We start from the raw sequence: 72,089 nt of genomic DNA on the forward strand, positions 1-72,089 counted from the left end.
GACGATGCGACCAATTTCAGTCCAAACACATTGATTGGACATCAGGCCATAGTGTTGGGCAATATGTCGGGCCGTAGTGGTTGATCAGGAGCGCGGTGGTAACGTTGGTGCATGGCGGAGTGATGCCGGCAACCACGTGGAGTGCGTCTATGGGCGGAGGATGGAGCCCAGAGCCAGCAGTGGATACGGACCGGTAATGTGTACTGCGCGGGTCACGGCTGGCACACATTCGGCATTAGGGGAGAACAGCGGCTGGGGGCGGCATCACAAGGCCGATTCCGGAATGATTTCAGAATGAAATTGATCATGGATCGGCCTGCGGTGTATGGGCAGCTGACAGATCTCTCTCCCTTACCAGATTCAATCAGAGAGAGATCTGTCTCTTGGTCTAATCTGCCCATCATCGCTAGATTTATGGCTACCTTTACTAGTTCATTTATCACCTGGAAAATCACCAGGCCAACCCTATCCAACTGGAAGATGTTGTTAAAATAAGAGAACAGATTATTAGATGGAACACTTGACTAGAGACAGTCATAGTGATGCATATTGGCATGTACTGTGTGGCCTGTAGGCTATCTTCAGGCCCAGTGGCGTAGCTAAGGAGCTATGGGCCCCAGTGCGAGATTTATATTCGCATCCTCCCCCCCCCCCCCCCAAGTACTCTAAACATACAATTGATACGGCGCACCAAAACCTGCCAAGGCCAACCACAGTGTCAGAGGTGCAAGAAGGGGATGGGGAAAAGCTTGTTAATGATTATTATCATTCAAAGCATTTATAGAAGTGATCATTACAAGTACAGGACCAATAAAGAGCTAATACTGCAGTTGAGAGAGGGCCCTACGGGGACCCTCTGGCCCAAGGGCCCCGGTGCGGTTGAGACCTCTGCAACACCTATTGCTATGCCACTGTTCAGGCCAGACGCTACATGCGGCCTGTACCACTCTTGTTGCTATAGTTTCCCCTCATGAATCGCTTGTTGGGATGCACTGCACTATTCAGAAAAAGGACAGATACTTGGTATAATAACTGTATACTGTACACATCACGGCAGCTGTATGACAGAAGGTAAGCATTCGCACCATCTAAAGCAACCAATCAGATTCCAGCTGTCATCTCTCTGGTGCAGGTTTGGAAACGAGAGCAAGTTACCGGTTAGTTGCTATGGCAAAAAAAAAATCACAAATACAAGATCTTACTGCGCTTCACATATATTACTGGAGCCAAAATTTAATATGAAATACGTGGCAATTCTGGTGGGGTGCTCTGCTCTAGATCACCTCGTCTGCAAACCAATTCAAATCCCCTTGCAATAGCGCTCAATTCCACAATTCCAAGACACCTGATGCCTTCAATCAATCGTCCTAGTTGTGAACCGCACCTCAGAAAAAAATGGACATATAATAATGCAGACGGTAACTCAGATAAAATGCACCATAGTGTAAATCTTTTACTGTAAAACCTTAACCGCGGGTCAGAGAATTGGTGATTATATGCTGTTATATTCTGCTTTAAATGTAAGCACAATACTTTTAAGGCTTTAAATTAAAAGTGTGTTGTACCATAAATGGAAGAGAAAGCAGTGGTACTGTATCCCATAAAAGCATGCACTTTATTGCGAAACAGTTAGCATAGATACCGTGGTTGCAGTGTGGGTGGGCGGAGCCTGACAGCTGTTTCACGGTTACCCTCTTCCTCAGAGGCCAAAGCACAAGCCTGTGTGCTTTGGCCTCTGAAGAAGAGTGCAACCGCGAAACAGCTGTCAAGCTCCGCCCACCCCCAATGCTAGCCTCGGTATTTATGCTGTTTTGCAATAAAGTGTATGCTTTTATGATATACAGTGCCACTGCTTTCTCTTTCAGTATGGTACAACAGGCTGCTCAAGTGTGCACTTTTTTTTCCCGAGGTGTTTTTTACAAGTAGGATGATTGAAGGCATCAGGTGTCTTGGAATTGGGGAATTACGCGCTCTTGCAAGGGAATTTGAATTGGATATGGCAAAGAACGAGACTCCCTTCAGTTATTTACAAATAACCCCTAATATGTCTGTACAGTATACACAAAGGTATTGACTACATCCTGGACTTGTGTAGTTTGTAAAAGTTGCTACCAAGTCCTTCAATGTATCATCTATATTGTACATCACTGTGTTAGGATAAGTCTGATTGTCATTAAACATCCACCAACGGAGTTTTGTCACATGTTAAGGTCAGATCAGGGCCTAGTGGTGCAGAATAAGTAGTAGGCCTCAGAGAGTTACCATGGATACCTCTGCTGCTGCACAGACAATGTCCTAGCTCTGCTTAGCTTGCTCGACATGTACCTCGAAAGTGCTCACAGTACCGCATTTTGTACAATTCCTATCAGCTGTAGAAGACTGATATTCAACAGAGACTTAAAGTCAGCCACACAGTTCCTGATGTCGTTTCTGATTCACTAATAAGTCAAAGTCATACATATTCACAACGTCCTTTTAGGCTATGGCTTTTAGCCTTTTTTTTTTCATTTGGCTTGTGAAAAAGTTCAGTTTGATAGTTCAAAATAAATACTTTAAAAAAATCTGTAAAAAAAAATGCAGGTATACCTTGTTATTTATAAACTCAACACACACAATGTGCTTATGATCCTTGCTGTATATATAACCAAAGCAGAGGATTCTGGGTACTGGTGTATATTTTGTTGCTTTCCTAATAATAGGTATTCTTTCTTCCTCAAAAAGAAAAAAAAAGTTCTAGTATTTTCCTCCCACTAGTAAGAAATTTTCATTAAAAACATGGCAACCTTTTTGTAGTTTAGAAGTCCATTTTGTAGGTAACACTGTTTTAAGGTCACAGTTCGATGGTGTCGCTTGCAATACTGTGTGAATCTGTGGTCTGACTTCTCTCCATGAACTTCCTGCTGATGGATTTCTCAGGCTCGCTACTCTTGGAAATTATGCTGGGTTGGGATCCTTGCTTAAGAAGGTGAGTCGAAGGTGCCTCTTCGAGAGGAAGACTTTCCACCGAAGAGAGGCCGTGGCGCCAGGGATTCCAGCTGATTTTAATGGACCCTTTGGAAACACTGTCCAATGAGCTAATGGAAGCCACAGGTTCTGATGTCACATCTCGTGGAAGCTCTTTGCTCTGCTGCATACTTTCACTTGGAGAGTCAACCTCCGTAGTAGAGCTACCCTGGGCCAAGCTGTATAAGTAGTCTGGATTGCTACACCGTCTCATTTTCAAGTCCGCAGAGATCAAAGGGTCTATTGTCTGGTTCATAGCAGAACTTTCTTTCAGTGAAGAGCACGAATCTTGTCTTGTTAGGTAACTGGGGTACTGAAGACTGGAATCCAAAAAGATACTGTCGCGGACCAAATGTTCCCTAAACAGAGCTTCATCTATGCTTCTGCTGAGGTTAATGGGTGATGGAGGCCGAAACTCTAGATCTGTGAGTGACAGCATGGATTCCTTTTCAAAACAAATACTGGTGTAGGAGCGGCCCATGGTCACGTTCTGAGATTTGGGGCCAAACACACCCTCGGGTCTGGGTTTGAAAAGAGGTGATGAAGATCGGCTATTGTTGCCAGGAACGCTCTTTGTCTCATTGTTTTCTTTGAGGATTCGAAGTGGAACACTCTCAGCTTGGTTCCTAATGATGCTCTTACTGATGTTGTTGTTGACCATCCTATCTTGGATGTTGTTTGTCCAGTCATAACAGTTATTGGGATACTCTGGTGCCTCTGTCTTTTTGTAGGTGCAGAAATAGCTGACAATTTTAGACCAGCACGTGTGATCACTGCTACTGCACAGTAGACAAAAACTGTGGGAGGCTACAAAAATCATGGAGAAGCACAAAGCTAATTCAAAGATTCTATACCAAAACTGAAGGAACCACCAGGACCAAGAAAATTCTGTCTTCTTGCCGAGCAGTCCATAAAGCCACAATATGGCATAGACTTGCAGGCCACAACACAGGAGTCCAAAAATACTGCCAACCACTAATACTCTAGCGGACGTAAACATACATTTGATATTTCGCTCTTGGGTTTGGATCACAGAGATGTCTTCAGCAACTGGTGAGACCCTCTGCGTTTCATTCATGATATCCTTGCTGCTCTTTCTCAGTTTATAATAAGCCACAAAGTTACTAACCATGAGGAAGATGCCCCAGGAAATGGACAGGATCTGCAGGACCATGTTCACTGAAGCATTCAAGAGATGGGTCAAGAGATCAGCACTCAGAAGAACAATGAAGTGGATTACTGCAATAACAGCCAGCAAAGCCAGGCTCTGAAACTTTGAAGGGAGCAGTTGTAGACGGGCTATCTTCAGAACTAAAAGGACTAAGGTGGCAAATGCGGAAAGCATAAGTGGGAAAGTAACGTTGTATAAAACAAGAGCAAGGGTTCGTGAGATCTTCCCTTTTGTTCCGTAGGGGTCCAGGAGAAAATACACTCCTCGGAGGATTCCAATCACAAACAAGAGGGCATTGGCGGCAATTACATAAGGAAGAAAGGTAACTTGTAGGATTGGGGACCCAATGAGGTTGATCAATGCAATTACAGATAGAAGAAGGAAGATGGCGCCAGTTCCATAGACATGCATATCCCAAGCGAAGCTCAGAGTGTGCTGTAGGTCATCCCACCTTAGAAGGGTTTTGTTGGTGCTAACAAATTCACATGTGCCACTGTTCTTGGAGCAAATCAGAGTCTCTAAAGTTGGTTTTCTAGATGGAAAGTTGGTTGGGATATCAATCAGTTGTGGACGACGGAAAGCCTTTTGTGTGGTGACCCTTATTTCACCACGCCGCCCGTTCTTCCTGGTGGCGTTTGCTTCTGCTGGCTGTAGAGGGGGAGTGCCGGGAACCGAGTCTGAAAGACAAAAACAGTTATTATTATCGGGGGGGTTTTATAAGAAACATTCCCAAATAAATTCAACTAAGCAGCTCTTAAAAAAAGTGGAACATTTATTTTGTGCTTTTGGATAGCATACATTTTAAAAAGCCATGCGCTAATTTGGGTGTGGGCATAACCGGAAAAAAACGAAGGGAGCATCTTGATAGTGGTGGTAGAATATTGGTAAATTTACAGATGTTATACAAACTAATTGACATAGTGGAATATCGCCAATATTTGCAGATATTTCCCTACGACCTAACCTCTCCCCACTCTCACATGGAACCCTCTAATAGCTAATAACCCCCCTTCCCTAGGAAACTAATAACAAACCCCCCCCTCCCCCGGACAACTAATAACCCCTCCCCGGGCAACTAATAACCCTCCCCCCATTTTTGGTCATGCTACAATTAGCTGCTCCTTTTGGATCGGCTGGAAAGGGGCAGAACCTCTGCTAGATTTTATTGCCGCCGGTCTCCTGTCCTACTGACACAAAAAAAAACTAACAGAATATGAAGTTGCATAAGGTCATGTTTAATTCAAGATGATCTGTTACAAATATGCATTTGCAAAAACTTAGAGGGACTGGGGTTATATAGAGTGCGGGATAGATTATGCAGAACACTAACTGCTGTTCTGTCCTGTCAAACAGCATCTGGCATATGCACTGGGAGTCAGCAATGCAAACCCAGCCAGTCAAATAACAAGGAAATAAATATTGCAAAATGACTTAAAGAGGAACTCCAGTGAAAATAACGTAATAAAAAAGTGCTTAATTTTTACAATCATTACGTATAAATGATTTAGTCAGTGTTTGCCCATTGTAAAATCTTTCCTCTCCCTGATTTACATTCTGACACATGGTGACATTTTTACTGCTGGCAGGTGATGTCAGTGGAAGGAGATGCTGCTTGCTTTTTTGGCATTTGGAATTCCCACAATCCAACAAGGTTCACAGACAGGAAACTGCCAGGACCATGGTCCTGACATCACACTGTGGGAGGGGTTTCACCACAATATCAGCCATACAGACCCCCCTGCTGATCTATTTGAGAAAATGTAGAGATTTCTCCTGGAAAAGGCCTATCAGCTACTGATTGGAATTAAGTTCAATCCTTGGTTAAAGCTTCTCTTTAATTGTCACATGGGGAAAAAAACTGTGAATTGCAAACAAAGACATATTCCACAGGGCATGCATTAGAAAAACACAAACCTGAATTAGGGCTTTCACTTAGAGAAATCACAGCGTTTTTTCGACTATTTTAATGGAACATAAAAGTACCAGAGACATTTCACATTCCCCAAGGTTTTAGCCGAATAACACCCGTAATCCTATTTTACACTCCGAATACGCAGCCTGTCACACAGTAAGTCTCGTGTGTAGGACTGGCTGCCGTGGTGTCACATAACTGTAAATAGTGGTTGTGGTACCAGAGAGCTGACAGGCCTCTCTCCGGCCTACATGAAAGGCCTGACTGATACAGGCGATTAGAGAGGCTATTAGACATCAATTGGCCGTGAATTATGCATCCTGCGGCCGATCAATCAGATCTGTACAGACGGGTATAATGTAAGTGTGGAATGCCTGCATTCCTGAGCCTTCGAGTCACGGCCTTCTCACTACAATGAGGCGCATTCATGCTATCGCTGGCAAGATAATGTGACATAATTCTATGTTATGCTATGGGGCGGAGCCGGCGAGATGAATCAGAGTCTCCATACATGTGGTTTGTTTTCATGTTAGTATAGACAGTATGATCACAGGGAAGTAAATCTGAAATTCTGTAAACTTCTTAAAAAAAAAAAAAAAAAGGGAGTTTTTTATGGTCTCTCAAAGCTTTGTTACAGCGCACCTGAACTGAGCTGGCTATTGAGGCTGACGTATTCATTTCCTTTTAAAGGGACCTTGAGCAGACACAAAAAAGTCAAGGTGGACTTACCTGAGGGCCCTTTCACACCGGGGCGGTGCAGTATTTTTACCGCACACCTCCACCAGGCAATTAAAGTCTATCGAGACTCTCATACTGCGACATTACGGTGCAACGTGACGGAAGTGACGTTTTTGCCAAGTCGCTTCTGCATCGAGTTGCGGCGATCTGCATCGGCCAGAAAATCATGTTAGTCTATGGCGACACGTGGATTTTTTTAAAATTATCATCACGACATTGCGGCGAGTATGCATGGAAGGGTATTTTAACAATATGCTTCTGCATACCGGAAGCAGGAAGTGACAGCAAGCGCGTGTCGCATGCGCGTCACTTCCTGCTTGGCCGGTGGCCAGATGGGGAACACCACGCAACAGTGCGTGTTCCTTGAAGGCTTGTTTTTGACGATGCGATGCACGCAAGCTCGAGCATGGCCATCATTATCTTGTTCATGCGTGGTTCAATCTTCTGAGAACCACGCATGCGCAGGGTGCTTATAGTGACGAGTGCGTGCTCAAAGCGGGTGCGCAGACGGACCCCGCATGTGCGACTTCGCTTGAAGTTGCTGGGCTAACGGAGCTGTCAGCGGGACCTCGGAGGGGACCCAGAGGAATGCGAGGGACCTTGCGGGCTATGGGGGGCTGGAGGAAGCCCCAGGTAAATACAGATTTGCTTTTTTTTGTTTCTGCTCAGGGTCCCTTTAACCACTTAATGACAACCTGACTTATAAAATCGTCCTGCTAGAGCCTCTTAATGGCTCCAGGACGTTTTTATAAGTCAGACAGTGCTGCTGCCACTGTGGACGTGCGCTTTCCTATGCACGTGCATGTTAAAATAGTGGGAAAAAAAAACACCAAACCTTTATTTCCAAATACTATATTGTCACCATACTTTGTACTAGGGACATAATTAAAATCTTGTGATAACCAGGACAAATGGGCAAATACAATGTGTGGGTTTTATGTACAGTAGCAGTGTTTATATTAAAACTATAGGGGATGAAATTGGAGAAATGTATTTTTCATTTTTTCCTTGTTTTGCCCTGTAAAATGCATACAAAATAAAGTAATTACTGAAAACAAATAACCCCAAAAAGCCCAATTGGCGGTGAAAAAAACAAGATCTAGATCATTTAATTGTGATTAGTAGTGATTAAGCTATTGGCAAATGAAAGGGATGAGCACTGAAAGGTGAAAATCGCTCTTATCCGTTAGGGTAAAAACAGCTTTGGGGTGAAGTGGTTAAACAATGCACATCTAGCAATGTATGGGTAGATCAACTAAGAGACAGATCTCTCTCTCTGATCGAATCTGCTCAGAGAGAGATCTGTTGCCTGCCCATACCCTGCAGGCCAATTCCCGATAGATTTCAGCATAAAATGTATCAGAACTCGACCTAGCAATGCTGGCTCCACCCAGCGCAGGATCATCCACTATGCAATCTGGCTGGGGCCTAGTGTGTGTCAAGGAGCCCAACAGCCACCTTTTCTGACCTCTCTCCACAGGGGGGCCCTAAATCTACTACCTTGCCTAGAGCCCCATTGCATCCTAATCCTTCTCTGGCTCCACCCCCTGCCCGGCTAGACCCCTCAACCCCCCCCCCCTCCCCCTCCCCATGTAAAATGTCCCCTGGTGCCTGTACTCTGGAAATTCTCACCTGTGCCGCTGGCATGACTCCCGGCATCCTTTTGCTGTCTCCCGCGTTACCGCGATTGATATACCACACGGCGCGTGTACCATGTGGTACAGGCACAAGCAGTAATGGGGGTGCCAGCGGAGGATGCCAGGAGTTGTGCCAGCAGGACAGGTGAGAATTTGCATAGCACAGTAACCGGGGATGGTGGAGGGGGCTGTTACACAAATGCAAGTCGGTCATCGTGACCTCAAATGCCGTTACTGACATCCACCCGATCAAGCACTTTAAATTGAGATTTTCCAGCATGTCTAGTCAATGCATTTGACCAATTTCAGCCCGAAATCAATCGAATCATCGATTGGGCAGGCAGGTTGCGGCACAGATTGTCATCCAATTCCATAAAATTATGAAATCAAACATGCAGATCAAATGTTGCTGACTGAAATCTGACTGGCTTGGTCACATGCTTGTTAGTGATTCAGACATTACTGCAGCCAAAGAGATCTGCAGGGCTGCCAGGCAACTTGTATTGCTTAAAAGAAAATAAACATGGCAGCCTCCATATGCCTTGCATTTCAGGTGTGCTTTAATCCCCATACACATGCTGTAGGGTTCTGTGTCCTTGCAACGCTCTTGGCCCTGACCTATTTATTGTGTAACAGCCCCCTCCACCATCCCCGGTTACTGTGCTATGCAAATTCTGGCCCTGACCTATTTATTGCCCAGGCGGCAACAAAGGCCCCTTATTGCCACATTAGGGAAGGGGGGTCTGTAAGGGGGTCCCCAGAGTTAATTTTTCCCAGAGGGGGTCCCATTGTTACTAGAACTGGCCCTGCCTCTCTTCAGTGTAACCAAGCGCTGCACAGCCCATCTCCTTGCAGCTTCAGTCTCTGCATGTCATGTGACAGACATCAGGAGCTGCAAGGAGATTTCTGTCACATGACATGCAGAGACAGGAGCTGTAAGGAGATAGGCTACACTTAAAAGCACGGCAGTTTTTTTTTTTTTTTTTTAAATCCTCGCTACATGACAGCCGCTGAGCAGCGGCATCCCCCCACCCTCTTCGATCGCCTCCGGCGATCAAGCCCGTCCGGAAATCCCGTTCTGAACAGGATTTCCATTAGGGCTTCCCCCGTCGCCATGGCGACGGGCGGGATGACGTCACCGATGTTGTGACGTAAAAGGGAGTCCCGATCTACCCCTCAGCGCTGCCTGGCACTGATTAGCCAGGCAGCGCATGGGGTCTGGGGGGGGGGGGGGGGGCGGCGCGGCGGGTAGTGGCGGCGATCGGTGTGCACACGCAGCTAGCAAAGTGCTAGCTGCGTGTAGCAAAAAAAGCAGGGTTACCGCCAGGAAGGTTAAAGGACAACTGAAGTGAGAAGACTACAGAGGCTGCCATGTTTATTTCCTTTTTAAACAATACCAGTTGCCTGGCAGCCCTGCTGGTCTGTTTGGCTGCAGTAGTGTCTGAATAACACCAGAAACAATCATGCAACTAATCTTTCAGCTCTGACAATAATCTCAGAAACACCTGATCTTCTGCATGTTTGCTCAGGGTCTATGGCTGAAAGTATTAGAGGCAGAGGATCAGCAGAGTTGCCAAGAAACTGGTATTGCTTAAAAAGAAATAAACATATACCTCTCTCTTCAATTGTCCTTAAAGAGTAGAGTGAGGACCATTGTCTCTACTCCTCAAGTCACTGCAGAAACAGTCCCCGTTAGCACCTGGGCTCCCCCATGGAAGCAGGAGTCATGGGGCTATTATTATGCCCTTGCCTAGAAGCTTTGTGGTGCTTTTGATTGTGGAGTACCGCTTTAAAGAGGAGCTGTAACCAAGGATTGAACTTCATCCCAATCAGTAGCTGATACTCCCTTTCCCATGAGAAATATCTACCTTTTCTCAAATGGAACATCAGGGGGCTCTGTATGGCTGAAATTGTGGTTAAACCCCTCCCACAGTGTGATGTTAGGACCTAGGTCCTGACAACACAATGTGGGAGCCGTGTTGCATTGTGGGAAATAACAGCTGTTTCCAACTGCCAAGCAACTAGAATCTTTCTCTGTGCATATGTATATCTATAATAAACAAACAAAAAAAAAAAACTTTTTGCCTATCACATAGTTAGGGGGTGTGGTTATAGATAAAGGCAGTATTTTTTCATGTCTGCCAGTAGTAAAGATGATAACATGCAAGCTGAATGTGGATCAATCAATATGAACAAATTACACGGCGAATATCAATCATTTCTTGATCTCTATTCTATTTAGTAACTTCTCACTTTGCAATGCATTGATTTATTTTTCCCCCTTTTTGCTAAAGTTCCTCTTTATGGAAATACTTGGTATTTTTGTCCTGTAATCTTTGAAAAGAGCTACTAGACTGCTTTACATACAATAAAGTCCCTAAACAACCAAGATCTCCCCCTGCTAGTACCGAATATCTGAGTATAGTAAGGATTCCTGCGTTCCCCCATCTGTGCCCCCTTGCTTGGGTGGGCTAGTATAGACTAAACCTTTCCATAAGGCAGTGTGAGGAGAGACGTGGGTCACCGGGATGGACACTTGTGATGAAGTGATGGAAACAGCCTGCAGATCCAGCCGTAAATGTATGAAACGAGCCACCACGTCCCGAGCCAGACAATCAGTTCAGCGCAGACACCGGCGAGAAGGTTTATTCTGGGAAGTAATCCCTTTGTGATATGGAATAATTAAGCACCATGGCCCTCAGCCATACGCCGTATTACTCAACCCTTTCTGATCTCTGCATTCCGCCTGAGCCTCTTCCATAGAAAAGCAACGGGACGCTTGCCAACGCTCATAACAATTACACCACAAGATCGTCAGAGTCCTCCAAGCCATGTTCTTGACGCCTCTTGTAAGATAAGCCAATACAAAGTGGCACATAAATAAGGGGTGATGTCTACTGCAGAGGACTGCACAACTAGCGCTAGAGAAAACAGAGAATACAGCTCAGAAGATATACTTATGTCTAGGAGGCTTAAGGGGGAACTCTGGAATATCATTAGATAGACCATTAACCCTTTAGCAGTCAATTTATTTAGATGTTTGCAAGTGCTCCAGGCCAATTTATTTTAGCACTTTTTTATTTCCTATTTGTTACATTTGCTTGCTACTAAATAATACTGCCGTTATGTGTATTTATGGCCACTTGTCACTAAGGGGCAGTGTAAGACAATAATAGAGGACTTGTGTTTCCGTTTCTGTATTTTCTGTCAGGCCCCGTTCACACTAGCGTTTTGGCATGCAAACGGACCGGATCCAGATCGGATTAGGACCTATCCGGTCCGTTTGCATCAGGCTGCCATCCGGATCCGTGTGGTAAAAACAGCGAAATATAATAAAAAAATTGTTGGGGCCAGCAGAAGGGGCACCTGGTGCACCTGTAGAATCAGGTCCTCCGCTGTTTAGGCCTCACCTCCACCTCCAACATACTGCCAAACAGCTCCAGCACGTAAGGTCACTGCTGCTCCACTGCTGCCCATGTGTCCCCATCCGAAATGGCCGCTAGAATACACATAGGAAGTGGGGTAGAACGTCAGGTGTTTGTATCCTGTGTGTTCTGTGCTTTCCGTTCCCCATTGGTTTCTATTTCCGGATGGTGCAGTCAGGCTCCGGTCCGGATCCGGACCTGAAAAATAGCGCATGTTGGAAAAGTGTCCGGAGTCTGGATCCGATCTGGCTACGTTCTATACGGAACGTACGCGTGTGAACGTCCGCATAGACTTTGCATTGCTATGCGGAACGTATGTTCCGTTTGTACAGTATACGGTCCGGATCCGGACAGGGAACGCTAATGTGAACCGGGCCTTAGCAGGGAGAGATCTCTGGTACACTTTAATCATCTTTACTCTACAGACATAAAAAAAAAAAAAAAAAAAAACAGACAGCTCCAACTGCCATTATATATAACTAACCACACCCCTAACAATGCAATAGGCTGAAAGTTTTTTTTTTTTTTTTTTAATAAATGTACATATGCACAGAGGGAGACACTGGTTGCTAAAATTGCCGCACGCTGTCTCTGCACAGAATGTGTAATGGCCATTACTGCATCAAGATAAAGGAGAGATAATGTGAGGTTATACAGATAAAGGGGTTGGTTAATACTGGGAATACACGATGCGTTTTTTTCGGTTGATTTTGCATTTGATCGATTTTCGATTCGTTTTTCCGCTCAATTTCCCGCTTGATTCTCTTATCTTTTTTTTTTTTATCAATTTCCATTCACTTCAATGAGAAATTGAGCGGTAAAACAATTGAAAGTAAGATCGAGAATGTCGGCTATTATCTATTGAACCTCCTATCTGCCGAAATCGACCGAAAAAACGCATCATGAATTCCCAGCATTACAACACCAATCCTAGATCTAGCTCTATCTGTTTAGCTTATGAAACATCTCTCTTTTTCTGTCTAAAGGCTGTCACAATTTTCCCATCAGACCGACTGGTCAATTGTTCATTTTTGGCAAGTCTGATCTGCTCCGGATCGAGAGTGAGATCAATTTTGTGTAGTACTGATCTGAAGATCGATCCCATTCTCAAATACGTGATTAGGATCAGGCTCAGCTTCTTTCGCCGAAGCCTGAGTGGGTCCATGCTGCTGCGCAGGCTCAGCGTGGCTGCGCATCGGGCGTCTCAGCGCTGGAATGTCCTGGTGGAGGGGGGCGGGGCTAAGCTTCTGGAGGTAAATATCTAACTTACAGGTTTCCTCTATGAACCTAGGGGATCCTAGGTAATGTGGGCATTGCTAACCGATATAATGCACTTCTCCTGTCAAAGGTGCTATGACCGATTTGTGTATCCTACATAATAAAACCCATCTCTGCGTCCTCCTGTATCCGTGCGTCCGGTCCTGACAGTTTCCTGTCTGTGAACCTCATTGCACTGTGGTAAATAACGGCTTTTTCCAACTACTAAGCAAGCAGTGTCACCCTCTGTGCATAGAACTTTCAGTAATGAACATTCCGTACAGATCACCTGGAGGAACTAAAGGTGGCCACTAATGGTCCAATCTCTAGTGAAAAATCGTTCGAGCGGTCAGAAATTCTGATCGGACGAAAAATCGTTCACTACACCATCAACTAACCATTTATTGCTTCCTATCACGACCAACAAGAAAATCCATATTTTGGTTCGACGAAAATTCAGTTGGATGACATTTTATTTACTCATTCATAATCGATTGTGTCCACCAATGGAGATTATTTACAACCAATCTGATCAGAATTTCTGATCGCTCAAACGATTTTTTGCTAAAAATTGTAGCGTTAGTGGCCACCTGAAAGAGACACTGAAGCGAAAAAAATATGATATAATGAATTGGTTGTGTACTATGAATAATTACTAGAAGATTAGCAGCAAAGAAAATATTCTCATATTTTTATTTTCAGGTATATAGTGTTTTTTCTAACATTGCATCATTACACAACACTCAGTATTCAAAATGATTCTTTCAGAGCAGTCTGTGAACTAATGACCTCTCCTCTGGCAGAGAAAAAGAAATTTGTTCACTAAGGGCTCGTTTCCACTATTGCGGTGCAGAATCGCCTGGATTCCACCGCTGTTGAAATTCCATGAAATAGCATGCGGATGCGAATTTTTACGCGTTTTTTGCCGCGAATTCGCATGCGAATTTGCATAGGTGAGGGTATATGCGAATTTAACCATGTCACTGCCTGTTTGAATTACATTGGTACCTATGCGAATTCGCATGCGAATTCGCATGAAAATTCGCATACCATAGCCGCATGCGAATTTCCTATTAAATACATTAGCGGCGATTCGCATGCATTCCACTCGCAGGCGAATTCGTTGGCTCTTTTGTGCGTTTTTTTACCGCTGAAAAAAACGCACCTCAACAACGCTACAGTGGAAACAGGCCCATCCACTTGCATTACATGTGCGAATCCGCATGCGTTGGACGCATGCGGATTCGTGATAGTGGAAACGAGCCCTAACAGTTGAGATAATAAAAGTCAGAAAACATCCCTCTCCACGACTTTGAAAGTCCTGGAGCTTAATGGCATTTTTTGTATAGAGATAACAACTGGAGTTTCTTAACTCTTCCTGTACTGGAAACAATTAGACAGATGTATCTGATCTGAACCACTTAACGACCGCCTAACGCCGATAGGCGGTGGCTGGTCGTTAGTGGTTTTACATGGAAACGGCCGTTCGAGCGGCCGTTCCATGTCGGATCAAGGAGGGTGTCTCCGTGAACTGCCTGCGAGCCTCCGATCGCGGCTCACAGGCGAAATGTAAACACATACGGCGCTGCAGCGCCGTAAAGGAGATCGGCGATCCCCGGCCTCTGATTGGCCGGGGATCGCCGGCATCTGATAGGCTGAAGCCTATCAGAGGCGGCGCAGGCGGATATCCGTCCTGCGCCGCCGAGGGGAAGGAAGGGACGTAAGAGAAGAGAGGGAGCGCGGAAATCGCTGCGGAGGGGGGCTTTGATGATCCCCTCCCGCTAACCACAAGTGGCCGGCAGATCCATCAGAATTGGCCCGGTCCTTAAAGTGGTTAATGTTTTATTTCTTAGCTGTACTACACATACAAATCATATCAGAATTTTTTTTTCGCTTCAGTGTCTCTTTAAGGATTTCACCACTTGTGAAACTTTAGAATGTAAATCGGGGAGAGGAAAGCTTTTACAATGGGCAAACACTGACTAAATCATATATTATAAAACCCCTGTTCCTGTGTTCTTCCGTGTCCCTGCATCCGTTGTGCCTGGAGTACATGCGCAGCACCTGGGTGGACTTCGGACAGCGGTGGGGGACAGGTGCGCATGGCTATGCACGCGCAAGGGTCACGCCTGTGTGCTCATTGAGAGAGGGGTCGCGACCGTGGCCTAGAGCTCGGTTTTTAACGGACGGGCGTTTTTACTAGTAATGTTAATAATAAACCAAAGACTATTGGATTACTGCCTGACTGCACTGGAAGCTGTACTGTGCTGCCCCATTTTCTGTAGCTAAAAATAAAGAAAAGACGTTGCTCTCCATGTTCTGCAGCCTGGCATGCCCTCCGTCCAGCTCCCCACAAGCCTGCCCACTGCCTGTCACATTCCCCAGCCTTCGCACTGCGATTGTCAATTCACGCTGATCTCTCCGGCTGAATAGCACGCACTCAGCGGCGGGGGCTCGGGGCATGCTGGAACAAAACCTCCCTACAGCAGAAACACAACAGAGGCCCGGCTGAGCTACTCCCTGTGTAAACACCGTGCGGGGAGGAACCCGAGCTATTCGCCTTTCACACTGGTAAAAACCACATCCAACCATTTGTACTAGACAATTCGATACATCGTCTTTCTAGTGAGTGTATTTTGGCTTAAAGGACACCTGAAGAGAGAGGAATATAAAGGCTGCCATATTTATTTCTTTTTAAAGGGACTCCGAGCACCTCTCATGGGCATGCCTTTAAGACTCCGACCAGTACAGCAAAGTACTTAAAGGGAAGATCCGCGCAGACTATAAAAAACAAACTGCACTTACCTGGGGCTTCTTCCAGCTCCTGGTAGTTGATCGGTGCCCTCGCCGCAGCTCCTCTCCCTCCCGGTGTCCAGCGGTAAAGAAGCCGACCTCGCCAGGTCGGCTTCTGTGCGCTCCACGGCAGGGGGGGTTACGTGGTGTAGGGACGTCATCAGGTCTCTACTGCGCAGGCGCAGAACTACTGCGCCTGCGCGGTAGAGACCTGATGACATCACTTACACCACGTGACCCTCGCCGTGGAGCGCACATGAAGCCAACCTGGAAGCCAACCTGGCGAGTTCGGCTTCCTCACCGTTGGACACCGGGAGGGAGAGGAGCTGCGGCGAGGGCACCGATCAACTACTAGGAGCTGGAAGAAGCCCCAGGTAAGTGCAGTTTGTTTTTTATAGTCTGCCCGGATCTTCCCTTTAAAGATGCATTTTCCTTGACCTTCCTGTAGCTTGTGCTCTCCTCTTTCATTTGATGCCTGAATCGCCAGTCTACACCATATAGTTTTCGTTCGATTTCAATTTAAAAATCGTGGCTGCCATCTTGGCTATGTTATAACTTCCGGGTCACCCCTATCTTCTCTATTAGAGAAGTGCATCACTGAAGCAGGAAGAGGAAGTGACACGCAAAGCCATTGCAAGAGGCTCCTCCAGACAGGTCATAGCACAACTTTGTTGGAAGTCGTCTGTCTTAAAGGCATTCCCATGAGAGGTGCTCAGAGTCCCTTTAAGAAAATCTAAGAAAAAAAACCCTCTGGGGGTACTTACCTTGGGGAGGGTAAGCCTCTGGATCCTAATGAGGATTTCCCCCATCCTCCTCCAACCCAGCGGTCCAGCGCTGGAAGACCCTGAACACCAGCGAGGTAAATATTTATGTACCGCGATCCAGAGCAGGCGCAGTAGAGCAGACCCGATTCCTGCCTGAGCCCAATTGGCAGCTGCTACTTCGCCTGCGCTGGATCGCGGTAGGTAAATATTGATACCAAGAGAATAGCTATCAGCACTTTGGCCCAGTTTTGGGAGCAGAGAGCAGATATTTGGCCGGGTGCACACCAAGCGGATTTTGTATGAGATCCACGAGCCGCATCAGCCAGTGAAAACGCTTGGCTATTGTATTTCAATGTGTGGTGCACACCGGCGGTTTGAGGTTTTTTAGCAAACGAGCAGCAGGAGGCGCGTTTGCAGCTTTGCAAAAACCTTAAACCGCCAGTGTGCACCATCCCATTGCAATACATTAGCCAAGCATTTTTCCAGGCGGATGCGGCCGGCGGATCGCTCCAAAAACCGCTCGGTGTGCACTGGGCCTTTGTGTGGAAAGTGAAGCAGCATTCTGGGAGATCTTTTCTACTGGCTTTAGAACTCTCAGCAAACCAACATTCTGCAAAGATCACCTGCCAGTACTAAAGATGTTGCAATTTGTGATAAATTACATAGAGTCAGAGAGAGGAAAGATTAGACAATGGGCAGGCACTGACTGAATATTTAATAAATGAATATTGGAAGAAAAAAAAAGAACACTATGAGCATTTAGTTTTTCTTAAAATTGCTAGTGTTTCTAAAATTGCTGTAAAGGTGCTTGTGTAATGAAATCCTGTGTAAGTGTTCCCACATGACCGATGAGCTTTTTTTCCAATGGCAAATGTGGGTCCTGCACAATTTTCTGGGGGATTGTGCTACAATGCAAGGTTTAAAGAGACACTGAAGCGAAAAAAAATATATGATATAATGAATTGGTTGTGTACTATGAATAATTACTAGAAGATTAGCAGCAAAGAAAATATTCTCATACTTTTATTTTCAGGTATATAGTGTTTTTTCTAACATTGCATCATTCTATAATATGTGCAGATTACACAACACTCAGCATTCAAAATCAGTCTTTCAGAGCAGTCTGTGAAGTAATGACCTCTCCTCTAGCAGAGGAAAAGTAAACAGTTCAATTACAGTTGAGATAATAAAAGTCAGATAACAGCCCTCTCCACGACTAACTTAGTCGGAGAGCTTAATAGCTTTTTTGCATAGAGATAACAACTGGAGTTTCTCAACTCTTCCTGTACTGGAAACAATTAGACTGATGTATCTGATCTTAATGTTTTATTTCTTAGCTGTACCACACATACAAATCATAAAATCATATTTTTTTTTTTCGATTCAGTGTCTCTTTAAGAAAAATCACAAATTGCTTTAGAATTGCTTCAAACAGTGATTTTGTGAGTGTTTTTCAAGCAAATTTGCTGGGTCAGAGTGCTCTTCCTGTTTGCACACACAAAAAACGCAAAACAAAAACGCATACGAAATCACTTACAAAAATAACACAAATCGCAAAAAAAAAAATTGCCAGGAATCACTTAAAATGGCTCACAAAAGCGCTTAGCGCTTGTGATTTGTATTGTGAACTAGGCCTTCTATATTATGTTACAGAATGCTCAGGAGGGGGAATTCTGCATAATAAACAGCTGTGCTAAGCTATAGGAAGTGTTTCTGATGCCAAAACTAAGATATTTCACTTAAAAGTGGGTTTCCTAAATAATATACTGCATTCTATTGTGTGCTGTTATGGTTCCTCTTTAAAAGAGAATTGCACAAAGTATCAGCGGCTTGTTAAGAGTAACGTCTCTGTTACATTAAGTAACTATTATTGTTAATGTTATCCGCCACAAAACATCTGACTGGTGCTCAGAGTCTGCCTGCAGTCAGCATTCCGACTTTCAGTTGAAAGATAGCTTGATGGACACATCCAAAGATAAAGGTCACCTTGAAGAACAATAGACTTCGGAGATTTACATTTTTCTAACCCTCCCTTGCAAGCTGCTTTCTGTGAGTGGAGATGCAGCTCACCATCCCACCCAATCAGGACATGGAAGAGGGGGCATCACTGATGTAGTTAGACTAGAGATGCTAATGGCTCTGAGATGATGCCAATGTTATGTTAATTGTATGCAGCTTGGAAGTAGACCAATACTAACCATCAAGCAACTACATTAACATCAACTCGAAATTATTAGCATGTCATTGATCACCTCTAAGCTGGCCACAGTGCACTAGTGACAGGAAATGACAACTAGGGACTTCTGCAAAGAATAAGCCCAATGGGGCCAATGTAACTCCTGAGTCTCATGTATCCCTTTAGATGTGAATATTCCTTTTCTCATGCAGATGAAGCTCTCAGAAAGCCAAAGTGCTGAAGATGGAGAAAAGGATGAGGCTTTTTTTCTGCAATGGGGTGGAGATATAAGCAGGAACCAAACGGGGCTCTGGTGAGTTTTCTTACACACACCACATACCAGGGCATTCTAACGTTTCAGAATTGGTGTGTTTTTTTTACACAACAGGCGCACTTTAAGACTAGAACAAGGGATGCCAACAAGTAGATGGAAATTTCAGGATGTTCTGTACACCAAACACTGTACTGTTGTCATGGTTGCAAGTTGTGAAATTTTTAACTTCCTGTCAAATTTCTCAGATTCTCTGTGGCTGTAGATTAAAGCAGGAAGCAATTTTTTTTAATAAAATAAAAGGATAAAATTACTTCTATAGTACTGACTATTATTGTATAATTTTTTAATGTAATTTTTTTGTTTAAAGTAGAGTTTCCCTTTTCGCATTCACAAAAAGCTCTTCTATAGTAAGCAGGGCCACTGCTGAGTCCGGCAGGCCCTGGCGTGACTTGATTGGGAAGCCATTTTACTATTCATCGCACAAATGTGGGTCTGTTTTTACCCCGCGGCTCTACAAAGCGATTTCCATCCAGGCCTGACACAATCGCACTCCAGCCATGGCAATCATTCAGAAATCATTTTTATAAACATATGGAGACGTTCAATACTCGCCATGAGTCATCGAAGAAAAGAAAAGCAGACGTTGTTTATAAGAAACGTGAAACTCCAGAGAAACGGCTCGTCTGATGAGACCAAACGGCTGGCTATGTAATAAAATGTAATCGTCTGTGCAGGAGGATGAATAAAATATACTCTACAGGGCTTCCTCACCCCAAAGGCTTGTATATTACTGCAGAATACTACAACAGTTAGAAGAAAGACTTATTAAGGGGAACTCCGCAGATCAGGGTGGACCTCATGCAGGGCTGGTTTTACATTTCAAGGGCTTATAGGCAAGGCTGGATTTCTGGAAAGGTCACAAAGGCCAGGGTCTGGGTTGGCTGTTGCTCATGGGGTAGGCGGGACATGGAAGAGGGGGTGAGTCGGAATCCAAGAAAACCGGTTTCACATGGAACAGGAGTCACAAGAAAGTTCCCCTAGGGTGCAGAAAAAGTATAACTTTGACCTTCCCTGTAGGCAGGCAAGTCCTAGTGCCTTAAACCCCACCCATTAATGACCCACCCCAAGCCACACCCTCTGTCTGGACAGAGAACGGAATACAAAGCTGAATATTTGTGGAATGCGCATGAGAGAAAGGTGAAATTGATGGGGCTGGATGACAAAGACAGTGCAAAAAAGGCATCTGTATGCTTTATATGCACACAAGGTTAGGAATTTCAGCTGTGAATTAAAAAAAATTGCTCACTTAAACCAAGCAGCAAGCACATTCCTATTATGGCACATTACGGTATATCTGTGCATTTACCCACTTACATCTCCATAGACTCTCCAGGGAAATTCAGTTTATGCCCTCCCTTGTGAAGTCTGAACTATGGGGATGATACAATCACAGCAGCTGTGGCCACGCCCACAAAGGCTGAAAGCTGACTGATATATTTAATATCTGTGCCCTGAGAGGAACTTTATCGTGAAAAGTGCTGCTACAGTTCTGTTTCTATTCTTGCTGAAGTTATTTAAGTCTAAATTGACTAATAAGAACAGAACAGTGTGTGACATTCATATGAAGTATGTTTCTTGCCAGACCGATAATCATGTGGCAACAGTTATATTCTGCTAATAAGCTTGGCAGGGGGAGTCATTTAAAGCAGAACTCCTGCCAAAGCTTTTTTTTTTTTTTTTTTCCTTTTTGGACATTGTAAAGAACATCTATTAAATTGTATTGCTGTCTATGTTACAATTAGATTGATTCACTATTACTTCCTGTCATCAAGAACAGAAAGCAGTTAAAGTGACCCTGAGCAGACCCTTAAAGAGGAACTCCAGTGAAAATAATGTAATAAAAAAATGCTTCATTTTTACGATAATTATGTATAAATGAATTAGTCAGTGTTTGCCCATTGTAAATTCTTTTAAATCCCTGATTTACATTCTGACATTTATCACATGGTGACATTTTTACTGTTGGCAGGTGATGTAGCTGCTGCTTGCTTTTTTGGCAGTTGGAAACAGCTGTAAACAGCTATTTCCCACAATGCAGCAAGGTTCACAGACAGGAAACTGCCAAGAGTACGTACTCAGAATTTCTTTGTGGGAGGGTTTTCACCACAATATCAGCCATACAGCGCCCCCTGATGGTGTGTTTGTGAAAATGAATAGATTTCTTATGTAAAAGGGGGTATCAGCTACTGATTGGGATAAAGTTCAATTCTTGGTCAGAGTTTCTCTTTAAGAAAACCAGAGCTGTTAGAATACAAAGTATCTATCAATACTTACCCGGGGCTTCCTCCAGCCCCATAAGCACGTCTGAGTACCTCACCGTCCTCCCGCAGTCTGCCGTTCATCTGCAATAAGCCCAGGTAACTGGTTCATTTGCACCAGTCGGGGTCTTTTGCACATGCGTGATCGGGGAACGTTCGTCCTCAGGGGAATGACGCTGGATCCATCTTCCTCCAGTATTTAGCGAGTGAGTATTTAGTGAGTATTTAGCTTAAAACCGGCCTAAACACCCAAAATACTGGAATATAATCCCAGGTCTATGAGAGTAAGGAGATCCCAGTTATGAAACATTATATAAGCAAGCCCTCCCTTCCTTGCTATCTGCTTTATATCATTTGGCGGAATGCAGTAGTAATACTATAATGCAATCATCGGATGCAAGACTTTATTTCTGAAAACCGCGCTTCCTGACTGAAATCCCCGGCTGAGACACACCGATAATTACTGATCAGGCTGCCTACAGCTTCTTAGGAAATGGAATATCCCAACTTGTCTGTATAATCCACTCTGCTGACACAGAGGTCAGGAAGCAGAGGATTCTGGGATGAGGCAGTTCATGAAAACAGGCCTGAAGCCTTGGCGATCCCCCTTCCACCAGCATCTGCTTCACATTTGGGTAAACTCCTTGCAGCCTTCATGGGTCTGACGTGAGTTTATTTGGCTGGCGGTGTTAACATCCATCAGACGCACTGACCTAAACCAGTTATGGGCAAACATTGCCAAGAGTGATGTCACCATTCCCAATTTCCCATTAAAAACTGTGTGTTCTGTGCTATAAAGCTGTTTTTATTGGGGAGATCCCATAAGGTATGTCCCCAGTTTGAAAAGATAGAGTAGAACATTAGACACATGGAAATGCTGGCACTGCTGATGTTGGTCTTCAGCTGTACGCAGATTATCATGTGATCTTTTGAAATCAGTACGATCTGTGAGCTAGGTGCTATATAGGGATTTATTGCGTCTGTGTAATATAATATGCAGCCAAGTCTATGAATCCATTCAGTGCTGGCTTTTGGCCTGAGTGGTCGCCCAGGGCGCTACACAAAGTCAGGGGCACCAGCAGATGTTGGGGGCCTACCTAACATTGTGGGGCACAGCTGATTACCTGATCTGGGGGGAGGGGACATCTGATGGTAGTTTACTATGGCTAAACCTTACACTACTGTCACACAGAACCCTCACCCATGACGCCTAGCCCAGCTCAACCTTCCCCCCCCCCCCCCGGCACAAACTGCCTACCTGACGCCTAACCCTAAATTCCCCCCTGCACAAAGCACCTGACTTTAATCCGCCCCCCCACAAACTACCTGCCTGACGCCTAATCCTAACCCGCACCCCACAAACTACATACCTGACGCCTAACCCGCCCCCCACAAACTACCTGCCTGACACCTAATCCTAACCCGCCCCCCACAAACTACCTGCCTGACGCCTAATCCTAACCCGCACCCCACAAACTACATACCTGACGCCTAACCCGCCCCCCACAAACTACCTGCCTGACACCTAATCCTAACCCGCCCCCCACAAACTACCTGCCTGACGCCTAATCCTAACCCGCCCCCCACAAACTACCTACCTGACGCCTAATCCTAACCCGCACCCCACAAACTACCTGCCTGATGCCCAATCCTAAACCGCCCCCCACAAACTACCTACTTGACGCCTAATCCTAACCCGCCACCCACAAACTACCTACCTGACGCCTAACCCGCCTTCCACAAACTACCTGCCTGACGCCTAATCCTAACCTGCCTTCCACAAACTACCTGCCTGACGCCTAATCCTAACTCGCCCCCCACAAACTACCTGCCTGACGCCTAATCCTATCCCGCACCCCACAAACTACCTGCCTGATGCCTAACCCCCCCCCCCCCCCAAACGACCTACCTGACGCCAAACCCTAAACCCCTCATCCACAAACGATCTGACGCCTAACCCCCACAAACTACCTACCTGACGCCTAACCCTAACCCCCCCCCCCCCCCCGACTACAAACTATCTGACGCACAACCCTAAACTCCACCCCTCACATAACCCCCCGCCTGCACAAACTACCTCCCAGCAGATTTCTAACCCCCCTGCGCAAACTACCTACCTGACGCCTAACCCTAAGCCCCCCACACAAACTACCTACAAGACGCCTAACTCCCCGCCCACCATGTGCAAGTTCCCAAATTACCCCGCAATGCCGATATTTCAATAGGCGCCTCCTCTCTACTCTCTGCACTACTCTATCCTACGAGTGTATTTATTGTGGAAAGGCAACAATCTGTTTCATTTCTAGGGGCCCCAATACCTCATTCACTGTCGTTTCATATCTCAGGCTAGTAAAAACAGTGGGCGTGTATACAGATATATAAACACAATATCCATTTTCACATTGTGCCGTAATATTTTCCCTAACTCCTTCCAGGTTACTTTCTGGCCATTGTCCAAGCAAATGCAGAGCCAGACACGGAGCCAACAACATCTTCAGCTAACCCCATGAACGGCAGACCCCCTTACTTCATACAGCGAGGGCCTCTTGCGTCCCCCGGGCCTCACCCCACCGTCCAGACTCCGTGACTCACATCCTATCCAAGAGCCTTAGGAACTGCAGCAAACTGACACCTGCCCAGTATCTAACACACTCTTTCTGTATTCTTTCAATTGTCTGTTTTAAGTTTCCACATTTGTTTTTCTTTTCTCGTTCAGCTCTCTAGACAGATCTGGGGCAGCGCTCAGGAAATGGACTTTAATTCTTTGCATAATTCCGTCTGACATCTTAAAGGAACTGGTCATGAAACTAACTCCTTCTAGCACAGAGACCGTCTCTAGTGTAGGATGGCCAACATGATATCCAATCTCACTAATATTATAAATGCAAACGTTTGTATGTTTGTTACTCAATCGCGCAACAATGGCTGAACGGATTTGAATGAAATTTGGCACACACATAGTACATTACCTGGAATAACATATAGGATACTTTTTATCTCCATAATCCAAAAGTGGGTGGAGACAAATACAAATTTCAACGGGAAAATGTAAACTGAAGCCATTCTTACACTGTTAATGGCAGGGTTCTCAAACTTTGCACAGTTGGTCACTGGGTGACTGGGATTAATATTCAGAAAATATTCAAAATTCACCAATTTATTTTCAAGGGGAATATTTAATTGCTGCTATTCTTGCACTGTTAATGGCACAAGTCTCAACCCTTGTACAGTTGGGTCACTGGGTGACTGGGGTTCAAATTCAGAAAAGGGGTGCCACAAACAGCCAATCAGATTTGTTTCATTTCAATGCAAATTATTGATGCCAAAGACAGCAAAGTTCACAAACTCATTGAGTAATCGTGTGTTGGAGTTAGAAAAAGTGGGTGAAGCCAACACCAGCCAAACACATACCCGGGCAACACCGGGCCATCAGCTAGTGTAGACTAAATGGAACTATGTTGGAAATAAGCATCAAATACAATATTCTCTTAACATGATAAAATGCTACCAAGCCAAATGTGGATGGCAGATAAGCATATAGTAAAATAGGGGGACAAGAGCTCAATTCTAACTGATGGAGTCAAACCAATGACAGTTTGGATGCTGAGAAGGGTGAAAAAAGGCACCGGCAAGCCCCACCCCCATTCAGTACCTAACTCATCGTAATCCAGTGGCCAACGGGCCGGATTGTGCCTCTGGGATGTAGACCACCCCAAAAGCCTCTCTGGCAACTTGCATAGCTCCATCCAACTTCATATTACACTAGATCACCGCAACACCAAAAGGAGTAGAATGTGCCAGCAAAGAGCAAGGTGTGCTCCCAGGTGCCAGCCTCAGCCGCAGGTAGGCTGCATAGAAAACAGTCGGCATGGATCACAAAAGCGCCACCGCTTCTGGCAACATAACCACACATGTTACGTCACGTCGTAGCTCCGACCTACGCATTTCATTCCTAAGCAACTCCTCAGGGGCTCGAGAAGTTGTGCTCCTGAAGAGTTGCTTAGCAATGGAACACATAGGGCAGAGCTACAGAGAGTCATAACATGCATTGTGACATTGCCAGGCGCAGTGACGCTTTTAAGATACATGTCGATTGTTTTCTATGCAGCCTGCCTGCGGCTGACACTTGGGAACACATATTGCTCTTTGCCGACATATCCGAGTCCCCTAGTGCTGGAAAATTATCCGTATGCTTTAAATTCATCATCTACAGTATATAATCAAGTTACTTTGGATCCCCCCTCCAATCACCGTCCCCCACCGCGCGCTATACCTGTGGGGTTTCTGTTACGTATAGAAGCAGCATAGAAGCCAGAAAATACCTTCCAATACAGAGGAACAAGGTGTGATCCAGCAAATTCATCATTAGCTATGATGTCATCAGCACTTAATATGACATAATTGCTGTGTTAGCGCCCATGGAGCTGATGCTATCAACAGTGATAGACTGAGATCCCAGACTGCAGCCAAGCTGCTAATTGCATCCAGGACACACTGCGTTCCCGACACACACCTAATTGTGTTCATTAAATCATTCCACATGTCAACATAACATGCAAATGAGACAGAAATAGGATGGAAAATGAACGAGGTGTCGTCTTTGTTTGGCACCTGTGACGCTCAGCTGGAAGAGGATTAACTCATCTGCCACAATCTAATTTGGGTTTGACCCTGATGATAATGCTTTTTTTATTTTTATAAAATAATTAGTGTCTGTGTTTATAAATAATTCTTAATAGTATGGAAAGCACCAAGAAGCCACTGTCCTTCCTTGCACTAAGAAGAAGATATAGAAACTTCTTCAGCTGTTGAGGAACTAAAAGTCTCAGCATGCACTACCAGCACATAAAGGGTTAGAAATTGGGAGCAGGTTGGTTAGTATTACTTATAAGAAGAATGGAGGTTAGTTTGGGGCACTGGAGGAATGGAAGTTAGTGTTGGGCACTTGGGGAATGGAAGTTAGTGTTGGGTACTGGGGGAATGGAGGTTAGTGTGGGGTACTGGGGGAAAGCAGGTTAGTGTGTTGCATTGGGGGAATGGAGGTTAGTGTTAGGCACTGGGGGAATGGAGGATAGTGTTAGGCACTGGGGAAACAGAGATTAGTGTTGGACACTGGGGGAATGGAGGTTAGTGTGGGGTACTGGGGGAAAGCAGGTTAGTGTGTTGCATTGGGGGAATGGAGGTTAGTGTTAGGCACTGGGGGAATGGAGGTTAGTGTTGGGCACTGGGGGAATGGAGGTTAGTGTTGGGCACTGGGGGAATGAAGGTTAGTGTTGGGCACTGGGGGAATGAAGGTTAGTGTGTTGCATTGGGGGAATGGAGGTTAGTGTTGAGCACTGGGGGAATGGAGGTTAGTGTGGGGTACTGGGGGAAAGCAGGTTAGTGTGTTGCATTCGGGGAATGGAGGTTAGTGTTAGGCACTGGGGGAATGGAGGTTAGTGTTGGGCACTGGGGGAATGGAGGTTAGTGTTGAGCACTGGGGGAATGGAGGTTAGTGTGGGGTACTGGGGGAAAGCAGGTTAGTGTGTTGCATTGGGGGAATGGAGGTTAGTGTTAGGCACTGGGGGAATGGAGGTTAGTGTTGGGCACTGGGGGAATGAAGGTTAGTGTGGGGTACTGGGGGAAAGCAGGTTAGTGTGTTGCATTGGGGGAATGGAGGTTAGTGTTGAGCACTGGGGGAATGGAGGTTAGTGTTGGGCACTGGGGGAATGAAGGTTAGTGTTGGGCACTGAGGGAATGAAGGTTAGTGTTGGGCACTGAGGGAATGAAGGTTAGTGTTGGGCACTGAGGGAATGAAGGTTAGTGTTGGGCACTGGGGGAATAGAGATTAGTGTTGGGCACTGGTGGAATGGAGGTTAGCATTGGACACTAGGGGAAAGCAGGTTCGTGTGTGGCACAGGGGGAATGGAGTATAGTGTTGGGCACTGGGAGAATAGAGGTTAGTGTTGGGAACTGGAAGAATGGAGGTTAGTGTTGGGAACTGGAAGAATGGAGGTTAGTGTTTGGCACTGGGGGAATGGAGATTAGTGTGGGGCACTGGGGGAAAGCAGGTTAGTGTGTGGCACAGGGAGAATGGAGGTTAGTGTTGGGCACTTTGAGAATAGAGATTAGTGTTGGGCACTGCGCAGAAGAGCAGATCTGATCGGATTCGGCTATTTCCGCCTTAACCCGAAAGGGGGAGCCGCTAGTTCACCTGCGCAGGATTGTGGCAGGTACATTTTTACCTCACCACTGTTGGGGGGGCTGCAGCGTTGGATTGACGGGACACCAGAAGACGGGGGAAGCCTCGTTAGGATCCAGAGGCTTCCCTCTCCCGAGATAAGTACCCCCAGAGGTTTTTTTTTTTTTTTTTTACATTATAGATTTTCTTTAAGTGCAGCAGAGCCCACAAATAGCCTAAGAAGTTGGCCTTTACCACTGTGAGTACTACCAGCGATTCATGATAGCTGGTTGGGACTGCTGTTTAGTTGAGTTACAGATAACCAGCACCAGGATTGTACTTTGAAGAGGTAATAGCTACATTTAATGCAATTTGATTTGGAAAGTTTGGCCAAACTTTGACTTCACCCATATTTAAACATCATCTTGCTTTTTTTATGAGATCAGAGTTCTTTGTTAAAGGGTTAATGAATCCCTTCTCCACCCCAAGTCTAGCTCCCCCCCTCCATCTGCTTCTGGTTACTGATGTGAATCTGGGCCCTCTCCCTGCAGCCTCCAGCCCATGGAGAGGAGGTTAAAGGCGCTGTGTGTCAGGACTTCCCTGCTCCCGGCCACACACTTTCATGCATCACTCAGCAGCTGATCCAAATATGAAGCAGATGTTAACTTTTCAGAAAAGAATACTCTGCAACATATAAAGCAGCACTGCTCCCTTTTATATATAAATCAGTCTATGGGTATTCTCCCTCTCGCCGAATCCTCAGACTGCAATGCTCGCTCATAGAAGGGTGTATTGCTGTTGGCTGCTATAGTTTGCACAATATCCTATCACAGCTGAAATTTGATTGCTTGCTATTGGCACTGCAGACTGTCTTTTCATCCAGGCTGCACAGCTCCATCCTGGCCCCTGCCGTTGTTCCCCCCCCCCCCCTCCACATAGCACAGAACACTTGCAAGCCTAACGGCTAGCAATATGTCCGCATAGCCTTGGCACTGCACTGTCGCTAAAGGGATCATGACCCAATCCCTGCAATGCAACGATCATTGTATGTGTGAATGACACTAATGGGAACCAGAGGTTAAAAGAAAAAGCCAGATACTTACCTAAGGAGAGGGAAGGCTCTGGGTCCTAATGAGCCTTCCTTTTCCCCTCTCGGGTCCCTCGGTGCAGCGCTGGCTCCCGTGTTTGAATCCCCTGCTGCGGGGGACTTCGGGAGCCTCCCAAGTCCTCCCGATGACTGCGCACGCACGAGTGTGCGAGAGAGGGTGCGCAGTATGCACAGTATGGAGCAGCGCACGCACGAGTGTGCGAGAGAGGGTGCGCAGTATGCACAGTATGGAGCAGCACACGCACGAGTGTGCGAGAGAGGGTGCGCAGTATGCACAGTATGGAGCAGCGCACGCACGAGTGTGCGAGAGAGGGTGCGCAGTATGCACAGTATGGAGCAGCGCACGCAAGAGTGTGCGAGAGAGGGTGCGCAGTATGCACAGTATGGAGCAGCGCACGCACGAGTGTGCGAGAGAGGGTGCGCAGTATGCACAGTATGGAGCAGCGCACGCACGAGTGTGCGAGAGAGAGTGCGCAGTATGCACAGTATGGAGCAGCGCACGCACGAGTGTGCGAGAGAGGGTGCGCAGTATGCACAGTATGGAGCAGCGCACGCACGAGTGTGCGAGAGAGGGTGCACAGTATGGAGCAGCACACGCACGAGTGTGCGAGAGAGGGTGCGCAGTATGCACAGTATGGAGCAGCACACGCACGAGTGTGCGAGAGAGGGTGCGCAGTATGCACAGTATGGAGCAGCCCGAAGACTTTCCGAAGGTACCTTCGTCTGGTGGAAGGAGCAGTATTTGACCAATTTAGTCAAATACTGCTCCAGGGACAGCATTGCACCGAGGGCCCCAAGAGAGGAGATGGAAGGTTCACTAGGTCCCAGAGCCTTCCCTCTCCTTAGGTAAGTAACTGGCTTTTTATTTTAAACAGCAGTTCCCATTCACTTTAAATCCTGTCAGGTGCATCTCTGCAGAATGTTTGTTTACCGAGAGTTCTATGCACAGAGGGAGATATTGCTTGCTTGGAAGTTGAAAACTGTCAGGAGCATGGTCATGACATCACACAGTGCGAGGGGTTTCACCACAATATCAGCCTCACAGAACTCCTGATGATCGATTTGATAAAAGCTCAAGATTTCTTATGGGAAAGGGGGTATTGGCTACTGATTGGAATGAAGTTCAATCCTGGGTTAAAGTTCCTATTTTAGAGCAGAATTCTGGTTAATTCTATTGGGAGGAATGTAGTTAATAAGTTGAAGGACAACTGAAAGGGGAACTTCAGCCTAAACAAACATACTGTCATCAAGTTACGTTAGTTATGTTAATTAGAATAGATAGGTAATATAATCTCTTACCCACCCTGTTTTAAAAGAACAGGCAAATGTTTGTGATTCATGGGGGCTGCCATCTTTGTCATGGAGGCAGCCATCTTTTTGGTTGAAAGGAGGTGACATTTAGGACCATACCGATCCCCGTCACCAAAGGCCCGATACAACACTTACAAACCCTGATACAGCGCTTTATCTGGAGGAATCGGAAGGCTAGGATCAAATATCTGACATTAGCCAGACCCAGAGATCTTGGAGGCCTCAACGCCCCGCTGCTATTTAATTACTACAAGGCTGCCAGACTCACCCAGCTAGCCAGTGTCAATGCCCCTACCGAGACGGCTCCTTTGTGGGTAGAAATTGAATCATTGCTGGTAGCCCCCTTCTCCATGGTAGGACTCATGTGGGCCCGTAATATACCTATTCAGAAGATATCAAAAGTCTCACCCATCTCAGCATACGCCCTAAGCTTATGGTCTAGAACTAGGCAACTCTACTCTTTGCAATCTCCCACTTCACTAATGAGCTCCATACTTGGCAACCCGGATTTCCCTCCAGGGTTAAAGTTAGCGCAATATAAATGGTGGACTTATAATGGATTAACCAGAGTGGGTAAATTCTTACTGGCCTTCAAAATCTGCACTTCAAAACACTTCTGCGAGAAATACAGAGTACCTCGGGAGGAGTGGGGCAGACTAGAAGAGATATTCAGATACCTGGATACCATAGATCTGCATAGGACGATTCTCACTTACTCTCCCTTCGAGATTAGATGTAAGAGTCGGCCGATTGATAGGGGGTTTATATCGGACACATACGCCATACTCTCTCAACCGGTTCTGGATGGGAAGATTAAAGCCCAGCTGGACTGGGAGAGGGACTGTGGGTTTGAACTATCAGAAACTAGATGGGCTCACTGCTCCACAACTTTAACACGTGGATCCCTGTTCTATTCATCCATAGAGACTTCCCTGAAGCTGCTTCACAGAACTTACCTCACCCCATATAAATTAAATCTCTTCAACCCTTCATCAACAGATCTTTGCTTCCGTAAGTGCAACCAAATTGGAAATTTATGGCACACATGGTGGGCCTGCCCCATAGCACAAAGATTTTGGAAGGCTATTTGGGCCAAGATCAAATTGATCACTAACATCCAGACGGATTTAGACCCCTCTGTGATACTACTTGGAAATAGACCAGCCCCAATCAAATACGCTCTGCACAAATTTATTCAATTTGTAATGGCACAAGCCAAGAGGCACCTGGCACGCAATTGGAGAGGGAGATCTCTGTCTGTTGAGGCAGTCTTCAGGGAACTCAATAACACCATGGCTTCGGAACACATAAGGGCCAAAATTTTTGATACCATGGAAAGCTTTTATAAGGTGTGGGATCTGTGGATAGACTGGCAAGAGAACCTGGGCCTTTCACATGTTCTCCATGTCTTTTGACCCTTGAATCCATTCAGGGAGCCCTATGATCCTATGCCTCTACATATCTTTGCTCTTCCTCTGACACTATGAAGACATCGTGCGGGATTGCGTGACGGGGGGTGGTACCACGGCTGTTTTATCCTGAATGTGAAGTTATGCTAGCTCAACTCGTATTTTTCCCTTTTACCTTTTTTCCCTTTTCTTCCCCCCGGACGTCACCTATGGCATGCTGTGGTATCTCCACTCTAGGTGCGTCCCTGGATCCCATCCCTTTTCCCCTTCTTCTTCCTGTTCTTTCCCTACCCCTATCCCCCAAATAGCTGATAAAATTAGGGTTAAACAATCTGGGTTATAGTTATGATACATGTTTAGGTTACAGGGTTGAAATCTCGGATTGGCAATGACTTGCTCACATGGCTAGATATTATTTGCTACTCCCCGCATGTGGGGAATATTTGAACGTATTTGTTTTGTTCATGTGATTTTACTTTAATAAACACCCTTGAAACGAAAGGAGGTGACAAGGAGCATGAGACACAGTTCCAACTGTCCTGTGTCCTGATAACCCCTCCCAGCTGCACACACTAGGCTTCAAATGTCAAATTCAAAATGTATAAAAAAAAAAAATTGCACCAAAACAGCAGAACGAGAACAACAACATCAGAAATCCCATCATGCTTTGCACAGCATCAGGGGAAAAAAGCCCGGGCAGTTTTCTTCTGTGCAGCTAAAAATGAGGCTTGTATAAGAGAAACAAAGTTCTGATGCTGTGAAACTGGTAAAGAAACACAAAGCCTTTTCAGTTCTGCTGAGTCGATTTTTAGTCCGGAGGTTCACTTGAAGTGAGAGGGATATGGAGGCTAACTTTTTTTTCCTTTTAAACAATGCACATTACCTGGCTGTCCTGTTGATCCCCTGCCTCCAATACTTTTAGTTATACAGTAGATCCTGAACAAGCATGCAGATCAGAGGTTTCTGACTGGATTAGACACATGCTTGTTTCAGGTGGGTGATTCAGACACTACTACATCCAAATAGATCATCAGGATGCCAGGCAACTGGTATTGTTTAAATGGAAACACATATGGCAGCCTCTGTATTTATTTATATTTAACCACAATGCCCTATGCCTATATTTGCTGGTGTTATGCCACTATCTATATACAACAGTGGTCTGGCGAAGCTGAATATTGCTCCGCCTACGCCCACAGTGATGTGGCTACCCGCCCACTTTCCCATTCTCTCTCAGTGAAGGTAAGCAGAAAGCTACATCACTGTAAGTCCAGGGATGGGAGGAGCAACATTTAACTTCCAGGGCACAGCTGAACGTCCTCTCTGCAGTCGGGTCAGATGCTTATTTTCACTGTGGGTTGCTGGCAAAAAGGGGTCAGCATTCATGGATCAAAGTAATGTGATTTAGAGGACATTTATATAAGCTCTCCAGGGCATATTTAATTTACAAATTTCAATTTTATTTCAAATTTGCTTTAAAAAAATGTATATAACCTATATTATTGATACGCAAGCCCATCTGTAAGGAAATGTCTTGTCATAATGTTGTAGAACTATGAAAAAAATTCAAAACTTGCTTCCTGGTGTCCATTACTATCATGCAAACCTCATCCTCCTACTATACATAGGAATGAGCATAGCCCCCTACCTTGTGGCTTGGTCAGCAGTGTCTTGGTCTTCCACGTTGTAGACATGACCAGTCCAGGTGGAATGGTTCCCACCAACGCATTTCGCTGAGTGATTAGTGGAATTTTGCCGGGCTGTGCGGAAGATCTTTCTTGTTCGAGAGGGTCACCCTTATTATCTGGAATAAAGAGAAAGAAGACTGTTCCATTAACAAGTGATGTTCAGTAGGTAGTATTTTTGCTTAACATAATGGGTCATGAAGTTCACCAGAGAAGATCAATAAGAAGCATATTTTGTTGTGATCTTGCAACTCGACAAATTCTAATATTGATTGACCAACTTCCAAGCTACATAGAAAATGTTTTATCGAGTCGGGAAATTAACATCTCATTCATCGTCTCTGATGTTTAGCCATAATTGGTTCTCCCCAAAATTGTCCCTAGTCTGCGATAGGGACTTAAAACTATGGCTATAGTATTAATAGGGAGTATTTTGAGCGCCTCTGAGGACAGTCATTGACTTGACTATGTATTCTAGAGATTGCTGCAGAAGATGTCAGTACTATATGAATACATAATAATAGGGTAGGACAGTAGATGAGGACTATGGTAGGGATTAGATTGTGAGCTCCTCTGAGGACAGTCAGTGACATGACTATGTACTATGTAAAAATGCTGCAGAAGATATCAGTGCTATATCAATACAAAATAATAATAATATACATACTCACTTTTCCCCAGAATTTGCATGGCTGGCGTTGGGGTCTGGTGACCTTGCGGAGATGATACTAAGACTTCTGATGGCCTTGTCTTACCAGGAGAGAAAGGGAGAAGATCACGTGTTGCCACTTCTTCCTCACCTCCCACAGCCACTAGTATCCGCTCTGTTTCTGTTCTTGCCTTGGCTTCCAGTGTGACATCATCTTTGGTATTTGCAGTACCATGAGGAAGGTCAGACTTCTTTAACAACGGCCACAAGGTGGGCAGAGGAGTTGAGGGTTGGAGTTGGCTGGGTGTGTTCTCCTGACCTATTTCAACAACTGCATCCTGAATTTTCTTGGGATGAATAATGGAAGAAAAAGATGGGTCGTCAGTGTTGTTGTCCGCTATTTGGGCACCCTCAAGTTCTGCATTACTATCTTTCTGATAATGTTTTCCATCTGCATGAAGGAAGTCAGAATCTGCAGATATCACCTCATTACCTTCTGCTACAGCATCTTGTAACGTTGAGTAGCTATCTGTGGTCCTGAAGGCAGCTCGATACCTTTCTGTAGGCTGCATACCAAAAACCTTTGGGATGGCATTTTCATCAAGGAAGTTGTCCACTGCTGTCATTCTCTGGAATTCTGGTGGTGAGATCTGAGACATTTGTCCTACAGGGTCTCCTGGAGATTCTACAGAATTCTTTACCATAGTTTTCCTCATGTGTTCATCCCCACTCTCTATCTGAAGCTTCTGTATTGGGGTGAACGGTCCATCCTCACCCATGCGTGCGTCGGTCTGCACTGTCGTCAACGATGCTATGGTGGAGACTGTTAAAGGAGCAATGGTTAAGGTGTCCATTCCCACCTTTTTCATGCTTTCGTGTTCTACGTCATTCTGCAGAGCTTGATCTACAGTTTGAGAAGAAGGCTTTTCATTGACCTGTTCTGTCTTTTTGCCTTGCTTGGATATGACTTTCTCGTCTTTTGACTCTGAATCCAATTCAGACATTTTTGAAATAGTAGGGTCCATTTTAAGATGCATGTGTCCAGTTTCTTCTGAATTTTTCCCAGGTTTGCGTCTCAAATGGTCATGGCTCATTTTATTATATTTTTGTAAGTCGGTGTCCGGGCTTTTTCTACTTTCTTTTTGTGGAAATTCATTTGACATGTTTTCAACCGTGTCCTCCATGTTTTCTTCAGGTTCTTCCCCTAGAATACGGGCAGATGTAGAGGTCAAGCTCCTGACCTTTCCTGCTGGAGGATGGGTGCGATGAGCTTCTTCAGCCTTCCTGTCCTCCTTAAGGAAGATATTTGGATTGTCAAGATTCTGAACTTCCAATTCACTGTCAGAGATCTCGTCAGAAATATTCTTAAAAGATCTGTCCTGTTCATGAAAAACTTCTGCGTTGGCGACATCCACTTTCAAGTAACCCATCGAGGGCTTGATTACTACCAGAATAGTTAACAGTGCTACCGTGCAAATCTCTACTTGACTGGCCATTGTGTTCCAGGAGCAGCACCAGGCACCTCTTCGTCCCTTCCTACCTCTTTTAATGCGGCTTGTTACATGCAGAGGAATACACCCAAGGAACCTGGAACAAAAAGAAAAAAGGAAACTATTAATAGCTATGTTGATATATATATACACACAAAGGCACCTGAGATGTCTGTGAAACTTCTTAGAAAACTGAAATCGTACACCATTAACCAAAGTAGGAGTTGGGTAAACATTACAGATCTTTAGAAAAATGCCACAGACTATATCTCAAAGGATTCAGTTTACAAAGAATGTAGGGTATTTATAACATTGGATTTTATCAGTGTTATATGGCAAATAATAGCAAAAGAACAGCAACCGCAAATCATAATAGCATCAGAACAGCAAAAACATGACAGAAACCACTGCAGGACAATAAGTAACAACACAGGGCATTCTAAATTAAAATGTTGATGCTTTAGTCATCTCTTTTGTAAGATCCCTGAGAACAGCCTCTCCTGTAGGCCCGTATACGGGGCCCAGGTCCAAATAATTGTTTAATACCGTATACCGTCATACCGTGGTATTTTTTTGACGGTTATCATACCGTGGAATTTCATACCGTTGCAACCCTAGCGTCGGGTGGCAATAACAACCGTCACAGCGGTTTGGATCTTTAAGATCCCAGTAGACACCCAACTCCAGCACAAAGGGGTTGATCCACTATCACTAAAGCTCCCCTTGCTGCACGTTTAGCATGCCTTATCAGAGTCAATGAGCCTTATCAGAGTTAACATGCTTTATCAGAGTTAACATGCCTTATCAGAGTTAGGTCTCTTTCACAGTGCGATGTTAAAGTCGCACGTTAGAAAAAGTTTTAACGTGGACTAATACACAGCAATACTAAATCTGTGCAACATTCACAGTGCGCACATTGCGTTTGTTTGTAACGTGTAGCATTATTAGAAAGTGCTGCATGCTGTGTGTCATACACGTTATTAACTACGTTGGACTGTTTGCACATGCTCAGTAATGACCTGGAAGCATACTTTACATTGCCTGTATGCCTACAGTATGCGACGATAACATAGAGTTGCGTTTTTACATTTTTAGGACGTTGAGTTGTTAGTTTGGGTTGCGACTTTAATGTTGCATCAAAACGCAACGTCCCAGTGCTCTGCATGTAAGCACAGAAGCAGGCCCCCCTAAGCCCCCTCCCCTGATAGTGGGCTATAGTTACGCCCCTGGCCCTGGTGCCACATACTAGACTAATAGCTGATATTTGGCATCATTGTTCTAGGCAGCAGCTATGCAATAGCATAGCGCCAGCATTTGACTATTAAAGTGGTCTGAAACTCTGACATAACATTCAATAAAAGTTTGTTTTCCTACTTTTTATTACTAATACAGTTATATTTGCTTTTGTACACACCTAATATTGTTTACAAATTACAAGTTTCCAAAGTGTAGTTTTTTTTGCCCTGAAAGCTGGCATTGCATTTTACTATTTTTCTACAATGATGCCAAATATTGGCTATTAGTCTAGTATGTGGCACCAGGGCCAGGGGTGTAACAATAGCCCCCACTATTGGGGGGGAGGGGGCTTAGGGGGCCTGCTTCTGTGCTTACATGCAGAGCAGCGGAGTGTTGACCTTTTACCTGCTTCGGTTATTGTTAAGTGCATAGGACAGGGGCAAGAAAGGGAAAATAGTCAGGAAGAGGAGGTTAGTGTTAGGCATCAGGGGCTAACACTAACAAGAAGTTGTTTAGGGAGTGGGGATCAGTGTTAAAGTGTAGCCAAGCCGAAGCTCGGGTACAAAATGAGATACTTACCTAAATAGAGGGAAGCCTCAGGATCCTATTGAGACGTGCCTCAGTGCTCTGATGTTCCCCGTCGCTGAGCGTACCCCTCGAAAGTTTAGCGACAAGGCTTTGTTGCTAATCATATTGGTGCAGCTCCTCTTCCGGCAGCATTGCCACGCAATAGTGGACTGAGCCAGCCAGCGCATGCGCAGTAAGCCGAGCCGCGAGCTCCGCGCACGTGGGCTCGCACAGCTGTTGCACGACCATGCTGCAGGAAGAAGAGCTGTGCCGCCCCGATGTGAAAGGGGGGAGGGGCTGCGTTCAGCAACAGATGACATCGGACCACCGAGGGAAGCCTCAATAGGATCCTGCGGCTTCTTCAGGTTACTAGCTTTAAAGTAGTAGGATTAGCCATACCATGCCAGGGAAAAAAACACATATATATGTAGATATATACTTGATCTACTTACATAACACATGTATTGTACTGTCCACATTTTTATTTCAGTGAATGTTATATAGTAAATTAAGATAATTCTGTTCCTGGTGGGAACCATGTCTTTTGCCCACAGTTTAGGCTAAATCCTGATGTCATTTCTGCCCTTTACTTTTTTTTTCTTTTCTCTTCCAATCACTGAGTCGCCTCAGCCCTGCTTGTAACCACAAGTGAGAAGGGGACCGTGCTTCAGATAAGCAGCTAGGCAGGGAAATAAATGGAAGAGGGTGACTATATTATAGATAAAAAGAACCCACAGCATGCAACTGTTTGGCACTGACTACTAAAGGGCCAGTGCTCCTTAAGTATGTGATAAGTAGCTTGAGGGGGGGTTAGGCATAGGTTACTATGGTTACTAATGTTAGACTTAGGATCCGAAGACATAACAACAAATGTTGTTTAGGTGATACCTTCAATGACTAGCTGGACAAGACTTCTTTGCATGCTTTCAAAACTTTACGTTTCTTCAAGGATGAAACAGTACTGTACAAGATGCCATCCTTTATCAAATCACAGGGAATGGTAGTTTAGATTCTTTTGCAATTGTTTCAAAAATAGTTTATAATGATTGTATCAAAGTCTTTAAGTATTTGGCCAGTATAGGTGCCAGGGAACTAGTTGGAGAGTTTACACAGCATGCAGCTTAGGGCATTTTCCACCATTTCCCAGCCTTCCCAGTTAGACTCAAACTCATCCATTAAATAAAAAGTTTTGGCTAAAGTTATATTCGAAACATACTCTTTGGCTTGCTGCAAGGAACACATGTCTTTTCTCTGTACTGAAATGTCCTCCTCGCTCCCCCAAAAATCTGATCAAAGTTAAAATTACACAAGTAAACACAGGAATATTTCCAAGAGAGACAAAGCATGTGCGAAAAATGAGTCTCATCTTGAATCTATTTATTTCCAGGAGAGAAGGCCAAAGCTTATCCTGCTATGCCGTCGGGGGAGACATCTCACCCCAGATAAGACGTCCGACCACTGAAGGCCCAGCACGCTGTCTATTTGTGCGGAGCCTCGAGAATTTCTCTGACATTTCCTTTCCTCTGTTGTGTTTTGCCTAAATCCTTTCCTATTTCTGGGAATTGTAAGGCTAAATAAACACTCGTAGGAAGGGAAAGGGATGTTCCGCAGCCTATTAGAGAGGATGGAGGCCTTTCTTCTCTGATCTGCTTCAGCCATAAGCGCTATCTGCATACAGTTCGGTGTAAGTGTTATGTAGTCACCGCGGAGGATGGGTGGGGGGCTCAGGAGACCCCCACATGTTCACTGAAGAAATCTCAGCAGTATATGATATAATGCAATAAAGTGCATAAGAGTAAAAGAACCTACAATTTACCTCCCTTTTTTTTCACTGTTTTGTATCCGTGCATTGCATGCTGCAGCAGGTGCAGTTAGAGCCGGCCCATTTACTTTAAAGATGAACTTCAGAGGAAGAGGGATTGCAGGTGTCTCCCTGCCACAGACGGAGGATTACTTACCACCTGTTTCGCTGCAATCTGCATAGTGAGGGGCTCTGGCTACCTACACTGGGGGCACCTCTGACTACACTGCGGAGGTCATCTGGTGACCTATACAGGGGGGTTGGGGGCGGCTGCATCTGGCTTCCGATACTGTGAGGGTCATCTGGCTACTTATACTGAGGTGGTTAATGATATTACACCTGGCTATGTGCACTGCTGTGGTCATCTGGCTGGCTACATGTGGAGCACCTCTGACCAGGGGCGTATCTGGGTAATATAGAGCCTATGGCAAACACTAAAATTGCGCCCTTCCCCCCCCCCCCCCCCCCGGCCCCCCGTCAGAGCCCCCTCCCATCTAAAAGCAGCATCCGTTCTAGCGTACATGTGTTATGGTTGCCTATGTTTTTTGGCTCGGGATATTGCTGAAGTAACTCTTCTTATTTCATCTTTGTCCTCTCTTTTTCTAACACTAAGCCAAGTGCACCCTACATACATAAACTAAGTAGCCATGTTTCCCAGATAACAGAATTAATCTGATCTGAAATCTGAGTCACAGGGACAGGCATGGGGCGCAGCACAAGGACAGGAATGGCGCCCATGGTGCTGTGGCGCCTATGGCAGGAGCCATGCCTGCACCCCTCTAGATACGCCTCTGCCTCTGACTACACTGTGGGGGTCATCTGGCGACCTATACGGGGGTGGGGGATTGTTGGGGCGGCTACATCTGGCTTCCGATACTGTGGGGGTCATCTGGCTACTTATACCGGGGGGGGACTACACTGTGGGGGTCATCTGGCTACCTAAACACATGGGGTGGGGGGCTACATCTGGCTACCGATACTGTGGGGGTCATCTGGCTACCTGTATATGGGGAAGGACTTAATCTGGCTACCTATACTGCGGGGATCTACCCAGGGCTGTGGAGTCGGAGTCGAGGGGTCAGAGTCAGGACAATTTTGGGCAAAATCCACAGCCCTGTTAAAGAGACACTGAAGCGAAAAAAAAATGATGATATTATGATTTGTATGTGTACTACAGCTAAGAAAAAAAACATTAAGATCAGATACATCAGTCTAATTGTTTCCAGTGCAGGAAGAGTTGAGAAACTCCAGTTGTTATCTCTATGCAAAAAAGCTATTAAGCTCTCCGACCAACTTGGTCGTGGAGAGGGCTGTTATCTGACTTTTATTATCTCAACTGTAATTAAACTGTTTACTTTTTCTCTGCTAGAGGAGAGTTTATTACTTCACAGACTGCTCTGAAAGACTCATTTTGAATGCTGAGTGTTGTGTAATCTGGACATATTATAGAGTGATGCAATGTTAGAAAACACACTATATACCTGAAAAGAAAAATATGAGAATATTTTGTTTGCTGCTAATCTTCTAGTAATTCTTCATAGTACACAACCAATTCATTATATCATATATTTTTTTTCGCTTCAGTGTCTCTTTAAGTACTACACTAAGGAGTCGGAGTCTGAGCCATTTTGGGTACCCGGAGTCGGAGTCGTTGTTTCATAAACAGAGCAGTCGGAGTTGGAGTCGGAAGATTTTTGGACCGACTCCACAGCCCTGGATCTACCTACACAGGTGGGAGGAGATGGGGGTTAACAACATTAAATCTGGCTGCGTAAACTGCAGGGGTCATCTGGCAACCTATATTGGGGGGGCTACATCCATCACCAATACTGCAGGGGCCATCTGGCGACCTATATTGGGGGGGCTACATCCATCACCAATACTGCAGGGGCCATCTGGCTATCAATACTGGGGGCACTCCAGTTTCCTCCCACATCCCACAAACATACAAACAGGCTAATTGGCTTCTCCCTAAATTGGCCCTAGACTTCGATACATGCACTACACGATACATGCGTAGACATATGACTTTGGTAGGAATAGATTGTGGGCTTCACTGATAACAGTCAGTGACCTAAGTGCTGCATAAGATGTCAGCCCTATATAAATACTTAAAGGAATACTGTAGGGGGGTCGGGGGAAAATGAGTTGAACTTACCCATGGCTTTTAATGGTCCCCTGCAGACATCCTGTGCCCGCGCTGCCACTCACCGATGCTCTGGCCCCGCCTCCAATTCACTTCTGCAATTTCAGACTTTAAAGTCTGAAAACCACTGCGCCTGCATAGCCGTGTCCTCGCTCACGCTGATGTCACCAGGAGCGTACTGCGCAGGCCCAGACCATACTGGGGTTGTGCCATACACTTCTGGTGACGTCAGTGGGAGCGAGGACACGGCAATGCAGGCGCAGTGGTTTTCACACTTCAAAGTCTGAAATTCCAGAAGTGAATTGGAGGCGGGGCCGGAGCATCGGTGAGTGGCTGCGCGGGCACAGGATGTCTGCGGGGGACCATTAGTAGCCCCGGGTAAGTTCAACTCATTTTCCCCCGACCCCCCTACAGTATCCCTTTAATAATAACTATTCCCAACTATGGTTTCGTGCAACACCGATCCATGGCGTGTGCGCAGCTTAACTCTTCCCTTCCTGGCAGGCAAAAAAAACTGTGCCTTACAATGAGGTAAAGTATTTGTTTGTGTACTATCTGAAAAAAAAAGAAACAAAGACTGACAGTGTAAGTAATAGGGCGCGAATGACGAGCTGCTAAATGACACACTTACGCTCTACATAAAACCAACAATAACATGGGCATTAATTCCAGGCGGTGGCGAGAGGCACATGAGTGGCCTCATTTTCAGGCTCAGTAAACGCACTTGACCTCAGAAGGGCCTCTGTGGTAAGGAAAGGTTAACAGCTCACAGGGGACTTGATTAGAGATTCAGGATGCCGCAAAGTTAGTGCGATGACAGCAAGAGGACTAAACGACACAATTATTCACATTATTGAACTTACGGTTACGCGAGGCTGCGGCTCTCCATAATGCCCTCCGACAGGCTATTAACGATTTGTCTTTGTGTTTTTGAAGCTGCAGTTTGTGAGCGAGAAAAGCTGGAGACAGATAAAGGCCCTAATTGTGTGATCTTCTGGTTGTGTTGCTGCCCAGAAAGCGCAGCCAATGGTGACGGCCCGAGCCCCAGGCTTCGCACCCACTGCTACTATGGCTTGTTGCTTCAAACAAGCACTCTGGCTGCCCTCAGAGCTGTTATTTTTCTCCAACTATTTTTAAAGGAACAATATCGATGAACATGTTTTTTTCAATTGAGAGTTAATGTTTGGGAAGTGCTGCTAAGTACGGGTGTGTACATTTCACTGCCTATCTCTTTGTTTACTGTTATCTAATTCCTTTCACACTTTTCTGATGGGCTATTCTGATGGCAGACTGAGCCATGAGGGGAGGAGGGAATTCCCTCACAGTGCATCTGTTAACTCTGTGTGTGCAGAGAGCCCAGTCAGAGACAGGCAGAGCTTTCTCTCACAGAGAGCAGAGGAAATGTATCTTATGTGCAACATAAACATTTGTATGAATCCTGATACCGGACAGGCTTTTGCTTTCATATAACTCTACTTCAATATTACGCTGTTCTTAGCATGTCGGACTGCAGAGATTCACCTATGCAAATGAGACATTCCAAACGCAGCTAAAATCTACAGACAATGAATTACAGCTTTTGCCTCTATTTAACATGAAAAAATCCACGAGGGAACTGCACACCTACCCAGGAGGTGCTGGATCAGTAAATTGTCAAATAGTAGAATCCAGATGATCCGCACACTTCATATGAACCAAGTTCAAATTTTATTCAAAACATCGTGACACAAGCCATTCCATCAACCAACGATTCGTTTCGGGGCCACGCAGGGTCCCCTTTGTCAAGGCAGTAAAACACATTCTGTGTTTTACTGCCTTGACAAAGGGGACCCTGCGTGGCCCCGAAACGAATCGTTTGTTGATGGAATGGCTTGTGTCACGATGTTTTGAATAAAATTTGAACTTGGTTCATATGAAGTGTGCGGATCATCTGGATTCTACTATTTAACATGAAAAGCAGGAAAATGTTTACACAGCTACTTAGACATTATTTGTACATTGTCGTTTTAGAACACTTAGTTTAATAGTGTTCCTTTAAGGCCACTAAATTCATATCATGCTACGAATTAAAACTCTTGCGAATGCTATCTGCACGCAGTCCGGTTTACTTCAGTTTGGCATTCATGGTTTTTTGGTCTGTGGTTTCTGATGCAGAGATCACTAGGGATGCTCAGTTGGATGCCGCAGAAATGAAACTTCTGCATTTCCAATCGGAACGCGAAAAACGGAAATTGGATTTCTGCTGACATACCACATTACCGCAGCTCAGTAATTACAGCTCAGTCACAGAACTCGGAAGCATTGGAACAATCACAGAATGCAGAGTCAACTAGGAAGTATTTGGCCAATCAGAGAATGAAAAAAAGGACCCACCCAAAGACTCCTTGGAAATCCACAAAATCGGAAATCGGCATTGGTCTCCCAGAGTGTTCTGGGAGGAGGCAGCTGCGTGACATCATAGCCTATGTGCACGGCAGGGGGTAATGCTTCAGTATTGGAGCAGAGGCTCGGTTTATTTAAATCCTGGTCAAACAGCATCCAGTGCTGTTGCTCTATCTCAGTTATAGCCACAGCAGGTTGCCATGCCATTCTGGGTGACTAGGGAGTCGCCCTCCTGTCAGTCCAGGTCACTTCTACCAGTCCAGACCTCTCCACTAATCCTGTCCGTCATTCCAGTCTGGTCAGCCCAGTCTTTTGAGTCAGTCCTGCCAGTTCTCCCTTCCCACACTGTGGGGTTTACCCTACTATTCTTTTCATCACTGGTGGGGGCGGTCCCTGGGGTCATGTCCTGGGGGCAACTAGGCAGCGAAGTTGTCCCTTGTTAGAGGTGACGCCACATCATCCTTTGCCAGGTGCTCTGGTGAAAACCAGTGGTCACTTCAGTCTTCACACCCTGGGAGAGCGCACACACTAACCAACTGTGCCAAGATCAACAGGGCCTGAGAAATAAACAGCAATACAGCAAAGTCCCCGGTATCCTTTGCAGGGCATAAAATACTCACCGAATCTCCAGCGTGTGCCTTCCTGTAGTTCCTATCAGCTTTCTGGTGTTTTCCATGTACGGCTCGCAGCGCGTCACCTGACCCGTGTTGGGTCACTTGACAGGCTGGGAGCCGTACATGGATGACAAAAGTCGCTAGTAGCCAAAGGAGGGCTAGAAGACGGCGCTGGAGGCTCGGTAAGTATTTTATGCCCTACAAACCCCCCAAAGAACAGTCCCTGTTACCGCCTCAAACTTTTAGTTGCCCGATAATGATGGCTTTGTTAAATGTAAATACAGAAAGAGTTTCTGATGCTGAAACCAGGATAATTAAGATAAAATTAGGTATCCTGAATCATTTACTGCATATCGTTTTGATACCTCTTTAAATCAGTTGTGTACCCCTGACTTTGCCTTACATTTAGAGTTCTCCTTCTATATCTAAGCTATGGCGATGCTGTATATGTGAGCAGCTGATACTCTGAAGACAATGCGTGTGTTTTGCTTTATGAGTTCTCATGCCAACTATAGAAGATAAAACTGGCAGAAAGTGAAGTATTGATAATGATAAGAGCATGATTATCATCAGGCAGGGAATACAGATCAGTGCTGTGATGGCGGGAGAGACGTGCGTGCCTCTGCCCTCACTGAAAGCTGCAGGAAGTCATGCAGGGCTGTAAATAGCAGGAACATAGAACAATTTACCCTGAGCCGGCTAACAAGATTACTGCACGTCACATTCACTGCCTGTGGGGCGGAGGGGATCAAAACAACTCTACGGCTTGAGGTCCAACTCCAACTTCAGATCAAAATGCAACATCTTAGGCTTAGGACGCAGAATCGGGACTGTGGAGTCGGAACAATTTTGGCTACCTGGAGTCGGAGTCAGTTGTTTTATAAACTGAGGAGTCGGATGATTTTTATACAAACTCCATAGACCTGGTAGGTATTAGACTAAGGAGTAAGAGTCGAGGAGACAGGGTAATTTGGGGTAGTTTCATTAACTGAGGCATCAGAGACGGAGTTGGGTGATTTTTGTACAGACTTCACAGCCCCGTTCAATACATTGCAAAGTGAGAAGCAAAAAAATAAGATATATATATATGGTGGCGTAGCTAAGGAGCTGTGGGCAATCTTGGTTGTACAGATTTACCAAATCTATGTAGTATAAATTGAAAATATCTTGAATGATTGATTGGATAAACTCTTATACTACATGAAAGTGGTAAGATTGAACAACCAAGATTGTATGGTGTGTGTTGAGTCTAATTACGATCTATTTGAGAATAGTTAAAGATTTCTTGTGGGTAAGGAGGCATTGGCTACTCATTGGGATGAAGTAGTTCAATCCTGGGTGAAAGTTCCTCTTTTCTATTAGGAGGACTGTAGTTGGTAAGAAGTAAAGGAAAATAAAAAATGAGAGAGATATAGTTGCAAGTCAGGTAACAGCAGTGAGGAGGTCTACATGGGGGGTTAAAGAGAACCCGAAGTGGGTTTGAAGAATGGTATCTGCATACAGAGGCTGGATCTGCCTATACAGCCCAGCCTCTGTTGCTATCCCAAACCCCCCTAAGGTCCCCCTGCACTCTGCAATCCCTCATAAATCACAGCCACCCACGCTGCTGACAAACAGCTTGTCAGAGCTGGCTGTGTTTATCTCTATAGTGTCAGTCTGCTGCTCTCCCCGCCTCCTGCAGAACTCCAGTCCCCGCCTGCATCCCTTCCCTCCCTGCTGATTGGAGTGAAGGGATGGGGGCAGGGACCGGAGCTATGCAGGAGGCGGGGGAGCAGCTGAGACTGACACTACAGATGTAAACACAGCCGCACAGCACGGCTGTGATTTATGAGGGATTGCAGAGTGCAGGGGGACCTTAGGGGGGTTTGGGATAGCAACAGAGGCTGGGCTGTATAGGCAGATCCAGCCTCTGTATGCAGATAACATTCTTTAAACACACCTCGGGTTCTCTTTAAGGTTGGATATTCGGAAAGGATTCAAGGTAACGAAAAGTTAGGGTTAGGCATCAGAAAGGGGCTAACAGCAGCAATCAGTAGGGACTTACCTATTATGGGGATTAGTTAGAGTAATGCTGGTGACACTCTTGGACACGTGAGTGAGGATTGTTTTATCCAGTCTATTAGAGAGGGTGCAGTTGTGGTTTTCCAATTTCGACCTAGTAAAGGTTTTGTAGAGCTGAGAACAACTTATGTGACCCTTTTGTATATGGTATTGCTCAACCTGCACTATTTACCTTGTGCAGAGGAAGGCTCCAGATATAAGTATTATTTTGCAGAAGCATCTACATGCTTTAGCTGCCCGGAGATTACTTATAAGTTCCTCTGTAATAGGTGCAGTTCATGGAAAGTTTGCCTTTGTAAGCAGTTTTGCAGCGGTAATGTGATTTATGATATGTAAGTATAGGTGTCACTCTTTAGGAAGTAACACAAAGGCGTGGCACCCCATTCCCATTTCAGTTTACACAAGAAATAATTGAGCCCAGGTCGGCCGTCTGCTGTGTGGTTGTGTCACTTACGCCCCGTGTTGTTCTAGCCGCCGGGTCTGGAAACGGGGTTTAAAATAACAGTTAATGCAGATCTGGACTGATCCGACCACCGAGCGTGCTAACGGCTCCCAGCGCTTCAGTCGGGGGAGCTCTGGTTAATATAAGGTCATTAGCAGCATTATTCCCTGTAATAACAGGGGAGCAGAGGAGGAGGAAGGGTGGTGACTGACGACTCTGATTTTCACGAGGCCACAGTTATTTCATGTTCTGCCCTCTGGGATTGATTTACAAACAGCGCCGGAACACTGTGTTGCTCATAGCAACCACTTAGATCAAGGCTGTCCAGACCTCATGTGACCTCAATCCATGCCAGTGTTAAAGAGAAACTCCGACCAAAAGTTGAACTTTATCCCAATTAGTAGCTGATACCCCCTTTTACATGAGAAATCTATTCCTTTTCACAAACAGACCATCAGGGGGCGCTGTATGGCTGATATTGTGGTGAAACCCCTCCCACAAAGAAATTCTGAGTACGTACTCTTGGCAGTTTCCTGTCTGTGAACCCTGTTGCATTGTGGGAAATAACTGTTTACAGATGTTTCCAACTGCCAAAACAGCAAGCAGCAGCTACATCACTTGCCAGCAGTAAACATGTCACCATGTGACACATGTCAGAATGTAAATCAGGGAGAGGAAAGATTTTAACATGGGCAAACACTGACTAAATAATTTATACATAATTATTGTAAAAATGAAGCACTTTTTTTATTACACTATTTTCACTGGAGTTCCTCTTTAAAGGGATCCAAGTGGCTTTTTTTCTGCAGTTTGTCCTAATTTCTAATAGTTGTAGGAGCTGTCCTCCCCGCCCTTATTTAAGGTGTGAATGTAAGCGAGTGTGACTCTCTAAACTGTTTGAAGTATGATATATAATCCCCCCTGCCCCCCCCCCCCCCCCCCTCCTTCCTACTATTAAAGGGTTTTGTTTGCTCATTGCTACTGCTAATTACTGCAGTCCTTATCTGCCTGCTCTTTCTGTGGGCAACAGGCCAGGGAAGTTGAGCTTTAAAAAGCCTCTAACATGCATTTAAATGTGAAAAAAGAGGTAGAATTTATTTTAGTAATTAACCACACTGTTAACGTGCATTTTTAATGTGTTATTGAGATGCCCTGGGTGCTAAAAATTGTGCTCTGTACACTTTAAGGATGGACTGAGAAATGGAGAAATGGGTTCTAAATGGTGAACCACACCTTTCTTGATTCAGTCCCATCAATTAAATTGAGCCGTGCCAAAGATGTGTGAGGACCCAGGCCCCTGAGGATCGGAGTTGGAAAGCGGGGACTTAGATAGTGGCCTGAATGTGTGAAGAGGCCCGAAGGTGGCCTCTTTTGGGGGAGGCAAGTTGGGACACTGTGTTTGCTGGTTCGAATACCAGGATAGCCCTGAGGCCTCTTTTCACCCAGCAGCTAAACTGTTTGATATACGAGCAGTTCAGCCATGCATGGAAAAGAGGCCTAAGTAGGATTGGTGCTATAGGCTCACGGTCACTTCAAATACCCTTTAACCGGGTCCGTTAAAAATGGCGCCATTTATCGTAGTTAAAAAACGGCGCCCCATAGAGAACCATTATCACTAGTTATTTTTCGTTTTTGACAGCTAAAAAATGGCGCCGGCTTTAAAAACGATATTTATCGTTTATATTTATATTTGTATTGCTCCCAAACGATATTTATCGTTTTAACCCCTGCTTTGCTTCCGTTTGGAAAATATCTGCCCGCCGGCTTTAATGTTTAATAGCAAAGCCCCCTTAAAAGCTAAAAACACCAAATTTGCAGGGAATGTTAAGAAGAATATTGTGAACAAGGGGGAAAAAAAATCTTTCAAAAAGACCTTATAGTTTTTGAGAAAATCGATTTTGAATATTCTTCTTCTGACCGTGGGAAAATTAAACGCCCGCCGACTTTAGCGGTTAATAGCAAAGCCCCTTTAAATGCCAGAAACACCAAATGTGTAGGGAATGTTAAGAAAAATAGTGGGAACACGAAGAAAAAAAATTGTTCAAAAAGACCTTATAGTTTTTGAGAAAATCGATCTTAAATCGTCAAAGGAAATGTAACTATTTAAATCGCGTACTGACATTCCCGTGGAAACTTTTTCCGCCGACTTTAGCAGTTAATAGCAAAGTCCCCTTAAATCCTAGCAACACCAAATTTGCAGGATATGTTAAAAAGATACTGGGAAACAATATTTTAAAAAAAATTGAAAAATTTTATTTATTTTTTTTTTAAATTAAAATTTTTGGGTTATGTTCAGAGTGTGGGAAAAGTTTTGAAAAAAATGACGTGGGGTCCCCCCTCCCGAGCCTCTGTAACCCCTTGTCTCCCATGCAGGCTGGGATAGCCAGAATTCGGAGCCCCGGCCGACTGGGGCTTCGCACCCTGAGCTATACCAGCCCGCATGGTCCATGGTATGGGGGGGCTTCGGGGGGGAGGGGCGGCCAAGCCTTCCCCTCCCCCGGAGCCCTTGTCCAATCCATGGACAAGGGGCTCTTCCCCACCTCCGGTGCCCCAGGAGGAGGTGGGGGCGACGACTGCCTGGGGGGGGGGTTCATGGTGGCATCTGGGAGTCCCCTTTAAGAAGGGGAACCCAGATGCCTGCCCCCCTCCCAGGAGAAATGAGTATAGGGGTGCAGGAGTACCCCTTACCCATTTCCATAAAGGGTTAAATGAAATAAAAACACAACAACGAGAAAAGTCCTTTAATGTTCTAAATTAACCAGAAATACTTACCTGTACCTTTAAGAAAAAAATCCCACGTCAATTAGGTCCCACGACAGTATCCTCCATCTTGCGACCTTCAGTTACATGTTGATTGAAGATCTCCGCCGCCCCGACGCCACACACGCCGCCTCCGCCGCACTCACTGCTCTTAGCTATACTTAGTATAGCTAAGAGCAAAAAGCATCTTTAAATTTTAGCTCCAATGGTCCCCATTGGTTCCTTAACAGACCAATGGGGATCAGGAGGATCCCCATTGGTCGATAAGGAACCAATGGGGAGCCTTGGAGCCAAAATTTAAAGATGCTTTTTGTTCTCAGCTATACTTAGTATAGCTGAGAGTTGCGTCTATGCATCTATACAGACGCATTAGCGCTAGCTGCCGCTGCCCTCCCTGCCTCTCCCCACCTGTCACCCTCACCCATGCTGGCACCCATGGGTGCATTGGGTGTCAGCATGGGTGAGGGTGACAGGTGGGGGGAGGCAGGGAGGGCAGCGGCAGCTAGCGCTAATGCGTCTGTATAGACGCATAGACGCAACTCTCAGCTATACTTAGTATAGCTGAGAGCAGTGCGGCGGAGGCGGCGTGTGTGGCGTCGGGGCGGCGGAGATCTTCAATCAACATGTATCAGAAGTTCGCAAGATAGAGGATACTGTCGTGGGACCTGATTGGCGTGGGATTTTTTCTTAAAGGTACAGGTAAGTATTTGTGGTTAATTTAGAACATTAAAGGACTTTTTTCGTTGTTGCGTTTTTATTTCATTTAACCCTTTGTGGAAATGGGTAAGGGGTACTCCTGCACCCCTATACTCATTTCTCCTGGGAGGGGGGTGGGCATCTGGGGGTCCCCTTCTTAAAGGGGACTCCCAGATGCCACCATGAACCCCCCCCCCCCCCCAGGGAGTCGTCGCCCCCGCCTCCACCTGGGGCAAGGGAGGCGGGGAAGAGCCCCTTGTCCATGGATTGGACAAGGGGCTCCGTGGGGTAGGGGGAGGCTTGGCTGCCCCTCCCCCCCGGAGCCCCCCCATACCATGGACCATGCGGGCTGGTATAGCTCAGGGTGCGAAGCCCCAGTCGGCCGGGGCTCCGCATTCTGGCTATCCCAGCCTGCATGGGAGATAAGGGGTTACAGAGGCTCGGGAGGGGGGACCCCACGTCATTTTTTTTTTTTTAATTTGCTATCAAATTTTTTTTTTAATCTTCTGAGTGTGGGAAATTTAAAAAAAAAACGATGTGGGGTCCCCCCCTCCCGAGCCTCTGTAACCCCTTGTCTCCCATGCAGGCTGGGATAGCCAGAATGCGGAGCCCCGGCCGACTGGGGCTTCGCACCCTGAGCTATACCAGCCCGCATGGTCCATGGTATGGGGGGGGCTCTGGGGGGGAGGGGCGGCCAAGCCTCCCCCTCCCCCCCGGAGCTCTTGTCCAATCCATGGACAAGGGGCTCTTCCCCACCTCCGGTGCCCCAGGAGGAGGTGGGGGCGACGACTCCCTGGGGGGGGGGGTTCATGGTGGCATCTGGGAGTCCCCTTTAAGAAGGGGACCCCAAGATGCCCACCCCCCTCCCAGGAGAAATGAGTATAGGGCTACTTTGTACCCCTTTCCCATTTCAACAAAGGGTTAAATGAAATAAAAACACAACCACGAGAAAAGTATTTTAATAATCTTAATTAACCACAAATACTTACCTGTACCTTTAAAAAAATGTTCCCACGCCAATATATCCTCGGAAATGATCCAACGAATAACAATATCCTCTTATCTTGCGATCTTCAAATAGCTTGATTGCAGATCTCCCACGCCAATTAAAATACTATACCCTACAATGCGTCCTGCGTAGGGACGCATAGCACGGCTCCCGCTGTCCTCCCCGCCTCCTCACCTGTCACCCTCACCTAGCCTGGCACCTGGTGCACCCATGGGTGCCACCCTAGGTGAGGGTGACAGGTGCAGGCAGACGGGGAGAGACAGCGGAGCTGGCAGCTATACGTCCGCACAGGACGCATCCTAAGGTATAGTAACCGGCTCATAAATGAGCCGGTTCTTTTTGTATTGAATCAATTTGATAGTATAGTATTTTAATTGGCGTGGGAGATCTGCAATCAAGCTATTTGAAGATCGTAAGATAAGAGGATATTGTTATTCGTTGGATCATTTCCGAGGATATATTGGCGTGGGAACATTTTTTTAAAGGTACAGGTAAGTATTTGTGGTTAATTAAGATTATTAAAATACTTTTCTCGTGGTTGTGTTTTTATTTCATTTAACCCTTTGTTGAAATGGGGAAGGGGTACAAAGTAGCCCTATACTCATTTCTCCTGGGAGGGGGGTGGGCATCTTGGGGTCCCCTTCTTAAAGGGGACTCCCAGATGCCACCATGAACCCCCCCCCCCAGGGAGTCGTCGCCCCCACCTCCTCCTGGGGCACCGGAGGTGGGGAAGAGCCCCTTGTCCATGGATTGGACAAGGGCTCCGGGGGGGAGGGGGAGGCTTGGCCGCCCCTCCCCCCCAGAGCCCCCCCCATACCATGGACCATGCGGGCTGGTATAGCTCAGGGTGCGAAGCCCCAGTCAGCCGGGGCTCCGCATTCTGGCTATCCCAGCCTGCATGGGAGACAAGGGGTTACAGAGGCTCGGGAGGGGGGACCCCACGTCATTTTTTTCAAAACTTTTCCCACACTCTGAACATAACCCAAAAATTTTAATTTAAAAAAAAAAATAAAATTTTTCAATTTTTTTTTTTAAAATATTGTTTCCCAGTATCTTTTTAACATATCCTGCAAATTTGGTGTTGCTAGGATTTAAGGGGACTTTGCTATTAACTGCTAAAGTCGGCGGAAAAAGTTTCCACGGGAATGTCAGAACGCGATTTAAATAGTTACATTTCCTTTGAAGATTTAAGATCGATTTTCTCAAAAACTATAAGGTCTTTTTGAACAATTTTTTTTTCTTCGTGTTCCCACTATTTTTCTTAACATTCCCTACACATTTGGTGTTTCTGGCATTTAAAGGGGCTTTGCTATTAACCGCTAAAGTCGGCGGGCGTTTAATTTTCCCACGGTCAGAAGAAGAATATTCAAAATCGATTTTCTCAAAAACTATAAGGTCTTTTTGAAAGATTTTTTTTTCCTCTTGTTCACAATATTCTTCTTAACATTCCCTGCAAATTTGGTGTTTTTAGCTTTTAAGGGGGCTTTGCTATTAAACATTAAAGCCGGCGGGCAGATATTTTCCAAACGGCAGCAAAGCAGGGGTTAAAACGATAAATATCGTTCAGGCAGGACCAAAAAAAAAAAAAAACAGTTTTAAAACGATAAATTTCGTTCTGCACTATTTTAACCTTTAAAACGATAAATATCGTTTTAAACATATATCGGGCAGAAGGGGGCGCCATTTTTTGGCCGGCGCCATTTTTAACTAGACGCCCCTTTAACAGCCCAACTTAAGAAAAAAATATTACTTTTGGACAGTGTGAAAAGACGTTACAACATCTCCCAGGTTTTTACTGTCATATGTGTCACCATAGAAGGAATCTCCACACACTTCCTGTTCCTGGGTTCCCTGTGAGTTTTCCCATGAACCTCGATGGTCCTGGGACAGGAAATGAGGCAGCGATGAAAACCTGAAACTGACAGAACTTTTAAAGAAACAAACTTATGAGCTAAACAATTCTATCTACAGAGATACTCCTAAATAAAGATACCCGTACATCTAGCCATGTATTGGCAGATTGACCAAGAGACAGATCCCTCTCTGATTGAATCTGATCAGAGAGAGATCTGTTGCCTGCCTATACACTGCAGGACGATTCCTGATAGACTTCAGCATGATATCTAACCAGAATCAGCCTGGTGACGCCGCATCTGCCACCTGCTTGGCCACCCCCTGACCCGGATTTACCTCACAGGAGCCTATATCACCCTCCATGAACCTACAAACCCCCTTCCAACCGCACTGCAAGTGTGCTGACTGGCCCAGCTGTCACTTCTCCCTTACCTCCCTTGCCCGTCATAGCTAGCAATGAGTGCCCCTTAGTATTAGCTAGCCAGAAGTACTCTCAATAATAAGTAGCTAAAGGGGCCTGAGTATTAGTAAACTAAAGAAACCTCAGTATTAAGTAGCTAGGGGAACCTCAGCAGTAAGTAGGTAAAGGTGCCCCCAAGTATTAGGTAGCTAGAGGAACCTCAGTATTAAGTAGCTAGAGGTGCCCCCAAGTATTAGGTAGCTAGAGGAACCTCAGTATTAAGTAGCTAGAGGAGTCAATGACTGAAGGGAGATCTTGTCAGTGGAATGCCGAGAGGCGGGAGAGTAACCTCTCATTTACACTCTCATCAGGACTCTGCTTAGGAAAGGGAGGGGAGTGAGTGCCTTTCCATCATCAGACGCCTGTAGGCACGTGCCTACAGTGCCTTATGTTAAATCCGGATCTGTACATTTCCTCTGGGGCCTGTGCAGTGTAAAATCTCACCTATCCCACTGTCGCGACTTCCAGCCTCCTCCGCTGTCACCCCCCAAGTGGCGCAAGTATCACGTGACGCGTGTCATTACATACATGTGCCTGGTGGCTGGTGCCACATGGGGGTCATGATGAATGAGGTCAGGAGTCATAGTAGCGGGACAGGTAAGATTTTATACTTGAGGAGACATCGGCTGGGGGCCAGTCACGTTCATTTGTATATCGAACGCTATTACTGCCGCGCACCCAATCAAACATTTCCGACCAAGACCTTTGCAGCATGTCCAATCAATGCATATGACCGATTTTGGCCTAAAATCAATAGAATGATCTATCGGGCAGACATGATGCAGCACTGGTTTACCTCCGATTTAATAAAATTATTGAATCGGGTGGTTGATCCGACCGCAAAATCGGTAGATGTATGAGTACCTTAAAGAGGAACTGTAACCAAGGATTGACCTGCAATCCTAATCTGTAGCTGATACCCCCTTTCCCATGAGAGATCTTTTTCTTTTCTCAAATAGATTATCAGGGAGGTCTTTATGGTTGATATAGTAGTGAACCCCCCTCCCTCCCCACAGTGTGATGTCAGGACCTAGGTTCTGACAGTTTCCTGTCTGTGAACCTCGTTGCATTGTGGGGAAAAAAGACAGCTGTTTGCCACTACCAAGCAACCAGTATCTTCTTCAGTGCATATGTATTTCTATAAGAAAATGTATCATGTCTACCAGCAGTAAAGGTGATGATGTGCAGGCTGATTGTGGATCGAACAAGATAAAAAAAAAAATACATGGTGAATATCAATCATTTCTTGATCTCTCTTCTACTTTTTAACTTCTCACTTTTGCAATGTATTGATTTATTTGGACTGCAACACCCTGCTCTGTGGTCTACCTCAAAAAAGGCTAGCACCTCTCCAATTCCTTCTAAATTCAGCGGCCTGTCTCATTCACCTCTCCACACGCTCTTCCGATGCAGCCCCACTGTGCCGTTCTCTCCACTGGTTACCCATTACCCAGAGGATCCAGTTCAAACTCCTGACTCTAACTTACAAAGCCCTCCACGAGTTGTCTCCTCCATACATCTCCTCACTTATCTCAATATATTGTCCCTCCCGCAACCTCCGCTCCTCCCAAGAAATTCTCCTGGCCTCTAAGCTGATCACCTCCTCTCATGCTTGCATCCAGGACTTTACACGAGCATCACCCCTTATCTGGAACTCTCTTCCACAGCCTGTACGTCATGCTCCAAACCTGGACATCTTCAAACGCACTCTTAAAACACACCTTTTCAGACAAGCTTATAACATTCTATAGCCCTTATTTACTTATCTGTCACAAATTACAATGTAATCAGAGGCAAAGGGTTACTGCCTCATCCATCCTCCACCCCCTTACCTAGTGTGTCCCCCACTACCCATTAGATTGTAAGCTCGCAAGGGCAGGGTCCTCCTCCTAATGTTTACTGTTTTTGTCACAATATTTGTGCTGCTTGGAACTCTGTTTTACATTTTGTTAGTGTATCTATGTTCCCCTTGTCCTCTTATTGTGCTTTGTAAAGCGCAGCGGAATATGTTGGCGCTATATAAATAAAAAATTATAATAATAATAATTTGCAATGTATTGATTCATTTCTTTGCTAAAGTTCCTCTTTCAGACTTTCCTAGAATCCCAAAGCTTTATTTTTGTTGTGGCCCACATTCTGATGACCTAAATGAATGTTAGTGTGCTGCCACTGTTGCATGCCCTAAGCAATTCCACCCATATTTTACTGCTGCCATATTCTTTAGCCCAGATTAACCGGAGACGCTATCAGCCTTATTACATTAAACACCATATATTGTAGTCGCGGCCACCAATCAGCCCTCAGTGGCCCATGCTGGGCCAGTAAAGTCTGATGCCTGATTGGCTGCTGTAGCTCTATGTGCTATGTGATTAAAGATAGTGTGTATTGATCATCGCACAGCAGCACAGTTTCCCATCATTGTCCAGCCAGGGCATTGATCTGCAGTACACCCCTGCAGGGAAGACTCTGCAGCCCACAGATGTTACCTCTCCGCACATCTCCTGATATGATCACACACAGAGCTGCTCTGCCAGACCCGACATATGGAAATTACCATGTGTACAAGCGGAGCGTGAAGTTTCAATGTGTGCACACCTCATTTGTATTGTTCAAAGGATAAGCAGGACAGTCAGGCAATCTACATTGTTTAAGAGACTCTGAAGCCTCTTTAAAGGGGCACTATGGCGAAATATTGTACAATTTAAAATATGTGCAAACATATACAAATAAGAAGTACATTTTTTCCAGAGTAAAATGAGCCATAAATTACTTTTCTCCTATGTTGCTGTCACTTACAGGAGGTAGTAGAAATCTGACAGGAGCAACAGGTTTTGGACTAGTCCATCTCTTCATAGGTGATTCTCAGCAAGGCTTTTATTCTTTATAAAGATATTCCCTAAAAAGGATTTAAACAATGATGCTGGACAGCTTCCCTGCTCACTACACAGTTTTTTAGCAGTTGGGCAGAGCAACTGCCATTCACTAAGAGCTTTTGAAAATAAATAAATCCCTGAGAATTCCCTATGAAGAGATGGACTAGTCCAAAACCTGTCGTTTCTGTCAGATTTCTACTGTAAGTGACAGCAACATAGGAGAAAAGTAATTTATGGCTCATTTTACTCTGGAAAAAACGTACTTCTTATTTGGATATGTTTACACATATTTTAAATTTTACAATTTTTCGCCATAGTGCCCCTTTAAAAATCAGCTTTAAGCTCTTATTTATGTTAAGGATCTATGCCCGACCTAAAACGCCGCTATCCCGTGGCTGAAAGAGGGTTTTATCACCCTCAAATCCTAGGGACTTTCTTGGTCGTGGATTTTGCTGTCCAGGGAGGTAGAGCTTAGCGCTGTAGCTCTGCCTCCATTCGTGTCAATTCACCGCGAATCTCCGCCTCTCTCCCGCCCCGCTCAGTGAAGGAAGACGGAGAGGGGCGGGGAGAGGCGGCGATCAGCGAGGACTGATGCGAGGAGAGGCAGAGCTACAGCGGAAAGCTCTGCCTCCTCCAGGAAATGCTCCCCCGTTTTTGACCCGGGATTTGAGGGTGATAAAACCCTCTTTCAGCCACGGGATAGCGGCGTTTTAGGTCGGGCATAGATCCTTAACATAAATAAGAACTAAAAACTTATTTTTAAAGAGGCTTCAGAGTCTCTTTAAGGGCTTGTTCACATCTAGGGCGTTTGGGGCCTTTATTCAAGTGCAGGCGATTTTCGGTTTCAATAATTTTTATTTAAGAATTTCAATTGTATATAAACAGTCACATTATGACAATAAATGATTGGTAATGCAGTATGACAGTATATCAAATGAGTTTACAATTAAGGCTTACAACTTTCATTATAAGTGATTAAAGCTTTCAAAATCGCCCACAAAACTCTTGTGCAATGAATCTCTATAAGAAGGTTCATATCGGCGCCTTTCATCTGTTTTGCGCTCGGCAAAGCGGCCCCTGTACCATTTTTGGGGAGATTTTGCTCTAATGGAAGTTATAGGAAGTGTGCTAAACGCTCACAAAATCGCTTTGCGCACAGTGCAGCGCTGGGAGAAGGAAAAAAAATTGTGCACAAAATCGCAAAATGCTTGCGTTTGCGATTTCGTTTTTAGATGTGAACAAAGCCTAAAGGATACCTAAGCGCAAGCTAAAATTAAAAACAAGGGAGCAGGCATGTTTAGTGGGCTCTCCTCATGGCCACCGTTCCCCCATTCTGTTCCATCCCCCTCTGATAATGCCTACCAACCCCCTGAACTTACCTTCTGGCCGGGTGGTCAGGGCTGACTACGCCTGCAAAAATTGTGCTGTGGATTAAATTTATTTCAGCGTACAAATACTCTTCCTCTTTTGGATAAGATAAGGACACTATGACCAGATGGTCCAGTCCCCTCCCCCTTTGAAGAAATTACACAGCGATGTAAGCCTGGTCATGTCTAGCTTATGTTTGCTGTGGGGGGGACAGTGAGCTGTGGCAGCAGGGAGGTATAATGAACACTGAGCTGAGTTGGAAAAAAAAGGAAGTCGAGAGCAGTAGTGATGTCACGTTTGGCATTACAGAGAAACAGTAAAGATGGAGACCAGCAGCTTTTCTTTTTTCATATCGCATTTTTCCTTAATCTGACAGTGAACACTAAAAACAACAGGATAGGTATGCTAAATAAATAATTTCTTATTGGATGAGGTAAGAAAAAGCGTCTATAAACAGGCTCTATAAACTTGGTGATAACCTTATTTTATAGCAGATTATATATAGAGGAATGATGTCACATACTGTACAGAAAAAAAAGTTCTAATAAACCAAGAAGGCAACGTCCCTAGTAAGTCTGTATCACAGTGAGAGTGATGATGAGGCCAAAATGACGCAGTCACCTTGATGATTGCTTAACGACACTGATCCCGTCTGCAGTAAAGTGTCGGCGTGCCCAGATTGTCATCACCCTGCCGGTGACAACAGCAAACATTGCGTGACAGCGCTCAATCCACCGCTGACAGGATTACACTGACATCACTGCGCTGTGTCAGGTCCGCTTAGCCTCCCTACATCGCCCACCTAATAACGACTGTCACCGGAGGCATGATTTGCTGCTGGCCTTTCACGTGTGGCATCCACCTCACCCTGCCTGCTAATCCTCACATCACAGATCCCCTGCTGGGCACCAGCCCAGATCCCAGCAGATCTGCCAGCAGGGCTAAACGCAGTCGTTTCCCCATCATCCCCCCTCTCCATGCCAATCGTATGACACAATCAGCATGCCATCCTTCCACACTTGCTAGAAGCATTCCTCAATATGACCATATTCCTTACAAAGCAGCAATAAACTGAATATAAGTCAGGGAGCTGCAGCCTTAACTGCCCAAAGACAACTGCAATCCTCTAGTAAAATGCTACAGCAGTCAGCAGGTGTGCAGGCTCTCCACTTACTTCTCTGCAGGGTTTGGCGTCACCGCCGCAGTGTCTGGGATGCAGCAGCAATCAGTGGTGGGCACATGTGCTGTGTGTGTGTGCAGTGGGCCCTCTCTCTCCTCTGGCTGCTGATGCTGAGCTCACCTTGGCAACGTCCCTTCAGTCCTCCAGCATCCTGTTCTGTGCTGCTGCAATGGCTGGGCTACGCAGAGATGCTCAGACCCGGCTAATGGAGCTCAGCTGCAGAGATCATATGTCTGCTATCTGGAAACATTTGCTGCTTTTTCCTTGGGAAAGCTGCAGCATTTCGATCCTGACAACGATGGGATGGCAGGGCTGCTGACAGCGGCTGTGCTGTGAGGTTGTCGTAACTAGCGCTGCGTATGATTTAACCTCTTCATTACTGGGGGTGTTTAACACCTTTATGACCACCGGAGTTCTCATGATTAGAAAGCTTAACGGGAACCCAAGGTGAAAGTGGTATGGAGGCTGCCATATTTATTACCTTCTAAACAATACCAGTTGCCTGTCAGTGCTACTGGCATTAGTAGTGTCTCAGTCACATCCCTGAAACAAGCATGCAGCAGATTATGTGTCTATTACATTATTGTCAGATCTGACAAGATTAGCTGCATGCTTGTTTCAGGTGTGTAATTCAGCCACTACTGCAGCCAAATAGATCAACAGGACTGCCAGGCAACTGGTATTGTAAGGAAATAAATATGTCAGCCTCCCTATTCTTCTCACTTGGGGTTCCCTTTAAAGGGAAGGTTCAGGGACCGTTGAAAAAAAATAAAAATCCGCATCCACTTACCTGGGGCTTCCTCCAGCCCGTGGCAGGCAGGAGGTGCCCTCAGCGTTGCTCCGCAGGCTCCCGGTGGTCTCCGGTGGCCGACCCGACCTGGCCAGGCCGGCGGCCAGGTCGGGCTTCTTCTGCGTTCCAAAATGCGCCTCACGGCGGCGCGCTGACGTCATCGGACGTCCTCCGGGCTGTACTGCGCAGGCTCAGTAGTTCTGAGCCTGCGCAGTATAGCCCGGAGGACGTCCGATGACGTCAGCGCGCCGCCGTGAGGCGCATTTTGGAACGCAGAAGAAGCCCGACCTGGCCGCCAGCCTGGCCAGGTCGGGTCGGCCACCGGAGACCACCGGGAGCCTGCGGAGCGGCGCCGAGGGCACCTCCTGCCTGCCACGGGCTGGAGGAAGCCCCAGGTAAGTGGATGCGGATTTTTATTTTTTTTCAACGGTCCCTGAACCTTCCCTTTAAAGCAGCCAAGCTTTCCTCCTGTTGTTCCTGTGACGGGATTCATTGATTGGAACGCTCTGTAGTACATATGAATGATGTTCTCCAGTCCTGTAGAAAGATCTATTTATTGTCATGATATACGAGTCATCTGCTGTCAATGCTTTATGATTCAAGTTTATTGCTGACCCTTGTAGGATACTTATTATGCTGCTGTGTACCGTGACATGTTAAATTGTGCGTGCGCTATTCCGAGAGCCAGCCAGACAGCTGTGGAGGTCATGGCGCTGGGAAACTAACTACTTAAAGGGAAACGCCACTTTCAAAAAAAATTAAATCATGTAATAAGACTTCCATTTGTTTAAGGGAATGTAGTGGTTTGTTTCATTTATTAACCACCTTATGACCGCCTAACACCGATCGGCAGCCGCAAGGTGGCTCCCCCAGGACCGCCTAACACCGTTTGGCGTCAAGTACTGGGGGAGGAGATAAGCGCGGATAAACACATATCCCAGCTAAATGACGGAGCGGAGCTCCGAGACCAACCTGCCTGCCCAAGAGGTGGCAGGCTGTTACACAAAAAAAACACTGTTTATTTAAATCATGTATAGCACTGTCATTGAGCTGTCCCCTCCAGTGTGTCACAAGAAGATCCCTCTCATAGGCTGATGCCGATGAGAGGGGATCAACTCTGATTGGCTCTCCGGGGGGAGAGAAGGTGAGAGGGTTAATTAACCTCCTTGCCGGTCTAATTCCTGCCGGCAAGGAGGCAGCGCCGAACTTTTTTTTATTTATTTATTTTTAAATCATGTAGCGAGCCCAGGGCTTGCTACATGATAGCCGCTGAGCGGCGGCATCCCCCCACCCACTCCGATTGCCTTCGGCTTCCCCGGTCGCCATGGCGACTGGGCGGGATGACGTCGGGACGTCACAGGGAATCCCGATCCACCCCTCATCGCTGCCTGGCACTGATTGGCCTGGCTGCGCAGGGGTCTGGGGCGGGGGGGGGGGGGGGCGGCTCGGCGCGGCGGGTAGCGGCGAATCAGCGGGTAGCGGCGGCGATCGAATGTTACAAGCAGCTAGCAAAGTGCTAGCTGCATGTAACAAAAAAAAATTATGCAAATCAGCCCAGCGGGGCCTAAGAAATCCTCCTGCGCAGGTTACCCCGAGCTGAGCTAATAAAATATGTAATTTTATTTAAAAAATAAAATAAAACAATAAAATTAATAAGAAAAAAAAAGAGAAACATCTCAGCAGCAACCAGATGCTACCAACAGAAAGCTACATAAATTGTTGTGTTGGGGATTTAGCTATTGGTATATGTATGCCATGAGGGTACATTATTGTTATTTTTGCAAATTTGGGCTTGCAATTAATAAGTTATAATACACCTTTAATTCCAAATAAAATGTTGTCGCCATACATTGTACTAGGTACATCATTTAAACGTAATAACTGGGACAAATGAACAAATAAAATGTGTGGATTTTATCTACAGTCTGCTTTATTTAAATTATTATTTTTCACTGAGAAATAATATTTTTTTTCAATTATTTTCTTACTATTCTCCTTAAAATGGATATAAAATTAAATAATTCTTAGCAAAAATACCACCCAAAGAAAGACCAATTTAGGCGTGATAAGTAGTGATAAAGTAATTGGCAAATGAATAGGAGAAGGACTGAAAGGGGAAAATTGCTCTGGTCCATAAGGGAAAAAACCCTTAGTGGTGAAGTGGTTATGATAACTACTGAATACTAAAAGAATATTTTTTTAAAACAATAATTCTTTTCCTTGTCTTTTTATCACAAAAAAACATACAAATAGCTCCTTACTCGTTTAAACACTATTTTGGCACTCAAACTGCTCAACCACCACTGCTTTTGTAAATAAATAAAAAATACCTAAGAGTCTCCCATGAGGAGATGGACTAGTTCAACACCTGTCAGATACCTACTGCAAGTGACAGTGACATAGGGAAAAGAGTCATTTATAGAGCATGCAGATAAATCTACATTTTATATGAAAGTATCTTGACTGTTGTCCTTTAACTAGAAAGTAAAGGAGACAGAATCAACATTATTATTTAGAAAACTAGTATTGCTTGGGACAGGATTAGGCCATGGCAGCCTCCCTATTTTTCTCATCAAGGGATTTTTAAAACAAACCTGAAGTGTAAAATAAGCGTATGAGATAGTGAATTGTATTTGTAGTACAGCTAAGAAATAAAACATTAGCAGCAGAGATATGGTTCTAATATTGTTTTCCAGCGCAGAAAAAGTAAAAAAAAATAAAATTCAGTTATCTATGCAAAAAAGCTTCTCTGAGCTATTCCACCCAACTTGGGTTGAATACACTCCTATTTTCTGAAGCATTTAAACAGCCAAGAAACGGTGAGAGACAGCTTGAGATAAGGTTTTACTGCAGGAAAGTTCAAATGGTCATTATTTCTGCTCTGTTTTATATATTCCGTATACAGGGAAAAAGAAATGATGATAATATCCTCTCAGGTGTGCCACAACACCTACATAGACTTTATACAAGATCAATGGAGCCATACTGTAATGCTGGATACACACCATGCGTTTCCGCGTTCGTTGCGTCCGTCGATATGCGTCGATTATTTCCGACATGTCCGATTCGCGGGTCGATGGATCGTTAGGTCAATTTGCCATACTTTACATGGCATTCGACCTAATAATCATCGAAATGCGTTCGGAAATAATCGAATCGACGGTCGCATTCGACGCGGAAACGCATGGTGTGTAATCCAGCATTCTAGTGATAGGACCCAAAGAGAAAAATGCCAGGAACCCTGAAAAGTAATAGCAAAAACCACCAATTAGATAGTAAACTCCAAAGAGTAAGTAGTAACTTGTTGCTTAGATAACTGCTGTATTGTAAATATGGATAGACTTGTGGAATAGTTTCTAGCCCATGATTTGTATTTAGTTTTATAGCCATCACAATGTTGCCCCTTTTTATGGCATAGTTATTTCTTGTTATGGCATAGTAATTTTGGATGTTTCCTGTTCCATTGTTAAGGTATTAACGTTTGTAGTAATCTCCATGGTCATTGTTTGGTCGCTTTATGTGATCCGGTCGCTGGTCTTTGTGTATCAGTTTAGTGATAAGAGTATATTTATATTTATAATTCTATAGGTGGTTATACCTGGCTTGATGTTGTCCAGATGTTTATTAACCCTCCTGGCGGTATGAAAAATTCCGCCAGGAGGCAGAGCGGCAGGTTTTTTTTTTTTTTTGTTAAATCATGTAGCGAGCCCAGGGCTCGCTACATGATAGCCGCTGCTCAGCGGCATCCCCCTGCCCGCTTCGATCGCCTTCGGCGATCTCCGATCAGGAAATCCCGTTCAAAGAACAGGATTTCCTGGAGGGCTTCCCATGGCGACGGGGCGGGATGACGTCTCCGACGTCAGCGACGTCGTGACGTCATTGAGAGTCCCGATCCACCCCTCGGTGCTGCCTGGCACTGATTGGCCAGGCAGCGCTCGGGGTCTGGGGGGGGGCCCGCGCGCCGCAACGGATAGCGGCGATCGGGCGCGGGGCTGCAGCGATCGGTGTGCTGACGCAGCTAGCAAAGTGCTAGCTGCGTCCAGCAAAAATAAAATTAAGACAATCCGCCGAGCAGGGCCGGAGAAAACCTCCTGCGCGGCTTACTCCGAACTATGTTCGGGGTTACCGCCAGGAAGGTTAAAAACATGTGTTGACTATACAGATTTCTTTGGAGTTTACTATTTAATTGGTGGTTTTTGCTATCACTTTTCAGGGTTCCTGGCATTTTTCTCTTTGGGTCCTATCACTATAACAGGATGGCTCCATTGATCTTTCACTATGTCGGTGTTCTTTATTACTGTTTTCACTCATATTCACTTCCTAATTCTGTTCACCAACCAGTATGTTTTACTTTTCAGTTGTATTTCAGTACCATATGGTTTTAATGTCTTTATATTTATTATTTTTAGATTTGTCTCTATTTGTGGAGGCCTGATGAAGGGTCTATCTCGAAACAAGTCCACGTTGTCGCCTCAATTTGCACAACTGCACTAATCTTGATGTTAACAACGGATGCATTTTTGCCATTCTCTGCTATGGAAAATGTTCCCTGATGGATACTTTTTATAAATATTTTTGCACAAGTGTTGTCTTCAATAAAAATCTTTTGTATTTTTGCATATAAACTCTTCAAGTTTCTTCAGTTTTTTGCTACATTTATCCTTTTTATTAGTTTATAGCTTAAAGTGAACCAGAGGCGAAGCACCCTCATGTATTTTACCATATAGATCAGTGGGAACATTAGAGAAAACACCTACCATGCTTTCTGTTTCATTCTGCACTGCACAGCCTGCACAGCCCTGATAAAATCCCCAACTGAGCATTCAGTCTGGCTTTGCTCAGGAATATTTATAGCTCAGTCTGTGTTCTCTGGTGTCTTTTTAAGTCCAAGCCTGCCCCCTGCTGGCTCTGCTCAGTAATCATTATAGCTGAGTCATTATAGCAAAGCCAGACTGAATGCTCAGTCGGGGATTTTATCAGGGCTGATTAGAAACAAGCTGTGCAGTGCAGAATGAAACAGAAAGCATGGTAGGTGTTTTCTCTAATGTTCCCACTGATCTATATGGTAAAATACATGAGGGTGCTTTGTCTCTGGTTCACTTTAAAAGACAGAGTGTGGTTTCTAAACTACAAATATAACAGAATGATGCAATGTTGTAAAGAAAAAGCTATATAACTGAAAATAAAAATATAAAAGTCTCTTTTCTTCGCTGCTAATGTTCTATTCATTATCTGTACTACACACACATTTCATTATATCATAAGGTTTTTTCTCACAACAGGTTTGCTTAAAGCATAATAATTTCTGTACCCTTAGCAGAATAGGAGACATGGCTCCCTCGTTGGGTCTGCGCCGCTTACGCATGACTTCCCCAGCCTCGGTAATTAGGGTTCCCCTCCACCCTCGCAGGCCCTTCAAGTAGATGTGTTTGTTTTGATTTCTTGAGCTTCAGAGGCATATCTGTCCTCTTCTGGAAAGGAAAATACCCCCGGTTTGCACAGGCGGCTTGTTTAACTTGCAGTGAAGGTGAAACATATGGTGATCGTGTGTGATCTCCACGCCACACACAAAAATATCCAGTGATGAATGTCTACAATGGGAAGGCCTTTCGGGGGAGTCTGCTACTTCCGTCTGTTTGCTCTGTATAGAATATACTGAAGCATCTTCAGAAAACTAGCTAGCCGTTGCACATAGGCAATAAAGAAATGGGAGAACAGAATATGGGTGCTACAGTAGAATAATAGGGCAGTAGAAGATGGGTACAACAACACTGGTCAACAGAGGGTGGATACTAGTATAGCAGTCCAACAATGGATGGGCATAACCGTAACGGGGTAACAACAAATGTGACAACAGAGGATGAGCAAGCATACGTAATAAAAGGACGCCTGGATATTTGGGCGCCCAGGAAAGCCGATAGTAGCATAACGGTACATTCACAGCCTACTATTTAAAGAGACACTGAAGTGAAAAAAAAAATATGATATAGTGAATTGGTTGTGTACTATAAATAATTACTAGAAGATTAGCAGCAAAGAAAATATTTTCATACTTTTATTTTCAGGTACATAGTGTTTTTTCTAACATTGCATCATTCTATAATATGTGCAGATTACACAACACTCAGCATTCAAAATGAGTCTTTCAGAGCAGTCTGTGAAGTAATGACCTCTCCTCTAGCAGAGGAAAAGTAAATAGTCCAGGAACAGTTGAGATAATAAAAGTCAGATAACAGCCCTCTCCACGACTAACTTAGTCGGAGAGCTTAATGGCTTGTTTGCATAGAGATAACAACTGGAGTTACTCAACTCTTCCTGTACTGGAAACAATTACACTGATGTATCTGATCTTAATGTTTTATTTCTTAGCTGTACTACACATACAAATCATAATATCATAATTTTTTTTTCACTTCAGTGTCTCTTTAAGTGTAAAGAGGGGTCGTAAAATCAGTATTACATACCAATATTTTGCTATTACTAAACCTAACCCCACTCTCACCCAAAACCCTCTCCCTCCTAATGCATAAACATAACTCCCCCCACACACAGACATTCTTCCTGATGCCTAACCCCCCCCCCTTCCCGCACAAACACCCTACCTGACACCTAATAACCTTAACCCTCCCCCTCCCCACAAATACCCTACCTGACACCTAATAACCCCAACCAATAACCCCCCCGCGCACAAACACCCTACCTTACACCTAATAACCCTAACCCTCCCCACAAACACCCTACCTGACACCTAATAACTCCAACCAATACCGTCCCCCCGCACAAACACCCTACCTGATGCCTGACCCTAACCCCCACCCATCACACACTTAACCTTAAAGAGAATCTGTACTCTAAAATTCTTACGATAAAAAGCATACCATTCTATTCATTATGTTCTCCTGGGCCCCTCTGTGCTGTTTCTGCCACTCCCTGCTGCAATCCTGGCTTGTAATTGCCAGTTTTAGGCAGTGTTTACAAACAAAAGACATGTCTGCTAAAGCCTCATCTACACGGGTAGATGAGGCTGCGATCCGGCGGCTCGATTAGCCGCCGGATCGCCTCTTCAGTGTCCCCGCGCGCGCCCGCCACGCGTGTGCCGCATTCGATTCCTCGCTCGTCCCCGCCGGCGCCGCTTATCTTCCGCTCGATTCTCTACCATTGTCCCCACGCAGGGAGCAAACAGGGAATCGGCGGAAGCAAGATCCGTCCTGTCGGATCTTATTGTAACGATTGTGGAACTTTCTCCGTGATCAGCGCACAACGCGTGCGCTGATACGGCGGAAATCCTCCACAAGCGTATAATTGCAGGCACCCAGCAAAAGGTGCTACGCACCCGTAGAGGGAAATTCCTGTCGGCAGATGGAGCTGGGGAGTGCAGAGGAACTAATCCTCTGTACCTCCACAAATGCCATACAGGAATTGTACGAAGCGCAGAACGCAATCGCAAGAGAAGCGATTGCGAATGAGAACGAGCAACGGGACAGATTGTATGTGTGTGCGCCAATCTAGTCGCCACCCCGCGACCGCGCACACACAACAGCAGTTACGAAACAGAAACGCGATCGCGAGGGGTGCGATCGCCAGACGTGACACAAGGCAGATCAGAACAGAATACGAGGATAGCAAAGGCACAGCAAATCATACAATGAGGAGATGCGGAAAATAACAAACGCTAGCTAACCGCGAACACCGCACTCATTCGCAACAGTGCACGCGGTTATGCGCGGTCTCCACGTGATAAGCACAATAAAGACAAGCACGCCTAACTAACCATCGACAGATAAACATGAAATAGAGGACGCGAGCGTTTGCTCAACGGTTACCTCACCGAGCCTCCAGCAAGCGCTCGTAGCAGACAAGACAGACACACGAAAACAGGAACAGGCGCGAGATAGGATCCACAGCACTAGCGAAAGTGGCTAGCTCGATCCAGGAAGACAGAACAGAAGGATCCACAGCGCTAGCGAAAAGTGGCTAGCGCGATCCAAAGAGACAGAACAGAAGGATCCACAGCGCTAGCGAAAAGTGGCTAGTGCGATCCAAAGAGACAGAACAGAAGGATCCACAGCGCTAGCGCAAGATGCTAGTGCGATCCCAGTGAGACAGATCAGAAGAGATAGCTGGTAGCAACCGCTGCACCAGCTATACTCCAAGAACAGAGATCAGAACGATTTCCTGTCGACCACCATTGGGACAGGACAATCGCAACAGACAAACAAAACAGATAACAATCCTAACTGCACTAGGGAACCTGCCTAGCACAGTTTCCAGGAATTACTCTAAGCTGATCTTCAAACAAAGAGCATGGCTGACACTCTCCAGAGTGTTTCACAGGAAGACTCCTTATGAACAGCCAAGCATTGTGGGAAACACATAGTACTTATAGTACACGCCTCCAATGAATGTGGCCAGGCAATTTGCATAACAACGTATGCAAATTCCTCAGCAAGCACAAGCTGCAAAACTGACAGAAGCTCTTCTTTCCAGAGTCCTGCAGCATGCAAACCTACACAATGGTCAAAAAGCTGCCTGCCTGCCTGCACAGGGAGCTGAGCAAATCATCACACTTATCAATCAAGCCGCATCAGCGGCTCGATTGATAAGGAACATCGCGGCCGCATCTACGCGTGTAGATGCGGCTTAAAAGCTTGTGATAGGCTCAGATAAGCAGAGTCTGTGACTCATACAGAGACTGCAGGAGGCCTGGAGAGGGTGTGTATAGCTTCTATCCTATCACAAGCAGATTAGCACATTCCAGCCTGAGTGCCTGAGCCTGACAGAGCCGACAGAAGAAAGATGATTAGATGATATTACAGCCACTGTGCAACTAGGAAAAGCTACATTAAGCCAGAGCACATTAAAACAGGTATAGGAACTTATAGGATAGAAGAAATAAGGCTGGAAATTTTGTTACAGAGTCTCTTTAAACACCCCCCGCCCCCTTGCTAATCACTGCCCCGCAAAAATAAGTCAATAAACATGTTTTTTTCGTCATCGCCATAGGCACCCATTGGAGTTGCGGCATTGAACGATAATTTTGGCGCTTGCTATACATTGGATGCTGGACCCAGCCCCCACTATTTATAGGGTGCTGCAGGCGCCCAAGTTTTCTGCTGCTAATGAAGCAACAGAGAATGAGTCCTCATAATGCCAACAACCCCAGCTCACTTTTTAAAGTGGAGCTGTCAGCCATACTATCTCAGAAAAACAAAACACATGTATAAGTAGATAAATACTTACTTACATAACATATGTATTGCACCGTCCACATTTTGATTTTAGTGATTATTCTATAGCTAAAAAAAAAGAGAAAATCCTTCTTAGGATTTTTCATTGTGTCTGTGTCTATCTTGATGCCAATCCTGATGTAATTTCCTCCATTACTCTGTCTGTGTATCATTGCCCGCCCTTCTCCCAGTCTTCAGACACTCCCACCCAGGTCTGCAGTAGAAAGTGTATTGAGAAATATTGGCCAATCAGAGAGAAACAGAGGTGTGGGAGGGGAAAACAGGAGGGAAAGTGGCTTCAGCCAATCAGGCTGCATTAGTTAAGTCTAAGGGGAAAGTAGAGAAGCAAAAAGAAAACCCAGCATGCCCTGCAGCTTCCTTTGTGCAGCAGATGTACCAAATAAGAGCCAGGGAATCTTGGGAATTATGTTTTACGGAGAAGAAAAATAAGAGTGATTTTTAACTTTTGGATTGCCTGGTTAGCATCCATAGTACTTGTTTACCAGATAAAAATAAAGAATTAATTTTTGATTTTATGCCCGACAGTTACTCTTTAAAAAGAACCTCAAAGTTTTGGCTGTATTTGGGCTGTAAAATTCCCTCATGTGATATATGAGGAGGCAAAAGACACCAAGATTCTGGAAACATCAGATATGGAATAAATATTTCAGTGAGAATTGAGAGAATGATGGAGATTCCGTCACAACCAAGAAAGATGAGTTTGTGAAAAGATTTTATGAGTCCTGGACGTCACTCCAGCCCAGGAGACAAAAAACAGATGCTTATTAGGAAACTTTGCTTCATTTCAACTGCAAGATTGCCAAATACAGCCAAAGCCAAATCATATTTCCTCCATGCGTACTCTGCGATTATTTTTTTTGTGCGCAATGGGAAAGTCCATCTGGTTGTACAGAATGGGACAGAAATAAAATCCCACAAAAACTGCAACAGGCGTATGGCAGCACGGTGGCGTAATGGATAGCGCTCTTGCCTTGCAGTGCTGGGTCCCTGGTTCGAATCCCGGTCAGGTCTACATCTGCAAGGAGTTTGTATGTTCTCCCTGAATCTGCGTGGGTTTCCTCTGGGCACGCTGATGTTGGGATTGTGAGCCCCTCTGAGGAACAGTTAGTGACAAGACAATATACTCTGTACAGCGCTGTGTATTATGCCTGCGCTATATAAATACTTAAAGAGACTCCGTAACAAAAATTGCATCCTGTTTTTTATCATCCTACAAGTTCCAAAAGCTATTGTAATGTGTTCTGGCTTACTGCAGCACTTTCTACTATCACTGTCTCTGTAATAAATCAATGTATCTTTACCCTGTCAGACTTGTCAGCCTGTGTCTGGAAGGCTGCCAAGTTCTTCAGTGTTGTGGTTCTGCTATGAACTCCCCCTTCCAGGCCCCTCTCTGCACACTGCCTGTGTGTTATTTAGATTAGAGCAGCTTCTCTCTTATCTTTTACAAGCTGGATAAATCATCCTCTGAGCTGGCTGGGCTTTCACATACTGAGGAAATTCAGACAAGGGCAAAGCTGTTTGCAGGAAGAAAAGAGCAGCCTGAAACTTCAGTGCATGAGAACAGGGGGAAAGAAACACACAAATGATCTCTTGAGATTCAAAAGGAATGCTGTATACAGCCTGCTTGTGTATGAATGTATTTTCTATGTGTGGACATACTGTACATCAACCTACTTCCTGTTTTGGTGGCCATTTTGTTTGTTTATAAACAAACTTTTTAAAACTGTTTTTAACCACTTTTAATGCGGCGAGGAGCGGCGAAATTGTGACAGAGGGTAATAGGAGATGTCCCCTAACGCATTGGTATGTTTACTTTTGTGTGATTTTAACAATACAGATTCTCTTTAAATAAATAAATAGGGCGTAGGAATCGCATCGAACTGATGTACATTTCCTGAAGTGATTCCCGTGTCACTGCGCTCAGCAAACGCGACATAACTACAATTCATGGAGCCCCCCAGCAAAACTTTGATAGGCACCCCCAATGTTCACAGCCCTTACCTTGCCTCCCCTTGGGGCCCATCTTCCAGGGTCATAAAACAAGTGTGGCCATCATGCTCTATATGTCCATAACAAGTGTAGCCACAAAAACACCTGATCTGAAGTATAGTTCCCTGTGTCAGAGGAAGGGAAAGTTAGCAGTCGGAGCCCCCCACAGCTCTTGGCCCCACTGCAACCCCAGGGGCTGCTTCACTCTAGTTACACCCCTGAGAAACACACATAGTTATTTTGGTTGAAAAAAGACATACGTCCATCGAGTTCAACCAGTACAAAGTACAACACCAGCCCGTCCCCCACATACCCCTGTTGATCCAGAGGAAGGCAAAAAACCCTTACAAGGCATGGTCCAATTAGCCCCTAAAGGGAAAAATTCCTTCCCGACTCCAGATGGCAATCAGATAAAATCCCTGGATCAACATCATTAGGCATAACCTAGTAATTGTAGCCGTGGATGTCTTTCAAAGCAAGGAAAGCATCTAAGCCCCCTTTAAATGCAGGTATAGAGTTTGCCATAATGACTTCCTGTGGCAATGCATTCCACATCTTAATCACTCTTACTGTAAAGAACCCTTACAGCAAGTAGAAACAGGCCCTAACCTTTTATCATCCCTCTAGTATACAATGGTTTGCAAAAGTATTCGGCCCCCTTGACGGTTTCCACATTTTGTCACATTACTGCCACAAACTTGAATCAATTTTATTGAAATTCCATGTAAAAGACCAATACAAAGTGGTGTACATGTGAGAAGTGGAACGACAATCATATATGATTCCAAACACTTTTTTTTACAAATAAATAACTGCAAAGTGGGGTGTGCATAATTATTTAGCCCCCTTTGGTCTGAGTGCAGTCAGTTGCCCATATACATTGCCTGATGAGTGCTAATGACTAAATAGAGTGCACCTGTGTGTAATCTAATGTCAGTACAAATGCAGCTGCTCTGTGACGGCCTAAGAGGTTGTCTAAGAGAATATTGGGAGTAACAACACAATGAAGTCCAAAGAACACACTAGACAGGTCAGGGATCAAGTTATTGAGAAATTTCAAGCAGGCTTAGGCTACAAAAAAGATTTCCAAAGCCTTGATCAGCCCACGGAGCACTCTTCAAGCGATCATTCAGAAATGGAAGGAGTATGGCACAACTGTAAACCTACCAAGACAAGGCCATCCACCTAAACTCACAGGCTGAACAAGGAGAGCGCTGATCAGAAATGCAGTCAAGAGGCTCATGGTGACTCTGGACGAGCTACAGAGATCTACAGCTCAGGTGGGGGAATCTGTCCATAGGACAACTATTAGTCGTGCACTGCACAAAGTTGG

The 72,089-nt window shown here is 45.3% G+C and overlaps 1 protein-coding gene across 1 annotated transcript; it reads right to left on the bottom strand.

The window, feature by feature from the left end:
* Nucleotides 1-1,731: 1,731 nt before the first annotated feature.
* Nucleotides 1,732-58,889, bottom strand: PRRT3 (proline rich transmembrane protein 3). The gene is made up of 4 exons (XM_068252609.1): nucleotides 58,850-58,889; nucleotides 33,813-35,377; nucleotides 33,105-33,260; nucleotides 1,732-4,851 (listed from the first exon to the last, which is right to left on the bottom strand). Exons 2-4 carry the CDS (start codon nucleotides 35,284-35,286, stop codon nucleotides 2,831-2,833), a joined length of 3,651 nt encoding a protein of 1,216 aa, XP_068108710.1. The 5' UTR covers nucleotides 35,287-35,377; nucleotides 58,850-58,889; the 3' UTR covers nucleotides 1,732-2,830.
* Between the last annotated feature and the right edge of the window lie 13,200 nt (nucleotides 58,890-72,089).

The sequence above is a fragment of the Hyperolius riggenbachi genome, chromosome 9, assembly GCF_040937935.1.
Source record: "Hyperolius riggenbachi isolate aHypRig1 chromosome 9, aHypRig1.pri, whole genome shotgun sequence".
NCBI classification, from domain to species: Eukaryota; Metazoa; Chordata; class Amphibia; order Anura; family Hyperoliidae; genus Hyperolius; species Hyperolius riggenbachi.

Coding starts and splice junctions, on each gene's coding strand:
- PRRT3 (XM_068252609.1), bottom strand. CDS start 35,286: ATGGCCAGTCAAGTAGAGATTTGCACGGTAGCACTGTTAACTATTCTG. Junction 33,261..33,812: donor CATGCAAATTCTGGGGAAAA/GTGAGTATGTAT, acceptor TCTTTATTCCAG/ATAATAAGGGTGACCCTCTC. Junction 4,852..33,104: donor ACTGCTGACCAAGCCACAAG/GTAGGGGGCTAT, acceptor TTTGTCTTTCAG/ACTCGGTTCCCGGCACTCCC.